Source organism: Pyrgilauda ruficollis, unplaced genomic scaffold (assembly GCF_017590135.1).
Source record: "Pyrgilauda ruficollis isolate IOZ18807 unplaced genomic scaffold, ASM1759013v1 scaffold143, whole genome shotgun sequence".
In the NCBI taxonomy this organism is placed as follows: Eukaryota; Metazoa; Chordata; class Aves; order Passeriformes; family Passeridae; genus Pyrgilauda; species Pyrgilauda ruficollis.
This window is the reverse complement of record NW_024512877.1, coordinates 236,406-305,296: the sequence shown is the minus strand read 5'-3', so window position 1 is coordinate 305,296 and position 68,891 is coordinate 236,406. Positions and strand designations below refer to the sequence as shown.

General features: G+C 53.0%; 2 protein-coding genes across 5 annotated transcripts in view; both read left to right on the top strand.

Moving 5' to 3' along the window:
* The window catches only part of GRIK1 (glutamate ionotropic receptor kainate type subunit 1), a 102,534-nt gene extending 93,249 nt beyond the window's left edge, over window positions 1-9,285 (top strand). The window contains exons 15-17 of one of the 2 annotated variants that reach the window (XM_041460409.1): window positions 1,526-1,776; window positions 3,721-3,886; window positions 8,875-8,935. In XM_041460409.1, the coding sequence (XP_041316343.1) occupies window positions 1,526-1,776; window positions 3,721-3,870 (401 nt within the window). In that variant the 3' untranslated portion in view covers window positions 3,871-3,886; window positions 8,875-8,935. Of the gene's footprint in view, window positions 1-1,525; window positions 1,777-3,720; window positions 3,887-8,874 lie in introns of both variants that reach the window. The other variant, XM_041460408.1, reaches the window with a different exon arrangement.
* A 10,895-nt stretch (window positions 9,286-20,180) lies between these two features.
* Window positions 20,181-51,529, top strand: SLCO2B1 (solute carrier organic anion transporter family member 2B1). 3 transcript variants are annotated; one of them, XM_041460375.1, is made up of 15 exons: window positions 20,181-20,300; window positions 27,887-27,964; window positions 31,907-32,044; window positions 32,154-32,316; window positions 33,510-33,737; window positions 34,732-34,830; window positions 35,162-35,292; window positions 40,803-40,911; window positions 44,752-44,916; window positions 46,094-46,286; window positions 47,084-47,240; window positions 48,525-48,694; window positions 49,336-49,400; window positions 50,634-50,754; window positions 50,981-51,529. In XM_041460375.1, exons 2-15 carry the CDS (start codon window positions 27,896-27,898, stop codon window positions 51,153-51,155), a joined length of 1,983 nt encoding a protein of 660 aa, XP_041316309.1. In that variant the 5' UTR covers window positions 20,181-20,300; window positions 27,887-27,895; the 3' UTR covers window positions 51,156-51,529. The 3 variants fall into 3 exon arrangements, 2 of the variants coding, with proteins under 2 accessions (XP_041316309.1, XP_041316308.1); XM_041460374.1 differs by lacking the exon at window positions 20,181-20,300 and adding an exon at window positions 27,044-27,252; XR_005954581.1 differs by lacking the exons at window positions 20,181-20,300; window positions 50,981-51,529 and adding an exon at window positions 27,044-27,252 and having other exon boundaries at window positions 46,094-46,410; window positions 50,634-50,737.
* Window positions 51,530-68,891: the final 17,362 nt, after the last annotated feature.

Genomic DNA, 68,891 nt, shown 5'->3' with positions numbered 1-68,891 from the left:
GATGCAGGAAATGAAGAGCAGCAAGGGGGACGTGGATCCACGGGACAAGTGTCTTAACAATGTCCTGCACAGCAAAATAAGGAGCAAAACTGAAGCTGTGAGGCCGAATTTCCAAGGCTATTTTGGTGCATAAGAACTGAGAAGCAGTGCCTCAGTGAGATTTTTCTGAAGTGCCACGTGATCCCTGCAGTTCTGGCACACATTCTGCCTTAAAGCTTGGTTTGCCTTGATGGAGTTCAGTTTGCAACACTTTTAATGTGCAGCAAAATGAGAATTTGGTGAAATAACAGTTGAAGAAAATCTGAGAATCACAGAATGGCCTGGATTGGGAGGGACTGGATTGAAGCCCAGCCAGTGCCACCCCTGCCATGGGCAGGGACAACGTCCACTAGCCCAGGTGGCTCCAAGCCCCATCCAACCTGGCTGTGGACACTGCCAGGGATCCAGGGGCAGCCACATCTGCTCTGGGCACCCTGTGCCAGGGCCTGCCCACCCTCACAGTGAAAAACTTCTTTCTAATATCCCACCTAATCTTGCCCTCTGGCAGTGGGAAACCATTCCCCAGTATCTTGTCCTTCCGTGTCTTATTAATGTGCTGCTAAAGGAAGGGAAAGAAATAGCTGCAGGGCTTTCAGCTCTACATTTCAGTCCAGACTCCTAATGTTTCCAGCTGTAGGGAGTCCAGCACAGCCGGATTTGGGAGCACACATGTGCCTTTGGAGCCAAACAGCATCTCACAGAATCACAGAACCATTCTTGCAAGCTCCTCCTCCTTGCTATCACAAAATCCTGGTCCCATAAAGTCTCTCTCACAAGCACAGGCTGCAGGATTTTGGAGGATGGAGAGGCTGGGCAGAGTGTGTGAGAGCAAATCTAAGTAGAATGAGCCACCCAGTGTGACCCCACTCCTTGCCAGACACTGCCCAGGCCCATAAAGCTGCAGAGCCTGCACACACATCATTTAGCAAATAGTGGTCTGCAAACCAAAAGCATGAAATTGTTGCTATTTGCAGCCGGCAGGGCCACTATTGCTACAAATCACAATAAAAAGGACTTGTCCACACAGTGTTCTTACAAGCTGTAGGTAGCTGAGGTGGAGCTGTGGGTGTAAATGAGAAGACAAAGTGTCTGAGTGACTGTGGGCTCCTCTGAGGCAGCCCTCATTTACAGGCAGCAGGGAAAACCAACAGATGCTGAAGTCAATAGAAGGGATGCAAAGCGGAAATTCTCAACGAGTGCTCACGGCAATATTCAAATATGATGTGGAGGAATGCCTTAGCAAGAAAACCCACTACCAAGGCTTAAATAAACCTCACTAGGAGACCCTACAATTATCATGAATTCTCAAATAACTGCAGCAGGGGAGCCTTCTGCTTCCCAGTCCCCAGGGCAGACACCAACAGAGATTCCCCTTCCCACCTCCAGCCTTTCCAGCTGGAATAATCCCCTCTGTGACAAAGGCTTCTGCCTCAGATGGTGGCAGCTGCTCCCTGCAGCACTGCCAGGCCTCGCTGTCCCCTTGCAGGGTCCCCATACAGGGACAAGATCACTATCGCCATCCTGCAGCTGCAGGAGGAGGGCAAGCTGCACATGATGAAGGAGAAGTGGTGGCGAGGCAACGGCTGCCCCGAGGAGGACAGCAAGGAAGCCAGCGCCCTGGGCGTGGAGAACATCGGGGGCATCTTCATCGTGCTGGCGGCGGGGCTGGTGCTCTCCGTGTTCGTGGCCATCGGAGAGTTCATCTACAAGTCGCGCAAGAACAGCGACATCGAGCAGGTGAGCGACCCCGCCCGGCCTCAGCTCTGCAGCACACGCCTCGAGATGTGACGGAGTTTACATTTCCTGCTGCTGAGCTCGCACCAGGCAGTCCTGGCTCTAATGACAAATAATTTATTAATAACGACAGGGAAGTGCCTCACCCACGGTCCAATTAGTGCTGCTTAGCAGGGCAGTGCAGAACAAGGGCAATTAATTTCTCAGTTTCTGCTTGAACTTCAGGATTTCCAGCATAAATTACATTGGAAAGGAATAAAACACAACTGGGCTGTTGGGTTTTTTATATGGCATTATCACAAGCCGCTTGAGTAACGCAGGAAAGCACATCCAAATCCCAAGAGTCATTTTCCTCTTGCTCTAGAAAGCATCTTTTTTCAGAGCCAGGGGTTTACAAGTGCTGAAGGATGCACTTCAAAGCAGGGAGATCTGCTGAGAGGTGATGGATGCCACTGTAAAGTAAGATTGTGGAGCCAAAGAAGTTCTGGTAATAGCTCCACTGCAGTGTAATGAGCAATTTAAAAGGGCAGAGCAAAACAAAGGAAATGCTGTGTGTAAATCACACCTTGAGCATGAGAGCATTTTGTGAGTAGGGATCGATCCTTAAAACTGAGTGTAAACACCCTTTTAGAGAGCCACCAGCCCTGTGAAAGAGGCATGGCTGAGCAGGAACTTGCAGAGTTCCTAAGCTGTCAGCCAGCCCCTCCTGCCCCGGGGCAGTTTGTCCTGGCTCTGTCCTGGACCCTCTGTTTGGCTCCTCTTCTCTCCAGCAGGGCTTTCCCAAGGAACAGGGGGACCTCACCCTGCAGGACCCTGAATCCCCAAAGGTTCCCGTTTCCTCACTCCAGGCTCCCAGGCACGCACCTCGAAGCGGGTTAAGCTCTCTTTGCACTTTGAGGGGGGAAAGGAGCTTTTCCATGGGGGATTCCCCCTCCCCATCCAAAGTGTTATCCTAGAAGGGTGGTGACATATATGCCAGGAGTGGCTGTTGAGGCACAGACCCGCCCCCAGGGCAGCAGGAACGAGCGGGAGGAGAAAGGAACATTTTGAACCCTATCTGGGAGGTGCAGTTTGCATCAAAAGCTGTGTCACTGTCTGCAAAAACAGATGCAGCTCAGGGAGCAACCCCAGGATATGCCAATCAAAGGGTCCCTGGTTTGGGATAAGGCAGCGATAAAGGATTAATGTATTTGCACATATTGCAGCTTTCCAATTAGTACTTTAGCCCGTTTTAGCACAAAATGCATAAAAAATGTATTGGTATCTTTGTTTTGTTCCTGTCTCGGGAGATCGTTTATTCAAATATGTTTTGGAGAACAGTTGCAGCTAATTAAAATATTTAGTATAATTAAAATGTTTAGTTTAAGTGCTGACATGGTGCAGAATATCCTGGAAACTTTGCAGGAGTCTGTGCAAGGCAATGCCTCCCTGAAGCCAGGACTAAAGTAGACTTTAGTCTGCTTAGCTTTAGTCTTAGCTTTAGGCCAGGGGTTTTAATTTACTGAGCAATAAGTGGGGTGAATAACAGAATTTGGGGTTGCACTCACGTGTGCACAACCCCATTTCTGCACCTGCACTGCTGCTGCTCAGTACGGTGTTGCTTAATAATTAGAATCATCAAGTGAGCTAATGTGGCACATCCTGCCTTTTTTCCAGAAGCAATTTCACCGGAGCACAATACCAGCGATTCCAGTGTTTCTGTCTGGTTTCTCTGGCATTGTTTTCTCTTTTCCCTGGTGAGATAAACAGCTTAGATGGGAAACGCTGTGCAGGGTGTGTTATCACTAAGCTAATCCGAACCATTGTTGAATACAATCTGTGACTTTTCTGTTGCCATTAGTGGAGTCTCTTTTAATTTAAATGGCTTTTGAATCATTCTCATGCTTGTTTTCAGTTTTGCTTTGTTCATTTATTTACTTTCTCCATTTCTCTTCTTTTGCATGCAAGGCCTTTTGTTTCTTTTACGGACTGCAGTGTAAGCAACCCCACCCGTCCAACTCCACCTCTGGCACCACCTTATCCACGGAGTTAGACTGTGGCAAATTAATCCGGGAGGAGCGAGGGATCCGAGCACAGCCCTCGATCCACACGGTGTAGTCAGGAGAGGACCAAGGTGTGTCCGGGAGAGCATCACGCCCAGCAGGGCTCAGCCCTGCCAAGGGTTAACACGGGGGTGAGCTGATCTAGAGTCAATTGCCAAAGCCCTAAACCAGGGCAGTTTCAATGTGTGTCACAGGAAATAATTACACCCCCAGCAGGGAGCTCAGCTGAGCTGGTAGCCTTTCAGAATTACCACAGCCTGTCATGTGCAATTGTCACCTTGTCATTTCCTGGGGTAATTCACCTGCTTCAGGTAAGAAAAATGATTTACCTCCTTTTCATCTCCTCCCCAACCCGAGCTGAACAGTGGCAGCCTCGTTACTGAAAGCAGGGAGGAACATCCAGCTTGGTCTCTGCTGCAAGTGGGCCAGGCAGCTCTGAATTCAGGAACCTCTCAAACACCCTGCAGGGCTCCATTAACTTCCTGAACCCCTGTCACAAGCTGCCAGAGATGGTGAGCTGGCATCTCTTACTCCCTGTGTCAATATTTAATGAATTTTAATTCCTCCATTTAAAATGCATTACTCAAAGCCTGCAAGTAACTATCATAGCACAAAATCAGACCCATCAGTTAAATTTTATGCCATGTAACCATTAAGGGCATGTTCAACAGGAGCACCCTCAGGCAACGACCACGCAGACCATTAATAGAGCAACTCCATTGTCTTGTTTAGCAATTCGTGAGGTTCATTGGTAACAGAGAAACTCCTTCGTGGGAAAGTCGGGCATCGCTTTATCCCAGACAGCAAAGCCCTGGCATTGCTTTGCATATTGCACCCTGGTGGCATGTTTTGTGTGGGAGGCTGGCACTGGATGTGTTTTACACCCTGGGAGGACAACACTTGGATTTCCTCCAGCCCTCAGCCAGTCAGGGACTGACAGCCAGGGCAGGGGACAGTGGACTGGATGTGGTTTTGCCACCAAAAAACATATGTCAACAGTTTGAGATGCGCAAAGTGCACAGAAATGCCAGCTCCAGGGATGTCATGAGCTGTGGCAAGCCTCAGTGTTCCCAAACCTTTTTACCTGTATTCCATTGTATCCCAGATTCCTACCAGTCTCACCAGCTCATCTCCCTCCCCTCAGCCCTATTTTATGCGTTCCTGCCCAGTGGAGCTCCTGCTCATCAGACAAGTTACTGCTCTGTTTTCCTGGGGCCATTTCTGCCCCCTGCTGCAGTCAGGAGCCTTGCTGGAAGGGATTCCTTCACACCCAACGTGCTCCCCCTTGAATGGTTCCTGTGTACCTGGCTCCTGGGGACACGCAGGGCAAGCAGTGCCCCGTGATCTCCTCTCACCCCCGTGCCAGGGCTGATGCTGCTGGCAGCAGGCTGGAATGCTTTGTGACAAAGCTGTGCTGCTCGCAGCTCGGCTGCTCCAGTTCTCCCGTGCCCATCCGGGGGTGGGAGTTCATGCTGCACTCCAGATGCTGCAAGAAATTGTCTTGCTCAGAATGGTCTCTTAACTTGTTTGAATGGGGCCTGGAAAGCTTTGGCTCTACATAAAATGCTCCTTCTCGCCAGCAAAGACCTGAATTAGGTCCTCTGAACACCTGATTTAAGAAAACACTTTTTATTTGCAGCTTCCCAGTAGAAGAGACTTAAAACTAATTAAATTCAGCTCCTCTCAACTCTCAGAGGAGAAGGAAGATGCCTAATGTGTTTATCTCCATCACTGCTCCACGCAAGAAATCCTCTGGGTTGCAGCTTGGACCAGTTTTGTAATTGCTCCTTAGATTAGTGCCGGATGCAGAGCGTTTCTGTCACTTGCTGGGTAAACATTGTCCCAGCTGTCAGTCCCACAGCCCCGCTGGCAGTGACAGCAGCGTTCCCGGGGTTTAGCTGTCCCACAGACAGCCCCACAGGCTGGCAGCAATTCCCTGGGGGAACGCCAAAGCAGCTCCTGCTATCCCTGGCAGAGCCTCATCCCTAGTTACAAAAACAGTTATCAAAAACCATCACTGGTGCTCAGGTGATGTGGGAGAGCAGCAAGCAGCTTTTCTGATTTTTCTTGTGAACAGAGCACAAAGGAACAGTTTCTGTAAGTGGGGAAGAGTTAAATTAATCCCTGGGTTACTGTCACACTGTTTTGACAGTCACTGCTCAATAGACTCTGGTGGGTTAAAGGAGTTAATTTGGGGATCTCCTCCTGCCATCAGAATATGCCTCTCCTCATGCCATCTGTGTGACAGAATACTCACACAGATCCTCAGTGCTCCCCAGCAGCAGTTTGCTCACTAAAAGAAAGTATTCCGGATGTTTTTCCTTCTGTGCAAAAAATTAATCCATTTTCTTTCAGCACAAGGCACAGGTCAGTGTCCCAGCTAATGCCTTGTCCTCAGTGGTAGCCCAGCAGCAGAAGCAACAGATTGATAAATCCTGACTACAATTCTTCTCTTTTTTTTTTTTTTTTTTTTTTTTCTCATTGTTTCTACTTTATGGTATTTGTTTATTTGTTTGTTTTGTAATTCTGAGTCTGTAATTCTCCTAAAGCTTAGCACAGACCTCTGCATGGGAGTGTAAGGAAGGATTTGGGAGCTTCATGGCTATGCTTCAACAGCTGCTGAAATGACCAAAGGGCACCAAGAAAGAGTCCCACATCACACAGAGAGCAGAACCTAGTCTGTTTTTAAAGGATGACATTTCCTTTTACATGCCATGGCCAGCAGCATTTTGACACTGCCAGAATGAGAAAGTTAAGTTGGCTGAAAGCAAAATGTTAAATTCATCATGAAGTTGTAAAAGGGATTGATCTGTGCCCACTCTGCTCTTGTTCTGGGCAGACCTCAGCAGTGGACTGACCAGCATGGGGAAAAAAACGGGGTTTTGAAGCAACCCTTTCAGTCTGGCCACCTGAATGTGAGACAAAAGAACAGTATATTTCCCTTTTTAATCAAATTTCAATGTCAATATCCCCTTTTTGAAGGCTGCTTTGCAGGTGCTGCTCAGAGGACTTGGGCTTGGGGTGTGTTCCTTGTCCATGGCTTTCCTATAAACCCCACACCATTCTGCTGAGGCTGTGCTCGCTCTGCACCACTTTTCCTAAGAATAACCTGCAGTCTTCCTGATAATAATTATTTTAAAATTCAAAGCAGTTGGAAGTGGAGCCATTGGGCACTGCACAGATCAGATATTAAAAACCTCCCAGCAATATGTTCTGTGTATCTGTCTGCAGATGCAAAATGAACTTCACGGGGGTGTTTTGTGCAGATGAATGTGAAAGGCATTGTGGTTATTGCACAGTCTGAGTAATGGGAATCCTGTTGGAAAATTAAAGTACCAGCCTATTAACAAGGCAGTAAAATACACTCTTCCACCTGCAGAAATCATCCCTGTCTGCACTCTGCAGAGAGCAACGGCTGGGATTAAATACAACACATTAGGAGGCTAGTGAGAAACACAGGGAAGGAAAACAAAAGTAAGACTGATCAATCCTACAGAGGCTTAATAGGACCCCAGTTACCACGGAGTTCTGGATTCACTTTGTAATCCCGATTTTAAAAACTCAGTCAAAGCTGAGACCACAGAGAGCAGTAATCCACCCAGAGCCTTTGGGTTCATTAGTCTGGGGATGAGCGGTGCTGCTCCTCAGAAAAGCTTGGCGCATACAGAAAGGGTCGGGAGGATACCTGCTCCTGCTCCAGGGGGAAGGAGCGCCGGGATGCCGGGCTCCCATCAGCAAAGGGAGGGTATTTAAATGACAATTGCAGCAGCAGAGGCCTGCCCAGCACGGCTGCCATTTGAAAGGACAGCATGCGCTGCCCTGGCTGCGCCCATTGTCTGGGCAGCGGCACCAATTAACAGGAGTTTAATTGACCTCGGAATCGCAGATGAACAAAAATGAAGCACCTCAGAGAAGGAGAATGTCGGGCTATGAGTCTGGCACGGTCTGGGATCTCAGCTGTGTGCAGCCCAGCCCACAGGACGAGGTGGCACACACAGGACCCAAAATTCCCACCCGCACTGAGCACAGGGGCTCGCTGCAGAACCAGTCACACACTTTATTCAGCTTGGGGAAGGAAAGGGGCTTAAAGCTTTGTTTTCCCCTGCTGCCATCACTTGATTTTATATATAAATAATCTATTCATGTATATTTGCACGGAACAATTGTTGTGGGGTTTTTTTGCAAAGCCAAATACTTCCACTTAAAGGCTAGTTGTGTTCCTTTGTGTTACACATAATTATTCCAGCTGTGGATTTTAAAATATGTTTCCACTTACCCCAAATGTCTGTTGTGATGGTGGGAAGAACGAAGATCTCTTCTTTCTTTCCAAGCCATTTATCTCCCTTATTCTTGTGGTAATTATCTCCTTTCTTCTCCGCACAATATTTGAAAAGATTCCTTCCAAAGAAAAGAAGAAGATTGAGGCCTGCGCTATATTTGAGAAACGTCCGCTCATTTCATGAGGGAAAAATAACTAAACCACAAAGAAATCTTAAAAAAACTCTTTGTCTCCTCCAGCATGCTCATGGTTCTTTTGTGAGTAAAGTATATGGTGTTTAAAATGAGATCTGTTCTTTTTGTAAGGTCAGGGACAACTGAGAAAGGGTAAGTTTTGTGATGCGAGGCCACCAAAACATGGCGAAGGCGCCTGTGGGGAATTTCAGAAACACGCATAAACATCTTTAGTTGGGCCAAAGTTAAATGAAAGTCAATGGAAGATGAGTTAGGGAAAAACCCCTGCAGTGTGCAGTCACCTGTTGTGTCCAGGGAGTTATTCCAGCTGGATCTTCTGAGGCCGAGCTTCGGCCTCACCTGAGGGCTCCGTGAGGGCCCAAGTTGAGCTTCGGCCTCACCTGAGGGCTCCGTGAGGGCCCGGGCTGAGCTTTGCCCTCACCTGAGGGCTCCGTGAGGGCCCAAGTTGAGCTTTGCCCTCACCTGAGGGCTCCGTGAGGGTCCGGGCTGAGCTTTGCCCTCACCTGAGGGCTCCGTGAGGGCCCGGTCCGAGCTTCGGCCGGGCTCTCCTGTGGGAAGCATTTAATGCCATCCCCTCTCCCCACAGTGTCTGTCTTTCAACGCCATCATGGAGGAGCTGGGAATTTCCCTCAAGCACCAGAAGAAGCTGAAGAAGAGGTCGAGGACGAAGGGGAAATCGTCCTTCCCGAGCATCCTGACCTGCCAGCAGCGGCGCACGCTCAGGAAGGAGACCATGGCGTGAGCGGGCAGGGGCAGCAGGACAGAGCCGGCCCGCCTGGGGGACGCAAATTCCCTCTCCTCAGAGGCTCCCTGTGGTTTCTTTTTTTAATCTAGAGGTACAGCAGCTGAAATGCTCGCCTAGACTGATGTACTACCGATCCTCCGGGAGGTGTCTGGCTCTTCCTCTGGGCTGGATTTCTCTGCTCACCTGATCTGCATCTCTGTCCCCTCCCCGTGCATCGCTGTATGTGCTTTCTAAATAAATAAATAAACAACTGACAGGGTTCTTTTTTCCAAGAATCTGGGAGTGAAACTTTTCTTTTCCTTGACTGCAGTGACCTTCTCCCTGTATGCCAACAAGTCCCATTTCCCTGCCTTTTTCCCTGCACAGCAGCAGGGAAGTCTGGTTGGAGATTAGAAAAGCCAAAGTCCTCTTTGGGATGGTAGGACAAGGCGGAATGAACTTCCCACTGCCAGAGGGCAGGGATGGATGGGATATTGGGAAGGAATTCCTCCCTGTGAGGGTGGGGAGGCCCTGGCAGAGTCCCTGGAAATGTCCGGGGCATGGAGCTGCCTTCTCTTCTTCCTTCCAAGAAAGCAGCATCTTCTGAGAAGGCAACACCTTAAATGTCCAGAGGAAGGAAAGTGGGCTGCCTAACAAGCAGACAGGCAGAAATACTGCTACCAAGGTTCTCCTAAAGCACAAGCCCTGTGCAGGTCAGCGGGTTCGTGCTCTCCTAATTGCCAGAGCAGTCATTTTTAACGCGCTACCCGCTCCAAGTGAAAAGGGAGGCTTGGCCCCCGAAGGAGTGATGTGTTTAGTTAATGTCTCTAATCACAAGGGCTCCTCACAGCCTGCCCCTCTGCAACAACAGCAGAATTCAGGGGCGCTGCCGCTTCGGAAGCACAAGGACCGGGTTCAGACCTGTTTGGCACAGGCTCCTCTTGTCACGGGATGTCACCACAGCTTTCTGTCAGACACACTTGTTTCCTGCTTCCCTTTCAGAATGAGCAGAAAATTACTTCTCTTTAAAAAATTCAGCCCCGGGTTCGTGATTGATTAAATAATCTTTCCCTGCTGATTAAATCACTCTGAGCATCCCTAGGGGATGCTCTGAGGCTCAAGGAAATCTTTTCCAGCGTGCTGTCACTGTCCCCACTTTTCCCAAATTATCACCTCCCTGTCTCCAGACAGAAATGCCATCCCAGCCAGAGACTGAGCCCTGCAGGGGGATCTTTGCTCTCCTCCAGACCCCAAAGTTATCTCCTCATTTCACTGCATGCCTGGAGCTCAAGAGCTGCAATGCAACCCTTTCAGCAGGCCCAAAGGTATAAAGCAAAGTATAAAGTTTATCTGACTGTGGAATTAAAGACAGCGAACTTGCCCAGCTATGGATGGCTAAATTCCCTTTTCCAGTTTCTGCTCTTACCATGCAAAGTGCCCACACCTCCAGGCCCCTGGCCGGGGCTGCGCTGTGCACACAAAGCTGGTATTTCAAGGGTCAAGGCTTGCTCAGGTAGGAAGAAAAATTAACTGGGAGACCATCCCTGCCAGCAGCACTTGGTGACAGCTGGCATTATCAAAATAAAATTGCTTTAAATAAATTCCCAAGCAGCATGACCTATTTGCCACTTCATTATCTACAGGCTAAACTCAGTAAATACACGGCCTTTTGTTCTGTGCTCCTTCTATTGGTTTTAATGAGACCCAGTGCTAAGGAAGAGGCATTCAGCAGGAGGGCTGCAGTAATTATTATTTGGCCTTCAGCTTTATCTCTGCACATTTCTGCAATAATTCCAATCAGAGTTTTGTCCAGCCCAATTCAGCCAAGGCAAGTGCAGGAAGTGACCTAAAGTGCTACCTGCATTTAGCTGAGGTGAACAATTCCCCGAAGTTTCCAGGAGAATCTGCATCCCATTTGCAATTGATTAAATATTATTTGGCAGGCTATTTGGGCAGTGAATTGCTGACATTTTGAAAAGAGCTATTTGATGATCTAACACAGACTTAAAACGTGGCCTTTGATTTATGTAAAATGCATAGAAAGTGGGTAAAATGAGGGGCTGAACTTCCTGCATCCATCTTGGCTGATTTTTTTCTGCTTTCCTCACCTCCCAAGTTCTCTGTGGAGAGATCTGGGGAGATTTTTCAGGTACAAGTTTGAGCATCATCCATTCTGCAGAGCTATTTCAAAATGTTAATAAATGGTGATGCTGATCCAGAGCCAAAGCAGCAGCAAGACATACCAGTCTTAATATTAATAGATGATCAATGTTTATTCAACTCAGGCAGTGTAGGGGTTTGCTTTAATAAATGGCTGCACTTCTGTGTTTGTTTAGGAAATCCAACAGCACCTTGGGAGTTAAGGGTTGTAAAGGGGATTTCCCTATCAAATGACCTTCTAGTGCTATTGGAAATAGCACAATAATTTTATATATATATATATATATATATATATATATACATATATATACACACACACACACATACAGGACCTCTTTTGCTCTTTCTAGACATATTCCAATGTCCTACACAGGGAAGCCCGAAAATTGAACTGGAAGGAGTCCTGAGAGGTCCCTGAGTTCCCCCACACAAAAACAGAGATGTAGATATCCCTGTAAGGGTTTTTCTTAGGATATTGAGGTGATAAAGAACTTGTAACTATTTTTTGTTGCTGTTGCTCAGGTCAATAGCAGATGAAGCGAAGAAATAGGGTCTTGGTCAGAAATCTAATTCCATAAACTAAGGCAAGCCCCTGGGAACAGAGGAGACAAGTTATCCTCAGTCTGCAACGTGTGGACACAACTGTCTCTGCTGTCCAAATTAGTAATTTCAGATTTAATTTTGATTGCAAAGCATATCCCAGCTTCACGGTCCTTAAACTGCTGCAGGCCAAACTTTGGGGGTTACAAGCCAAAAAGAGAGGCTGCTGCTTGAGCTGGCTTTGAAAAAGGTGCTCTTCACAACCAATAAAAATAAATGTGCCCACAGGCACAATAGCTTGTACAGATTCTCTACTGTTGTAAATCACAAGTGCACTTTTCCTCTCCAGGTTCAAAACATGCAGATTGCCAGCAAGTAACCATAACAAACAAACAAGGATTCAAAAAAAACCACACCAAAAGGAAAAAAAAAAAACAAAACAAAAGCAAAAAACGAGAATGCTATTGTAAAAAGCACAATTTGAACTGCACATTCCCTTTAAATTAATAATGAAAATATTTTAAAATCATCAGAAAAGGAGATTCTAAAAGAATTTTTCTTCCTTACAGATGCAGTAGTGGTTAAAAGGACCTGAGTATTCCCAGCTAAAAGACTTCCCACCAGAGCATATTCCCGACATTTATCAGGCCATAAACAAACACCCACTGAAGAGCAGCACGCTATCCTTAATTAAACAACAGTTGGATGGGGGAGGGAGCGGGAGAAGGAAATAATAGTAATTAGTTTAACCGGGGAAACATGAACAGCCTTTGAATGCAGCCACAAATGCCAGCAGTGCCTCAGGAGCACAACCTCTGAACCTAATGCTCCAGGCACCCGAGCACTGGGCAGGACCGGGCACGGGGCACTTGCTGGATCAGCCCCCTGTTGTTGGTGGCACCACACAGAATTGCTGTACCTGTGATTTTAACAGAGGATAAAATGAATTTATCATCATCAGACAATCATGGAATGGTTCGGCTTGGAAGGGATCCTGGAAGGGATCACCCAGTGCCAGGGCAGGGACACCTTCCACTGTGCCAGGCTGCTCCAGCCCAGCCTGGCCTTGGGCACTGCCAGGGATCCAGGGGCAGCCACAGCCGCTCTGGGAAATCAGCATAGTTTTCTTTTTTCTCACAAAAAATAAAATATTCTTTAGGTTTTGCTCCTGCCAGCGTATCTGGCCCCCAGTTTGCCCAGGAAAGAGCAATATTCAATAAGCAGGACTTTGAATTGATGCTGGTGTTTTTTGGTCTCTGGCACTTAAAGGACTGTAACAATAAAGTAGAGAGCAGGAGCAGCGTGGTGGGAGCTGTTCAAAAGGCAGATATGGGTTGGGCCTGCTACACTGTGGAGAATCAGCTCAGGGCTGGAGCTGCTGGGCAACCATTCCAGTAATTCCAGAGGATGGGAAGCTTCACTCTAATATGGCTTCTAAGAGTAAAAATACACTGGTAATAACTACACTCAGTAGCCATTAATAATGACCACACTAAATAACTGTTAATAATTACTACACTAATAACCACTAATAGTGACTGCACTGGTAAAAGAGGATAATAAAATTCAATAAAGAACAAAAGTTTCAATTTTCCTTTAAAAAGAACTCCCCATAATTTAACATATAAATTTGATGTTCTGGATAAGACATTCTGCACAGGGATCTGGGAAAGTTAAAAAGCCGGTTCAAAAAGCTTGGAATTGTGTGTTTAACTCTTATAAAAAGTTCTAAGGCTTGAGATGCAAATTTGGAAATGGCTCACTTGGCACAGTGTCTTACAAGGGAGAGTAACTTCAAGTGAAAGCTTTAATTAGCTCAGCATTTAGCAACGTTATTAAGTTATCTTTTGTGGAAAAAGCCCTGGAAAGCACAATCTTAATGTAGCTGAGAGATGCCAATTCCATAAATAAAAAATGGGAAGGACAGGATTTATTATCCTGAAAAGCAGGGGAGCATTTACTCTAATGCATTACAGCAGGAGCTTTAAATAACAACTGTGGCAGTTTGCAGGATGTGTTTTCAGAGCAGTTCTTTGCTTCAGCAGATCCCTGGATAGAACCTGGATAGAACTGGCTCCAGAGAGGTGTGAACACCAGTTCTGGACTTTCAGGGCTCATTTTCAGGTACATGGAGGTGAATAACCACAGTGGCCTCATCCCACTCCGGTGTCCCCCTTTTCCCCAGGTCTTTGGGATCCACCCAGCCAGAGATGAGAAGGAAGGGGAATGTATTTATTTTTTGGGATGTGTTTATTCCTTGGGCTGTGTTCATTCCTTCAGCCCATGATGTGGGTGCCTAAGGGCATTTTCTAGGGTCTGACACACTTGGTGACAGTGCACCGAGCAGGGCAGCACAAAGGAGGCTCGCCGTGGGCCCCAGGCTGTCTGGGGCAGGGCTGGAATTCCAGGAAAGTCCCCGGGATCCAGGTGGGATGAACTCTGCAGACAAGACAATAGCTGGGTTTATGGGAGCACAGAGATGCAGCGGGGAATAAATCACATTGTTGAGGGAAGGACACCAAATCAGGGTAGGGAAGCTTTGCACTAATCCTGTGTTGTAATGACAGCTTAGAAATTTGGAACTTTGATGAGTTCAGAGATTGACTTAAAGCTCTTTAATTTGGCTTCCTGGTATTTAATCTCTTAACTTTGCGTTCTTAATCAAAACTCTTTGCGGATCTTTAATCTTGTGTGTGCAGACTGGGAGATTAGAGGCCCTGAGCTGCCTCTGGCACACAGCTGGAGCTCCCCTTCGCCTTCTCCTGCCCCCAGAGGCATTCCAGCCTGGGGAAAGGTCTGGGGAGAGAAAGGAAAGCCCGTAAATATCCTCTGGCAGAGAACAACTGGAACACTTCTCCCTCTTCAGCGAAGAGCTAAAATCCATCAGAGCCCCCGGGTGTGTTTCTTTTAAAACATTCCACAATTCATTTTAAACTCCCTCCACTTTCCATGGTAGTCCTGGGAACACTTTATTTACCCCATTGTTACTGCTGGCTATCCTGGTTTATCTGTTCCTGAATTATTCAAATTACTTAAATGGAGGCAGAGTCTATGGAAAAGTGATTTCCTGAAGTTCAGTAGGAGTTTTGAACTGTTTTCAACTTAGTTTGCTGCCAGTGAGCCAGAATTAAACTTTTCTTAATCTGGATTGTTTCCTTACAGAGCACACACAGCTGGACAGAGCAGCAAAAGTCATCTGGGGGTTTATTTGGAGGAGCAGGGAAAGGTCAAAAGGAAAAAGACATTTGCCATACAGACCAGCAAATAAACACAGGAAAAAATTGCTCAGTGAATAAAAAGAATGTTTCCAGTGTGGCTTCTGACACCCTGATTTTTGTGCAGTGCCTTTGCAACACAAATGTTACTCACAGAATACAAGGATTAAGATGAGATCTTCCTCCCTCCCTTGAGGAAGATTAGGAAACTTTTAAGAAACATCCCTTAAACTGGAATGATTTAAAACCTGTGTGAAGTAATTTTAAAAACCGTGGGGAGTAACGACCAATGTTACACCACTTCTCCATGTTTTTCAAATTGTATGAATAGCACACAGTAATTTTTTAAGGGATGAAAACCAGCAGCAGGATATCAGCAAAGAGGGCAAGACCGCTCTTGAGTCTTGCACAACATGGTTCTCGTATATATATATATATATATAATAAATTGTGTTCTAGTGAACAGGAGAGTCCTGAATCCTGCTACACAGCCCTGCTGCACGTTGGTTTCTGATGTGAGAACAGAACCCAAGAGTTGGTTTTTTTGGGGCAGGATCTTCGACAGGATCTCCAGCTCCCACCAGAGCCACCTGCAGAAGGTGGCTGTGAATCACAATTCAGCTCCAGGAGATCACATTTGTCCCCGAGGTGTTTTCCCTGGAAGCTGCAACACCCAAATATCTCAAATTGCAGCTCCCTGGGAGGACAAACCCGAAGTGCCACCGATGCTCTGGTCCCTGGCACAGCAGGGTTTTGATGGACAGACACCCGAATTTGTGACCCTGCAAGCAAAACCCCAGCCATGGGCATGGAGTCCTGGAATCCCGAATGGCTGAGGCTGGAAAAGACCCCTGAGCCCCAGCTGTGCCCCATGCCCACCCTGGCCCAGCCCAGAGCACCGAGTGCCACGTCCAGCCCTTCCTGGGGCACTCCAGGGACAAACAGCTGGGAGTCTGGGAATTCCCGGCAGTGGCAGCACTGAGCCTTCCCCCCTGCCCCGGTTTATTTTTCCCCATGAAGAGCTCCACAGTAATCCAGCGGGCAAAGAGCATTTCTGGGATCACAAACGTGATGCTCAGAGCAGGAGAAAAGCAGGATGAGTGTGCTGCTGCCTTGTTTCGTGCCTTGGTTCCACCGGGTTTCAGGCTGCATCCCCACAGTTTTACAGCCTGGTGTAAAATGCACGCCCTGGGTTGAGGCAGAACTGTTTGGTTTTAGGATGAGGCAGAAATAATTTTTTGAAGGCTTAATAAAGGATTTTTCAAAGCTGTTTTTGTGACTGGAATCATACACAGGTCATTTTCCATTACTAAGAAAAAGCATGTGAAGTACTTGGAAATTTCTCAGAACTGCAAAGCAATAATCACCTTTGAGATAATGATTTTCTTTTTATGACACCAGTACCCTCTTGCTTTTAACATTTGCATTTTAATACCTCAGGAACAAAGACTTTCCCACATATTGTTCCAACAAAAAGCTGCTTTCCAGTCTAGCTTGTAATTTTTCAATCAAATTAATAACCCTTAAAGCACTTTTATTGCTGAGGGCATTTGAAGAGTTTAGTAAAAAGATAACTGCATTTTCTGTAACATTATGGGAAAAAAAAATTGCCACATGGATGTGAACTAACAAGATTGGGGGTTTTTAAACTGATGGGTGACAGATAAAGGGTAAGTTCCTGCCAGCACCTGTGTGTCGCTGATTTGACAAGTATTTTATCCATGCAAGTAGATAAATATGAGCTTGGAACTTCTTCATTCTTCTCTAAATACACTCAGTTAATCTGGAACAGTGTTAGTGTGGCAGATCTCACTGCAGCTTCTCAGCAAAATAATGAGACAATTCAACACTAAGTTATAATAATTATTATATGATTTATATTATACTATATTTATATTTATATATTTATATATATGTATATATCTTTTTTATATATTTTATATATATATTTATATAGACATATATCTATATATTTTATATTTATATTCATATTATTTGTATTATTTATATTTCTGTATTTATATTATTATTTACATTCCTAATTTATCTCCACTAACTCTTTGCAGGCAGGGTTTCATGGCACCAGCTCAGAGCTGAAAGTGATGCTGTGTAAAAGGAGTAACAGCAAATCTTTTCTTCAGAATATGAAAACCTCTTCTCCTTTAGATATAAGCAACAGAAGCTCCTTGAACTAACAGCACATTAAATATTAGAAAGTGCTTAAACGCCTTGAGGCATCCAAATGCAGGACGCGGCACTTGGCCTTCTGTTTTGCCCCGTTTGTGTACAAATAGTTTAAACTGGTTTCCCGCTCGGTTTCCCGGGGTTTTTAAGGAAGAGGTTTGGATGGCGGTGCTCTCCCGCAGGAGCAGCGAGGCAGCAATTCCAGGCTCGTGCTGCCATCTGCGGTTCCGAGCTGGAAAGGGACGGGCAGGGACACCTTCCACCGGCCCAGGCTGCTCCAACCGGCCGGGAGCACTCCCACAAATGGGGCACCCACTTTTGCATTAAAAAAATTAAATCGTCATTAAAAAAAAAAAAAATCAATATTTTCCCCTTTTTTTTTTTTTCCTGTTAGTAATGGAAAAGTCTCTTCTTGCTGTGGAAATCCTGTGATTTCCCAATTCCCGTTTCCAGATTCTGACACATCCTGGTCTTGTTTCCTTTGGTGGTGATTTGGGATTTTTCATTAACAGAGAGGACAAATTATTCACTTTGGTTCTGATTGAAATCCCCAAAGCAGATGACCCTTTCCTGTTGTCGTCTGCAGGCATTACAAATACAGACATTAAAGGGCAGGATCCAAGCAGGGATTCAGAAGGCAGCCCCAAAATTCATGGAAGCAAGGCAGCTGATTACCATCAGCCCCCCAGTTTAAATCCTAGCTCTGCAAACAATTTCTGCACAATCCCAAACATTTGCATCCAGCTTTCGGCTGGCACTCTGTGAGGCATCAGCAGAGCCCAGATGTGAAATCCCAGCCCTAACCCAGCTGGTTTTTCCAGCCCCGCAGGCAGAAGAGGATCAGCCCCAGCCCCACAAGTGGCCACAGGTCCCATTTCCCACGCAGGACAAAGCTGCTCCTTTCCAATCCCAGCTGAAGCCTTGAGCCAAGAGCGGAGTTGGAATAAGCAGCAGAACCTGGGCAGTTGTGGGATCCCTAATTTTCCAGGCTGGAAGCCTGGATTTCTTCATCTGTGCACATCTCTCATCTCAGAAGTGAGATTTGGCAATCTCTTTGCACCACTAAGTGCTGCTGTCATTTCCCGTGAACTGCTCCCGAGTGTTCCAAGGAATACTCCTTCCTACACAGCCTCCAGAGCACTCAGCCCCCTCACCTCACCCAGCACCTGCTTGCTTTCAATAGGAATTACCCTTCGGGAGGCACTCAGGGCTGCACATCCCAATATCTGGAGGCCAGAGCCCCGCATGTCCCGAAAGCTGAAGGAGCAGCGGGGAGTCTCTCGGCCAGGTAGCGGCAGCAGCAGGCAGGACACGCTCCAGAGGCACCGGGACAAGCACTGCCCTGCCCCGAACACCCCGCGGGCTCGGGGGTTGTACAGCTCCTCCCTGCCACGGGCAGGGACACTTCCACTGTCCCAGGAGGCTCCAAGCCCTGCCCAGCCTGGATGAGCATCCCTTGGGAGCATCCCGGAGCTGGGACACGGAGCAGCGGGACACGGTGCTCTGGGCACCGCCTGGCCTGGGATGGAGCAGCAGCGGGAGCAGCTCGGAGCTCCGAGCAGCTCGGGACGAGGGCTTAGGAGGAGTCATTAGATGGTGCTCTTCTTCCATGGAACACCGCAGCGGGAGATTCCTGCCTCTCCCTCCCTGGGTATCCCCGTGTCCCTGCCGCTCTCCAGGCGTGTCGGGGCCCTTTGGGGTGTCTGCCTCACGCTGCCCTGCAGCTGCACACTCTCCTCTTCCCCTGGGCCGCTGCCCCTGCCAAGCTCTGCCCTCCCAGCCCCAAATCCCCCCGTTCCGGGGGTCCCGGGGGATGCTCTGTGCACAGGAAGGAGCTGTGCAGCTGTAAAATATTAATAATATTTGTTTCCATGTAATAATGCCTTCCTGCAGCCCTGCAGAGGCGGTGGAGCTGATGAGGTTTCCTCCCTCTGCAGTGGCAGCACAGCTCGGGGTCACTCGGGTGCAGAGCGCTCTGGGACACGCTGGTGTGGCTGTCTCCTGCTCAGCCAAACGTTCCTGTGCTGCCAGAGCTAATAAAGGGGTTGTTTAATTATTCTGTAATGAGCTCGTGCACAGGAAACAGATGATCCTCCCTTGGGAAACATCAGATCCCTCTGCCCAGCGTGTCCTGTGGGCTGTCCCATCCTCAGAGCCCAAGAAATGCCAGAAGGGGAAGGTCTGCGCCTTCCTCTGCCTCACCACCACCCTGAGAGGGGAAATATCCCACTCAGAGCTGGGATAGCCAGGAACTTCTTGTGGCTTCTGGGATGGAAGGAGAGCAGGGAACTCACCAAAGGGCTCTCCCTCCATCCTTACATCCCCCTGGACAGGACTCTGCAGCTCTCCTGCTCTCCAAGCTGCAGATCTATGAAATCCAAGTGAGAATTTGCCCTAGCAAAGCTTGCCTGTGTTTGTGCACCTGTCTGCTGGCAGAGCTGGGGTGCTCACCTGGAGAGGAGAAGGCTCCAGGGAGAGCTCAGAGCCCTGGCAGGGCCTGAAGGGGCTCCAGGAGAGCTGGAGAGGGACTGGGGACAAGGCATGGAGGGACAGGACACAGGGAATGGCTCCCACTGCCAGAGGGCAGGGTTGGATGGTGCTGCTGTTTGTTAACTTCTCCAGTTCCTGTCTGGAAAAGCCACAGTGCTCAGAGCAAGAGACTGCTGGAGAGACCTTGAAAATAAATAGTCCAGGGTTAGATAAACAAAGTTTCCCTTTCCCAAATCTCAGGATTACACCAAGGCTTCAAAATGTACAGAAAAAAACCCTGCAGATGAAGCAAATTGAACAAGAAAATGAACCCAAGGAAACTGGCCGGGAGGAATGGGACCCTTGCAGGGAGGAGAGAGGGGACTGGAGCCGGGGGACGGAGGGAAAGCCAAGCCCAGTTTGGACTGGGACTGGGAAAGCAGCTGGCAAAGCCCTGGCTCAGCAAACCGCACAGCTCTGTCCTTCTGGGATTGCAGCTTCGGGAAAAGGAAAACACAGAAATAAAAGAAACCCTCTTGAAAGCGATTGCAAAAGTCGAGCGCGCTCCGGCTTTTAAAAGTGCAGGCGAAGCCCCACCTCCAGGCAGCCATCCCCACCTCCAGCGGCAGGAAAAGGAGCGAATGGCCCCGGCCGTGCTGCCAGAGGGAAGGGCTGGCTGGCGGCCGCGGGGTGAGCGCCGGGAGAGCCCCGGGACGAGCGGTGAGTACGGAGCGAGGACGGCTCCGCTGCCGGGAGGGCTCTGCCCAAGGTGAACTTCCTGCTGCTGGGAGCAGCTGGCGGAAAGCGAGGAGTGCCACCACTGCTCCGTGCCAGCCTCTGCACGTGTGCTCTGTCGCTCCCTCTCTGCTGGTGCTTAGTTATTTGAGCGTCTTTTTTATCCCCAGTGAGGCAGCCCCGCTTATTTCTCCCTGCTGCAGGGAATTTTCCCATTTTCCCAGTGCTGTCCCAGTGGGTTTCTCCCATGCTTTCACTTCTCCGATAAGGGCAATGGCTCTTTGCAGCCCAGATGTTGGGAAGATGCCAGGCGGCGTGGGCTGACCTGTGCCTGGCTGCCAGAGGGAGCGTGGCCGAGCCAGACCTCTCCAGCAGGGAGGAGAACTGATCCTGCAGCCCCAGAGTCATGGAAGGCTCTGGGATCACTGCTGAGCTGCTCCTGCCCAGCTTTTCCTTGGCTGCAGGGGTCTGGGAGCAGCAGGCTGCTGGGTTTCTGCTGGGTTTCTGCTGGCTGCTGCAAACAGGGAGCTGCTGTGTCCCTTCCAGCCTTCGGGGTGGGTACATCCCCTGGGAGCCAGCCGTGGGAACAGCCTGTCCTCCCCGGAGCACGGATTGTAGGTTTGGGGTGAGGCTGGCCACACCTGCTGCCTCTGTCAGGTGGCAGCTGGGGTGTCCCTGCTGGGCATGGGGACAAGGGGACTGGTCTGCAGGGGTGGGGTGGGCACCTGTCCCCTCCTGAGTGGGGCTGCTGCTCTGATTCCACCTCTGGAGATGGGTACCCAAGGGCAAGGATACCCCTGGAGGGGAGCTCCTGTGTCAGCAGGGAATGGCACTGCATGTCCCAAAAAACACTGGCTACCCCTGGACCCCTGGCAGTGTTCCAGGCCAGGCTGGACACTGGGGTTTGGAGCAGCCTGGGACAGTGGGAGGTGTCCCTGCCATGGCAGGGGGTGGCACTGGGTGGGCTTTAACCTCCCTGCAACCCAAACCCTCCTGTGATTGTTGAGCTGTGCAGCCCAAGTGAGGTTCTCCCCCTGCCTTGGAAGCACAGACACATCCAGAGCTCCTCCCTGCTTTGGCCAATTCCCTCAGAAGGCTCCTGAGGGGCTCCTGAGGAGCCCCTGGCCCCAAGGTGGCTGTGAGAGCCCTTTGCCTGCCAGCCCCCTGCTAGTTATTGTTGTGTGCTTGTTTTACAACTCGCTCTCCTTCCTCCTCGAGTCCCCTCCTGCTTTCCCAGTTTCCCAGTGTTTCCCAGCCATCCTGCTGGGCACAGGTGGCATTTCCAGGCTCTGCAATGCCTCACCCAAAGCCCCGAGCCCTGCAGGGCTGCTTGGCCTCCTCCCTTCCCTGCAGCAGCCTGGGGCTCTCTGGGGACCTTGGTCTGGTCACAGCTAGATCCCAGCCCCGGTTCCTCGGTGGCTCCTGGCTCCCAGTCTGCTCCCAGTGCTCCCCTGGGAGTGCTGCTCTGTGGTGCTCTGCCCTGGACCTGCCACATGTGCCCTGGCTGGAGGTAGATTAAATATTGACTGTCTTGAGCCAGGATGTGGCTGCGTGTGGGTTTGGGGGAGCTCCATTCCCCCCTCAGCACCTGCCACTGGCACCCCAGCCTTTGGAAAGGTGATTTTCCAAGGAAGTGGAGGCAGCGTGGGAGGCAGAGCGGGCGGTGAGGGGAATTCCTGGCTTGAGACATGATTGGAACACCACAAGGCTCTGAGGCGCCATCCAGGGAAAACTGAGAGTGAGTGAGTGGCTGGAGAAACCCCAGGACAAGATCACGCCCAGGGATGCAGGAAAGGGCTTGTTGCTGTCAGGCAGCTCGGCTGGGCCAGCTGTGTCTCCAGCTGCAGGTCTGGGCACTCCAGAAGATAATCTCCATTTTCACTGGACTCTCTCAGTCTCTCCAAGTGTACAGATAACAGTGCAGTCCACCGGTGTTAAACAATGGAAGAAGGACATTGGGTGGTTCCCCCTGCTGCCCAAAATACCAGCGTTTCCTCCTTTTCCTGTGCCAGCTCCAGCCCCCACCAGCTGCTCTGGGCTGAGGCTTCACTCCAGCACTTGCTCCTTGTCCATCAGCACCCAGAAATGTCACCAGGTCTGTCCCACCCGCAGTGTTTCCTCTGCTGTTCACAGCCAGCTCCTCTCTTGCTGGCTAAGGAATTTTCTCACTTCTCCTAAGCTCTACTCAGTTCCCTTTCTTGGCAGCAGCATTTCCCTGCTCCTGCTCCTTCCTCCATCCATCCATCCATCCATCCATCCATCCATCCATCCATCCATCCATCCACCCCTGCTGCTTACAGGTGGCCAGCATCATTCCCACCTCCTGGTGAAGCAAGTTTTACTGGCCACCTCCAAAATTTGGGGATGCTCTGGTTGGTGATCCCTAGGTTAGAGTGGAGGGGGTAAAGAGCTGCCCTGGAATGTCCCTTGGAAATAAATGTTCAGGATTGGGGTGCAGATGCTCCTCATGGAATACTCGGTGTGAGGAGCAGGTCTGTGGTCCTGGGCAGACCATGAGTGCAGATGGAGGATCTGGGTTTGTTGGGACTTTTTTTGTCAGAAATTACAGATAATAAATAGCAAACAAGTTCTGGTTTGCTCCAGGAGGTCTCAGCTCCAGGGAGCTGCTGGGGTTTCCACTCAGGATGTGTGTTTGAGGCACAGGGCCATTGCAGAGGCTCTTGCTCCTTGTTTTGCAACAGCTTCCCCTTCAAAAAGTTCATTTTTCTCACCAGAGGTGTCTGTGTCCCTGGAGCCACTCTGGCTCTGCCCGTTTCCTCCAGCTGCTCCTTGCACTGCAAGCTCTCACAGCTTTCAGGTGAACTCAGCAGAAAATCTGTGTTTTTCTCAGTTTTCACTCCTGTCCAAGCAACAGTGAAGTACAGAGGGGAAAAAACATCAGGAAGGTATTTATGGTGTGTGAACCCCAAATGGGGGAAGCTGTGGTTTGGGATCACTTCCCTTCAGGCTTCTCTTGGCAGGTGTTTGTGCATAGGGCCAAGCACTGCCTGCAGCCTGTGGAAGAGCAGATTCCTGATGGAATCAGGCTCTTCATCCTTCCTTCAGCACTTTAACTCCCATCCAGGGGCTGGAGCTGCTTGAGGCAGGAAGAGTTTCCCTGCCAGACACAGAGGAGGGGGTGCTAAAATAGAAAATCCCACCGAGGACACATGACAAGGCTTTCCTGCAGCACAGCCACATCTGTCCCTCCCAGGCCCGGGGTTGGCTGTGCAGCATGTGCCTCCTTCCAGAACACAGGGGTGACTTTTGTACTCAAAATACTGCATAAAACCGTGGAGAGAAGGAGCAAAGCTGGGAGATCCCGGTTTGGCAAACCTCACAAACCCTCGAGCCACACACAAACCCGCAGGTGACGGGGAGGAACGGGGCCAGGAGCAGTTTAGGGGTGCTGCTGGTGCAGGGGGGATGCACCCCACGAGAGCCTGGGAAGCCGCAGGAGCAGAGGGTGAGGAGGGATCCTGGGGGGGCTGCAGACCCCGACAGCTCCACAGCCCTGGGCAGTCTTTGGAAGCAAAGCCAAGCTGATGATTCATGGAATTACGCAATTCCATCCTGGCTGCTTATGTAACTCCAGAGCCATCTCCCTGAGCCAGAGGCTCTGGAGTCCCCTCCCTCTCCTCTGAGAGCCACGGCTGCTCCAGGACGCTTCCCCTGGGGAGGAAAAGACACCCCAGGTGGGATGGATGGATGGATGGATGGATGATGGATGGATGGATGGATGGATGGATGGATGGATGGATGGATGATGGATGATGATGGATGGATGGATGGAGAGCAGCCCTAGGAGGAGGATTTGGGGCTGCTGGTGGCTGACAGGCTGGACATAAACCAGCTCAGAAACTCTCAACCCTGGGCAGATCCCCCAGCCTGGACAGCAGGAAGGGGGGGTTCTGCCCTGAGCCCAGGTGAGACCCCACGTGCAGAGCTGCCCCAGCCCTGGGGACACAGCAGCAGCACCTGGAGCTGCTGGAGAGAGCCCAGAGGAGGCCCCGGAGCTGCTCCAGGCTGGAGCCAGGCTGGGAGAGCTGGGGGTGCTCACCTGGAGAGGAGAAGGCTCCAGGGAGAGCTCAGAGCCCTGGCAGGGCCTGAAGGGGCTCCAGGAGAGCTGGAGAGGGACTGGGGACAAGGCATGGAGGGGCAGGACACAGGGAATGGCTCCTACTGCAGGGATGAATGGGATATTAGGAAGGAATTCCTGGCTGTGAGGGTGGGCAGGCCCTGGCACAGGGTGCCCAGAGCAGCTGTGGCTGCCCCATCCACAGCAGTGACACAAGAGTCCCCATCTCTGGTTTGGTGCTGCCAGGTGAGCTCCAGCTCATTCCCCACATCCTGCAGTGCCGGAGCAGGTGGGGATCCTCCAGGAAGGGCTCCAGCCCTGGCAGGGGGTGCCAGGGAGAGGCAGGGAGCTCTGGGAAACCTCAGCTCACACTTGGGGAGCAGGGTTCCATCACTCCCAAAGCAGAGGGGTACCAGGGCAGGGCTGGAGCCTCTCCCTCATTGCCTGTGCTTGCAGGTCATGTGTTTCAACACCAGTTTTCCTTTTTCCTCTAATTTTTAACCTCCAGTAACGTTTTCCTCTTCTAACTTCTTGTAATTTTCTGTCATCTGTGGCCCATTTCTCATTACACAGAGTCAGTGAGCTGGGCCCATCTAATTTTCACTTTCTTTTTGCCGCATGGTGCAAGACAGAAACAGCTCTCGGGCACATCTCTGCATCCCTTTTTATTCCCTGTCTTTTTCCATGCTGTGTATCCACTGCCTTTCCCTTCTGTTGTGTTATAAAGCATCTTTGCACCCACATTTTCTGGGCCAGCTTCCCCTTTACCCCAGGCACGCTCATAAATACACACCCTTCCAGCCTCGCTGACAGGGAGGCAAAATTGTTCAGCAGAAGGAAGACAGATTCCAGAATATTTGCTGGCATTTCGTTCCCCTGCTGGGGTTTAATTTGCTGTGTTACATTGGCTGTTATTTACTCACGCTCTGCTGAGCCCAGCGTGTGCCTCTCCTTGCCCAGCCAAGGGGAGCAGCTGGTGATGAAGGCTTTGGGTGGAGAAACGGCCTTGGGAATGGGACAGGGTGCTGAGCACCCAGCCCAGACCCTGCTGGCACAGCCAGCACCGTGGTGCAGCTCCCACGCGGGGTTTGGGGCATTTCTGCTGCCCTGGTGTCAGAGAAGAGGCAGCCTGGGGACAAGTGGAGCATCTCAATTAGTGCTGCAAATGGTTTGGGAGATTGTCTCAGATCTAGGCAGTGACAGGGGAAAGGCTTCCCACTGCCAGAGGGCAGCGTTAGGTGGGATCTGGGGAAGGAATTCCTCCCTGTGGCTGCCCCTGGATCCCTGGAAGTGTCCAAGGCCAGGCTGGATAGGGCTTGGGACAGTGGAAGGTGTCCCTGGCATGGCAGGGCTGGCACTGGGTGAGTTTTGAGGTCCCTCCTGACCCAAGAGATTCTCTGCCCAGATGGGGGTTATCCCCAGCCTGCAGCTCCCTGCAGTCACTGTCCCCTGGGAGCAGGGAGGAGTGCCAGGCAGGTGAGGCTGGGATTCCTGGCAGAATTTCAGTGACATCACTTGATGTGAGACTGAGCTCAGCTCCCTATGCCTGCTGCACCCGGGGATTGCCATGCCTGGCCTTTCTGAGGGATGCAGTGACCCAGCACAGAAGTGGGAAGAAAACTGGGCTTTGAAGACAAATCCTGCACCTGTAGCTGAAGGAACAACAGCAGCTGATGGACCTGCAACACTCTGAACAACCATCCATCCATCCATCCATCCACCCATCCTTTTATTTTATTTTTTTTTAAATCAGTTAAGTCTTATCTCCCTTTTTATTTGATGTCCTCTCTGCTGGATCAAAGTACTTTTCTGTTTAGTTTCCTTCCTAAGGGAGGGCTGGGTGAGATGGGCGGGATCCGAGGGCAGGGGTTTATCCTCACTTTGATCTGCTGGCAAACCCTGCGGTGTTTGAGAACTCTGCTGACCCCCGCCTGCCCTCCCTCCTCCACACATTTGAAGGAGAGCGTGGAAAGGATGACAGGGTGCTGCTGCACACCGCTGCATTTGTGGTCTGCAGGTCTAATGAGGGACAAAGTCATTAACACGTTAACCAGGACATGGAGCCTGCTTCCAGCCCCAGAGCACTCCCATCCCTGGCAATCCAGGCTCCTTTGGGTTTCCTGCCTTTGGTGTTCCACCCTTTTTCTACCCCCGAGCATGCGAGGGGCTGCAGCAGCAAGCCCAGGGCTGTCAATAATTCATCGGGGCTGGAGCCAAGCAGGTGCTGAACCCTCCAGGGGCCGGGGAGGTTCTCCTGCCCGCTTCCATTTACGATCAAATCCGCTGTATTGATCCCATCCTGGATTTGTTACAGCAATATCTCTCGGAATGGGCTGAGGGCAGCAGCTGCTTGTTGCAGAAGTTGCTGTGGCGCTCGGAACTCACGCAGGTCCCGTCTGGAATTTACCTCTCGGGGTTTATAAACGCCACAGTGAAGGCAAACCCCTCCTGCTAGAAGTTACATCAACCCCTGCATTTGTTAATTTGTTTGAGCCTGCGGGTCCTCGCTCCTTTGCTTCTCATCATGGGGGAAACAGAATTGCGCACGATAATAATGGGAAGCCTTTCACCCCATTTGCTGCGGAGATGAAAACATCTATTAGAATGTGCTGAACAACAAGTTAAAGCCTAATGGCTCTAGCGTGCCTCCGAACAATGCAGCTTCCTGAGCAGGAAGCCTGGCTGCTGAAACCCAACAAAGACATCGCGGTCCCCGGGGAGGAGCGGAGCGAGGAGGGAAGGAGGCTGCGGGCTTCCCAGGGGCTGCGGGCTTCCCAGGGGCTGGAATTTCTCTGCATGGGCGCGTTTAGGGGATGGCTGGGGGTCCGAGAGAGAGGTGGAGATGCAGAAACGCCGCGGGTGACTGGGGTGCACAGGGAAGCAGGGCTCTAATCCAGCACAGCGAGGCATGGGAAGGGCTGGCTGAGCCCCTGTGCTGGCCCCGAGCCTGGATGCTCCCTCCGCAGGGAGGCAGGGCTGGGTCCTGGGCAGGGCAGGGCCAGCACCTGGCATCCCCTTGAGCTTCTGGGCTTCTGCAGCCCGTGGGATCCCTCTGGAAACCCATTTGTGCGGCTCCCTGCCACCCTTGGGTTCCCGTTTCTCCAGCAGCTGCGGAGCCTCTGGATGGCAGCACAGCCGCCAGCTTTGCCAGCTGCCCTCCCGGTGCTTGCTGCCAGCTGTGAGGGTGCCCCGTCACCCAGGCCGCGGAGAAGGGCGTCGCACCGACCCCAGAAATGTTGCACAATATTGTCCTCGGCTCTGCTGAGCAGCGTTTCACCTCCCAGGCCTCTGGGCTTTGACATTTTGCACGCTGCTTCGTTGCTGTGCAGAATTAAAGAGCTCCGAGCAAAGGACAGCCAGGAACAATTAGTGATGGCTTGAGAGGCCGTGTGCCTGCTGTGGGGGTGTTTGCAGAGCCCGACAGGGTTTTTCCTGCTGAGCAGGGGGGAATGGGGGCCCGTGAGCGTTGTGCTGAGTGGTTTATCTCTGCCAGGCTGACAGAATGACAAGGAGCAGCCAGGGGGACGTGGCCCGGAACGCGCTCTGCAGGAGCCCCTTTCTCAGTGTCAAGGTAAGCACCCCTGCTTTCTGCAGCACCCCTCGGCCCCTGGCCTGGCAGCAGCAGCTCAGCCTCCTGCAGAAGGCACTGGGAGGATTTACGGGCACCAGGTGTGTTTGGGAAATGCTCCCTGTGTTTCCCGTGGCACAGGTGCCTTTGGTGTGGAGTTGTGTCCATTCCAAATCCAGTGGAGCAGCGATGTTTCACTGCGGGTTTAACTCCCAGCTCCTCCAGAGAATCACAGGATGGGATGGCTTGGAGGGACCTTAAAGCCCATCCAGTGCCACCCCTGCCATGGCAGGACAATTCCACTGTCCCAGGCTGCTCCAAGCCCCAACATCCAGCCTGGCCTTGGGCACTGCCAGGGATCCAGAGGCAGCCACAGCTGCTCTGGGCACTCTGGCACTTGTGCCAGGGAATAATTCCTTCCCAAGAGCCCATCTAGCCCTGGCTTTGTCAGTGTGAAGCCTTTCTTCTAAGTCTTGGGTCCTCCTGGGTTCGGTGCAAGCCCAGGCCCACCAGGTGAGGGTTTGAGGAGCTCTGCAGAACCACAGGCTGCACCTGGAATGGTTCCCTGTGTCTCACAACATCTGCCTCATTCCCTTCTGGCTCGGTAATTCCTTGTTATCAGTAGTGGCAGCAGCCTAACACCAGTGCATTACTACATTCAGGGTATTGTAAGCCAATTAGCTGGCTCATTAGGGAACCTCACCAGGCCAGAGAGCACAAGATGACAGTCGGTCTTAAAGGCTCAAGACTTCTCTGTCCCTTTTGCGGGCAAGATTTGGGGTTTTGAGGGTTTTTCTACAAATGCTGGTGCATTTAATCACCCTTCTCAGTGTGGCAGGAGGAAAGTGAGTCACTGAGGCAGAGGTTAGCAGAGCTTCCACAAGGGTTGGAGACACAGAGCCATGGCCTGAGGCTCTTCCCCAATCCTCTTTCACCCCAATCCTCATTCAGCTGGTTTTTGTCTGGTGGGCTTTGTTTCTTCTTTACTCCCCAGAAATATGATCCTGCTGATTTTAACTTGAGGAGATATTTTAAAGGGATTCAAAGATTAAACCATTGAGGGGCAAAGCCAGCTGAGCCTGTGAGCAGAATCAAGCTGTATTTTGCTGTATCTGTGAAGGTAGATCCTAAAATCCCAGACTGGTTTGGGTTGGGGGGCACCTTAAAGACCCTCTTGTTGCAACCCCTGCCACGGGCAGATGTGGAGGAAGCTCTTGTCACCAAGAACACAATTATCCTCAGCACAGGATGTTTTCCCCTTATCTCTTGGGGTTTTTTTTCAAGAAGTTAGGCCACCCTGTCCGGTTTCTAAATGACTTCCTCAGAAAACAAACCTTCCAGCCCAGGGTTTGAATGGCTCTTGCAGAGACACAGAACCATTGCACAATGTGGTTGGATGTGTTTGAAGTGGCTGAAGGACCAAAAATCACAGCACTGCAGTTTTTATGGGTATTTATATCTCCAGAGAGCGTGTCACAAAAACCATGGACCGCATGTCAAAACGCAGCTGAGGGACATAACTGAGAACTGCCCTGTTTGGCTTCAAGGAGCACTGTGATTTAGATGGGAAGGAATTGTTCCCTGGGAGGGTGGGGAGGCCCTGGCACAGGGTGTCCAGAGAAGCTGTGGATCCCTGGCAGTGCCCAGGGCCAGGCTGGATGGGACTTGCAGCCACCTGGGACAGTGGGAGGTGTCCCTGCCGTGGCAGGGGTGGCACTGGCTGGCGTTCCAGCCCCCTCCCAGCTGCAAGCCCAGGCAAACTGGTTCCAGCTGTTTCCTCCCAGAGCCCTTTGCCGTAAGCAGAGCCCAGTGTGCCTGTGTCACGTGCTGAGGCACAAAGCCCTCTCTGCAAACAGGCTCCAGAATCCCCCGGGCGCGTGGAGGGAGCGTGCTGGGGACGTGTCAGCTGGGCAGGACGGTGTGGGGAGCCCCCACGGGACAGCCTGCTGCCAAGCTGCGCCATCCACACTGCAGACATCACACAGGCAGCCCTTGGAAAAGGGCTTTTTGCAGACCACCAGGAGAGGAATGACTGGTGTTTCAGTCCCAGGTCTGTGCTGTACTGGCTGCCTAGGATGGAGGGGGTTTCTCTGTTCCCTTGCACGTGTGGGGTGGGAGCAGCAGTACCTCGCCAGTGTTTGGGTTCTCTGAGTTGTTTAATTCCATGGGTCTAGAGGGAAGGTTTTGCAAGCACAGCCCAGCCCTGGGGCTGCTCCTGGTGTGCATGGCCTGTCCTGCTGCCAGGGAAAAGGTCTTGGGAAAAGCCTGGTGTCTGCCAATCCAGGTGACCTGCTGGGGCAGCACATCAGTCCCACCAGGCCAGCAGAGCCAAAGGCCAGGAAAAGCCTGCTCTTTCTTTTCCTGACCAAAAATTGATGTCTGAGAGCAAAGAGCCCCTGGAGGCAGGACTGGGGTCCTTGCCCAAGCCGCTGCAGGTCCTCTGCAAGGCCGTCTCCCCTAAAATACCAGATGCCCAATGCATTTTGAGCTGCAGAGGATGTGAGGCAGTGCTGGGCAGCTGCTGAGCTGCTGTAAACCCCTGAAGTTCCAGGATTTGGATACTCAGGGGGCCGTGTGCTGTGGATGCTGGAATAAACAGATCTGATTTCAGCCTTTCCCTCTGAAGTGATGTGTTCAGGAAGCAGAGCCTGGACACAGCCAGTGACTTGGAGGAATGTAGGAGTTTTAGCAAAGCTGACTGGGGACGCTTTCCACTGGCTGGGTGACATTTTCCCAGTCCAGACACGTTGCCCCCACCAGTGGTGACGTGAGCCTGGAAGGGGGAAGGTGCTGGATGCTGTTCTGGTGTGCACCATGCCAGCCCATCGTTCGGGAGGTGGTGACCTCAGCCCAGCCCTGCATTCCCAGGGGGTTTGACCTTCCCCCTTTCTGGGCTGGGGATGTTGCCTTGGCTGACAGAGCAGGCCACTTTGGCAGTGAGCTCACTTGAGGCTTGGATCAGAACGAGATGTAGCAGAAATCCAGGCCAGGCTCAGCAGTTTCTCCGTGGTGGGAGCTGCTTCCAAACACACGGAGCAGGAGCAGCGCCCCGAGGGTTTGGGCACCAGCCCAAGCTGAGGGCAGCAGCTCTGGAAGGAGCCAGGGCATCCAGCCTGTCCCGCAGGGAGATGGGAGGGCTGTGTGCTGAGGGTGTGTGACTGTTTGGGCTGGCTGTCTGAGCTCCTCTGGGGGCTGGAGGGGTGCCTGGGAGAGCCACAAGGCAGCAGGAGGGAGGTGGCTCACATGGAGGAGGGAGGATGGAGATGAGGGCAGATTATTTTCTGGGAGATGGTGGACTTTGACAAGGTTTCCTTATGTAATTGGAGGAGAACCATCACATTTTCCAAAGGAGATGTGTGTTACATCTAGGGCTCTGTGAGAAGGAAAGGAAAGCAGCCTGAATTCTTCTCCCTGACCTGCTGACTTTCTCTAGAGGAGTTGTTTGTTGGTGTGTTTGGAAGAGCTCATTCCTGTCCCAGAAGAGCTCCCAGCACTGGGGATGGCTGCCTGCCTCTGGCTGAACGGGAACAGCAGTGTTGTGCAACCTCCCTTCTGCTGCTGCATCCGAGGGACGGGGCCAACACAAACAGGGATCATCCCGACTGAAGGCATGTGTTTGTCCAAAGCCACTTCTCAGCTGAAGAAACTGCAGCCTCCTCGCAGACACTGACCCTGCTGTGACTCTTGGCAGAGGCCAATTTCATGGTTCTGACCTAATCTCAGAAGATCTCACTGGTGGTGGAGCAGGGGTGATATTTCCAAGGCTTGTGGTCAGAGGTTTAAGTTGGATAATGGTGCCTTTCTGAGGGGGGTGCAGTTTGTTGTGCTGCAGCTGTCACTGACCCTGCAGCTCTGGGTGACCCTGCAGCTCTGGGTGACCCTGCAGCTCTGGTGACCCTGCAGCTCTCACTGACCCTTCTGGGGGCTCCATTTCTGTGTTGGCAGTTCTTTGTGTTCTGCCACGGGCTGCTGCAGCTCTCCCAGCTCCTGGTCTCTGGCTACCTGAAGAGCTCCATCTCCACCATTGAGAGACGCTACGGCCTCTCCAGCCAGACCTCGGGGCTGCTGGCCTCCTTCAACGAGGTGAGCAGCCGCCCAGCCTGTCCCTGTCCCTGTCCCTGTCCCTGTCCCTGTCCCTGTCGCTGTGCCGTGCTGCCCTGCCCTCGGGACACACTGCTGTCTGTCCCTGCAGGTTGGGAACACGCTGCTGATCGTCTTCGTGAGCTACCTGGGCAGCCGCGTGCACCGGCCGCGCCTCATCGGCTGCGGGGCCCTGCTGGTGTCCCTGGCCGGCTTCCTGATGGCCCTGCCCCACTTCCTCACGGGGCCCTACGAGTACGACCGCTCCGTGGCCAGTGAGTGCTCCACAAACCTGCCCTGCGCCTCTGGGGCGCAAGGAGCGAACTACAGAATGACAGGCTGCTTCGGGTGGGAAAGACCTCAAAGATCATCTCGTTCCACCTTCCTCCATCCTCCAGCCTGGCCTTGGACCCTGCCAGGGATCCAGGGGCAGCCACCCTCACAGAGAACAATTCCACAATTCCTTCCCAGTATCCCACCTATCCCTGGCCCCTGGCAGTGGGAAGCTGTTGTGAAATGGCCTTTCCTCCAGGCACTGGGAGCTGCATGCTGTTGGCTTCTCCTTGAGAAATTTTATTTTTCTGAGAATGAAATCATCTCAACCCTGAGAGGCAACAGCTACTGGTGGAAAGCAGAACCAGGGGGATGTGGGAACCGTGGAACCATGGGAAGGGGAAGGAAAACAATCAAAACACAGGCTGTGCCTCTGATTCCTCTTGTTTGCTGCACATCCAACCTCACCTGCCTTCCCTGGTCTAGCTGGGCTGTCTTTGAGGCTTTAGACCCCACCAGAATATCAGCCTCCCTTGAGATACATGCAGGTCTGAATCACTCATGTAGGGAACAGGACAGGGTGGGTTTGGGATCTTGTTCCCAAAGGAAAATGAAGGGATGAGAAAGGAAAGAAAGGAGAAAACAAGCTACTTGCTACCTTCCCAATTCCTGCCATGAAGCTCCAGCAAACCTTCTAGAAGCCTCCACTGAACAGCTTTTGTTTGGCTCACCAGAGGGAGGGCAGCCTTGCCTGGGGTTATAAGGAAGATGAGGGTGCTAGAATCAGCCCTTTCACTCAGGCAGCTTTTCTGAGGAAAATGAGCTCTCATTTTCTGGGTAGCTGCTCACAAAATCTGCAGGTTTGCTCAGTTACCTGTACTGGGCTGCTCCATCAAAGGTCCTGGGAGTGACCTCAGCTCCACTTCCTTGATGGAGGAAAAGCCTTGAAGGCTTTCCAGGCTCATGACCCCGTCTCTGTGAACACCAGCGCGGTGATCTCTGCACCTTCTTTGTGTTTTCTTTCACCTGCCATCTAAGGATAAGATAAGGACGTGGAGCTGCTGGAGCAAATCCAGAACTGGGGGTGTTCTCCTGGAAAAGGCTCCAGGGAGAGCTCAGAGCCCCTTCCAGGGCCTGAAGAAAGAAGTTCTTTCTGCAGACCGAGCTCCTCAGACCTGTCCCCTTGTCACCTTAGGCACCTCCAGCAACACCACGGACCTGTGCCAGCCCGGGGCGCCGGGGGCCTGGGCCAACCTGAGCGATGCCAGCTGCACCCCCCACGCCTCCAGGGAGAACCACGAGGTTCTCCTGGTGATGTTCGTGGCCCAGGCCCTGCTGGGCATCGGCGGCGTGCCCATCCAGCCCTTCGGCATCTCCTACATCGACGACTTCGCCAGCGAGAGGAACTCCCCCCTCTACCTGGGTGAGGCTGGTCCTTGGCACGGGGAGAAGCCAGGCTGGAGCTGGCAGCAAGGCCAGACTGCGCTAATTTGCGTTAATGAGAGCAGGGTTCGTTACAGCCCTTGTGCTCTGCCCACGGCCAGGAAGGATTCTGCAGAAAGAGTTCATCTGCTTCGGGCTTGGGCAGGCAGCAGGAGAGCTGGGAAACACCACCGGGGCAGAAGCTGAGGTTTTGGCCTGAGAGTGACAAAAACTGGAGTTAAATACCATGTCCTCCTCCAAAGAGGCTTCGGGAAGGACTGGAGGAGCAGTCTGTTCTCTCTGTTCACCAGTGGCAGCTGTGGGTCTAAGGGACAGCTGTGGGGACTCTGTTTAGCTGTCAGCAAAGCCAAACAAACCAAAGAAAGCAGTTTCAGCCACCTGGGAGGTGGGAGGGGTGCTGGAGAACAGCGGGGGCACAGGCCCACAGGGGTGTCCCAGGTGGTGGCATGGACAAGGTGGTCCTTGCAGGTCCTTCCAGTCCTTTCCTGGCTGTTACCTGTGACAGCCTCGAACTGAATGGAGCAGCAAAGGTAGATCAAAACCATTACTGCTGAAAAAAGGAAGCACAGCATCGAATTTTGCTCTGGTAGATGATCCAAACCTCTCACATGTAAGGTAGGAGTTGAATCTTACATGTGTGGATTTCTTTTATCAGTAATTCACAGAGAAGAGTTCACTGATAACTTTTATCTCCTTCACCTTGTAAAACTTGGTGTTCCCTGGATTACTGATGCCAAAGGGCACCTCTTGTTCCTGGGAGTGCCGCAGTCCTTCCAGGAGGCTGAAGACGAGTGTCAGGAAAGGTCTGAGCTGTGCCAAAGGGAATTCCATGTGGGAAAGGAATATGGAGAGCAAGGGAAATAGGAAAGCTGCCAGGGAAAGGGCTGGTGCAGCAGAGCCTGCTCCCACCCTGAGGCACCTGTGTCCCCGTGGTCCCTTCCCAGGCTGAGCCCTCGCTGCTCTCGTGCCCACAGGAATCCTGTTCTCCCTGACGGTGGTTGGGCCGGGGGTGGCCTTCATGCTGGGCTCTGCCATGCTGAGGTTCTACGTGGACATGGACAAAGTCAGCTCAGGTGAGGCCGCGTGTCCTGGCAGAGCTGCTGGAGCAGGGGGCTCCCAGCCTCGGGGGGCTCCCCTGCCCCGTGCCTGCCAGTGGGCATCCAGCACTTTCATCCCTGTGCCAGCTGTCTCCATCCAAAGGGCTCTTTGGACGCCCTGGGGACGGCGATGAAATGGGGGAGAGACGATGAAACGTGATTTAGTGGTGGGGTGATGGAGGCAAACTGGGCTGCTCAGGCCCCGGCACTGACATCCCACCACCTTGGGGTGATGGATGCCTGGGTGCCCTGGGGTGCCTGCCGCGTCCCAGCCCTGGTCTGATGCCCCTCTCCTCTCGTCTTGCAGCTGAGGTGCAGCTCACCAACAAGGACCCGCGCTGGGTCGGGGCCTGGTGGCTCGGCTTCCTGGTGGCCGCCAGCCTGGTGGCCCTGTGCGCCCTGCCATACTTCTTCTTCCCGAGGGAAATGCCCAAAGAGGTAGGAGAGGTTCTGCACACACACACACACACCTCGGTGGGGCCGAAATGCCACGGGAACCACAACCACTGACAGTTCTGTTCCTTGGGGAGGGGAGGATGCACTCCCAGATTCCCATGTTACGAGAGGCTTGCCAGGGGAGGCAGAGGGCAGCCAGCTTTGTCTGTCCTGGCAGCTTTTGTCTGGGAGCAGCGCTGAACTTTGGAGGTGGAGGTGGAATTCCATCAGTGGGCTCCTGGCAGGAGAGGACAGCTCTTCTCCAGCAGAGCTGGGGAGCAGGGCAGGGAGCGTGTGAGAAGTGCAGAGCTGCTCCCAGCAGTGTGAGCTTTTGTCTGGGAGCAGCGCTGAACTTTGGAAGTGGAGGTGGAATTCCATCAGTGGGCTCCTGGCAGGAGAGGACAGCTCTTCTCCAGCAGAGCTGGGGAGCAGGGCAGGGAGCGTGTGAGAAGTGCAGAGCTGCTCCCAGCAGTGTGAGCAGTGCAGAGCTGCTCCCAGCAGTGTGAGCAGTGCAGAGCTGCTCCCAGCAGTGTGAGCAGTGCAGAGCTGCTCCCAGCACTGTGAGCAGTGCAGAGCTGCTCCCAGCAGTGTGAGCAGTGCAGAGCTGCTCCCAGCAGTGTCTGGGCAGTGCAGAGCAGCACAGCAGAACACTCTGCTGTGCTGGCAGAGGAGGTGTTTCTGAGGCTGGGATGTCGCTGGAGCTGCTGGGACACGCTCAGGAGGTGAAGCTGTGCTGCTCTCAGTGTCTTGGCCGGGCTGGGAGCGGTGTCAGTGCCCTCCACATGTGCTGTATCTCGAGGCAGCATCGAAGCTCCCTGTCTGAACAAGTCTGTGCACCCGTGCAGAGCAATCCTTCATTTCTCCTGACACTGCCTGAATTTCCACAGGAATCAGTGGAGACTGGGGGTTCCCCGACCTGTTTTGCCAGCTCAGCCTGGGGATGCAGTGATTTACTGCTGGCTGCCGTGAGCTGTGAGGAGCTGTGAGGTGATGGGGTGCTCTGTGCGTGGCAGGATGGGGGTGACCCCAAATGCAGCGTGCCTGATCGCTCCTCCCGCAGCCTGGGCTGCTCTGAAGCCTTGGGGAGGGTCTGTGCTAGCAGGCTCTAGGCTCATCTCAGGGAAAAGTTCTTCATTAGGCTGATGGGAATATTAATTTCATAAACGCCTCTTGAGAGAAGGTAATGCACTTCCAGCTAAAACAGCTGCACTTTCTGGCAAGTGCTGCACTCTGAGCAGTTTGGAAGGGTTTAAGGGGGAACAGGCTATTGATTTTAAAAAGAGCAGGAAGATTTCATCCTGCTCTGCTGGCTGGGATCGGTAGGATACACTTCCACATGGCTGAGCACCCACGTGTCCCTCTGCAGCCTGTGAATTTCTTGAATTCTTGGATTTCTCCCCATTTTTGCATCTCACTCAGCAAGCTCTTGGAATCTGCTGACAGTTAAAAATAATAATAGGAAAATACAGTAAATAGCCAGATTCTGCCCTCCTTGCAGAATGGGAGGCACCAGGGCCACCCTGTCCCCTGGGGGTATCAGCACCAGCAAGGGGCCCTGCCTAAAAAAATTCAAATATAAACCTCTGCAGAAAGTTTGCCACGTGCTGCTCTGGGTAGCACACGAGCTGTAGGAGCTCGCATTCCAGGATGTGCTGGAAATGGATGTTTTGCTGCGTGTGTGCACTGCACACACACATCCCCTCGGGCACAGCCGAGGTGCTCCTGCAGCCCCAGCCGGGGTCTCACTTGCGGCCAGCCTCCTCTGGGGGTGCAGCAAACCCGGGGTGTCTCTGAGCCCTCTGTGCCCTTGGAGGCTGATCTGCCTCCTCCCACCAGCCAAGGCACAGCTGCACTTTTTATTCCACAGCCACGCTGAGCTTCACCTTTTTTTGATGAATTCTTTCTTTGAAGTTCCTCGTGTTAACATTAATGATAGTGTGGGGCTGCTCTTTTGATCTTTTCCTCGTAAATTAGTCGCTCCAAACCCAGAACATTTTTACTTCTCTGCTTTGCTGCTTGTCAGTAGGTTTCTAGCACCAAAGTATCCTGAGTAATCCTGTTGAGGGCTGATCATGGCAAAGCCATGAGGTTGTCATGAAATCAGGAAGGGGATGAGAGGATGAGCTCTTACACAGGAAGAACCGTTTTCAGTCAAGAACAGCTTTTTTTCCCCAGTAATTCCAGTTTAATCCTGCCTCCATGGGCCCAAACCATTCCTTGGAGCTGTGTCCTGGATTGTGGGGAGCTTCCAGCGCTCTCCAGTCGCTGTGTGGCCGTAGTTTAGCTCATGCTTTGCCATCTGCTGGTGTTGCTGTATCCCAAGGCAGGCAGCAGTGTTGTCACAATATTCCAATAGTCCTGGCACACAGGCTCTGCCTGTCCTGCAGCTCTGACACAAAAAGGGACTGAAAGGGGCAAAGCTGCTCTCAGAGACAAAAGCAGACACTTCCAGGGATCCAGGGAGAGCCACAGCTTCTCTGGGCACCCTGTGCCAGGGCCTCAGCACCCTCACAGGGAACAATTCCTTCCCAAAATCCCAGCTAGCCCTGCCCTCCTTCCTCTTAAAGTCATTGCCCCTTGTCCTGTCCCTCCCTGTCCAGCTGTCCCAGGCCCCCACTAGGTGCTGCAGATGGAGGTCCTTCTCTGGAACAAGGTACTGGGATGCTCTGGGTGCCCCATTAAAGCTCCAAAAGCACCACCAGAGGCAGCCCAGGAGCACAGGGAACAAAGGAGGAGCAAAGAGGGCCAAGTGGCAGGACAGGCTACAGGAATCCTGCTCTCTACAGCTGGATTTTCCCCAGGGAGCTTTACAGGCAGGCACAAACAGCAGCTAAAAATAATCCTCCCTTTTGGTGGGAGCAAGGTGCCCCTCAGCTGGTTATTCTAACACTCCTGGAAATAGGGTCCCTGGAGGGACCACACCTGCTGGAGGAGGCATAATGAAGTGTTTGTAGGGAGCCTGACCTTGTCAAAAGGAAAATAATTCTTTCCCAAGCCATGAGGCTTTACACTTTGTTTGTCTAATATGAAAATAACTTCTCTGACCTTACTTTTCAGCGAGCTGGGAGTGCCAGGTTCTGTTCACAGCCAGAGGGGAACTCTGCAGAAACCTCAAAATAAACAAAGAAAACCTCTCTGTCACAGCAGGTCATTTATCCCTGTTTCCAGGGGTGTATTTGGATCAAGCCAGCCTGCTGGCACCTCTGGCTGCCCTTCTCACAGGTGCAGGAGCAGGTGGGGAGAGCAGGGGCTGCCAGGGAAAGCTGCTTTCATTTTCCTTTCCTGCAGAGCCCTGCTCAGCCATGCCCGGATTTATTTAGTCTGTGCAGGGAGATGGGGGATTTCCCCAGGCCAAGGTCAGGCTGGGGATGCTCTTCCTGATCCAGAGTGTGTGGGAGCTTCATTCTCCTTCCCCAAAAGCTGTCTGCTTCCTCCAGCCCCCTGAGGGTGGGAGCGATGCCAGTGGACCCATGGAATCACAGCATGGCTTGGGTTGCAGGGACCCTAAAGCCACCCCTGCCATGGCAGGGACACCTCCCACTGTCCCAGGGACACCTCCCACTGTCCCAGGGTGCTCCAAGCCCCAGTGCCCAACCTGGACACTTCAGGGACCCAGGGGAAGCTAAAAATGCAGATAAAAATCTCATTGCAAAACCATGAGATGCAATGAGTGGCACCAAGGAACTGAGTCCTTTAAGGATTCATCCCAGAAAATCCAAGTGTGGGGGCATTTTGCAAGCTGAGTTTGTTTCTCCTTGGCATGATGCTGGAGCAGGGATGAGCAGCCAGCTCGTGTTACTGCACCTTCCAGCTCCAGCTTGACAAAATTCTGCTGTGACAATGCCAAAATCCCCCGTGGCAGAGGCACAGCATCCTCCTCAGGGCTTGGGCATCTCTGGTGGTGCAGCCAGCACCATTCCAGCACCATTCCAGCACCTTTCCAGCATCATCCACAGCAAGCAGGCAGGATTCCTGCTTTTCCTTCTGCCCCTGCTTTCCTTCAGCCCACGGGAATGTATTTCCTGATCCTTTCAGGCAGCAAAAATCCATGCCAGGGCCCCAAGGCAGCACAGGGAGAGGAGCTTTCCCCCTCTGAGAGGGCTTTGCTCCATGGGCACGCAGCTGAGCCATGGAAACATGCCCTGCAAGGGTCACACACAGGGACATCCCGGACGGGGGGATTTGGGGGGAGCTGGGGTTTTGTCTGGACGTGCAGGCTGTTGACTCTCAGAAGTACAAACAGCTGGAAGCTGAGAAAGCCACAGGCAGGAGCAGCTTGAATGTATTTTTGGAAAATGCTGCAGTTCCAGAGCAGAGAAGAGCCCCTGTAACGCAATTGAAAAGTGAAAGGGGTTTTATCTTTGCATTTGAAAAATGTATGAAAGCCTGAGCTCCAGCAGTTCAGAACAGGAAAGGAGTTTCATTGCTTTTGCCCTTAAAAAGGGCACGTGGCAGCCCCAGCACAGACACTGCGACCTCGCTGTGTTTAATGAGAGCTCTCATTGCAGAGCAGAGGTGATTCCAGCCCGAGAGCTGCCCGTTTCCTCCTGTCCATTACAGTCTCTGGTTGCTGCTGGATGAACTCGTTTGTCCAGCCCAGGTCAGGGCTGCTGAGCTGATGGGGTGGCAGAGCTGTAAAGGCTCTGTGGCTTCCCCTGCAACCACGCTGCCCTGAGCCCTGCCTGCCGCTCCACAGGCACAGCGCACACCTCCAGTCAGTGCCCCTGCTCCTGTGGCTCCCCTGGGAGGCTGCAGATCCTGCAGGGGATGCAGAACACGTCCCAGAAATGCTCCTTTGGCTTTCTGGTGCCCGGGGGTGCTGGACACCCCAAGCGGGGCTGCCATGGACCTTCCCTGTCCGAGCCCTCCAGGGCTGGGGACCCCACCCTGCCCTGGGCAGCCTCTTGCCTTAGGAGGTGACCAACACTTTGCCTCCATCCCCGACCCCCTCCTTGCCTGGATACATTTCCCTCTTACAATTGCTGCCTCTTTCCTGCCCAGCAGCTTGTGAGGGAGCACAGAGACACGGGGACCTGCTCACCCTCCATCCAAAGCTGTGCTGGTGGGGATCCAGGTGTGTCCCTCCTTGGGTGCCTGTGCCCACACACAGGGCTAGAACAAGCTCTGGGGTGGAACAGCATCCCCCTAAGGGTATCCAGCAAAGGCTGGCACCTCCTGAGTTTGGCACCTCCTTTCCCTGCAGAGGTTGGCCCCTCCTGAGTCTGGGTGAGCTGAGCACACGGTGTGCTCTGCCTGGGGAGTGGCACAGCTGGATACGGATGGAGTGTGCTCCAGCACTGCCAGGAGAGGTGGGGAAGCTCCTCTGCAGCTTGGGAATGTGTCTGGGTGCTGTCAGCCCCGCTGGAAAGCCGGTGGTGTGGGCAGGGAGCACAGCAGGACTCGGACAGGGATGGCCATCCTGCTGCTCTGTGTCAGGGCTTGGGAGAGAAAAGGCCAGGGCAGGGGAAGCTGTGGCATGACGTGTGCAGTGACAGCCTCTGGTGTGTCCCCAGGTGCTGAGAGGGAAGGACAGAGGCAGCAAGAAGAGGCAGAACATGCTGAGCCAGCTCAGGCCGAGGTCCCAGCACACGGAGAGCCTCTCCCTGGTGGAGTTCATCAGACGTAAGTGTGCCAACAGCCCGATCCCACACAGGCAGCAGCTCCCTGCTGGTACACACACAGCCAGGCTGGGCCATGACAGGGCTGCAGTGCGCCAGGGAGCAGGGATGTTCCCCCTGTGCTCAGCCAGCTCCTGCATCAGCCCTTGAGATGCACCTTAGGCTCAGTGTTGGGTTTAAGCCCTGTACTCCCTGCCCACACTGCCCTGCTGCACCTCCTGCCAGCCACAGCACCCGGCCTTGGTCACTCTGAGTGCCACGTTCCTTCCCTGGCAGTGCCCAAGGCCAGGCTGGATGGGGCTTGGAGCAGCCTGGCACAGTGGAAGGGGGTGGAACGGGATGGGCTTCAAAGCTCCTTCCAACCCAAATCCTTCTGTGGCTCTGTGATTTATGGCTTTTGTGGACAGTAGGAACCAGAGGCCAAAACCTCCCCAGAGCCCAAACCCAGGCAGGAAGGAGGCTGCTAGCTGTGGGGCTGGAGCAGAGCTGTGGGAAGGGACAGAGCCCTTTGGTCAGAGGGGTTTGGGGGCTGCTCTTGCTCAGTCCTCAGGCCATGGAATCAGGAATCAGTCCCACAGCAGCACTGGCGACTTCTCATCCCCAAGAAACCTCATCAGACTCCCTCCTGCGAGGCTGGAGATGCTGTCCAAGGCAGGCTGACCTCCTGTCCCACCGAGAACAGCCAGCGCTGCCTGGGGCCGGGGTCTGGACAGTCAAAACCCAGAGGGAGATCTGAACCCAGTGCAATTAAATTGTTTGGAAATGAGTGGGCTCTTTATGCTGAAGGGGATCAGCTGGGCTTCAGTCTGTGGAGGCATCTGCTAATGGTTGGGATGTTTGGGTTTTTTTAAATACTCTGCACTTTGGCAACTACTTAAGAAAAGTGGCCCTCTGAAGTCACTCCGTGTCAGCCTCCTCCATATTTCCCAAATATTATCCCGTTAATTTATTGCAAATTCTCCGTGTTCTGAAGGTCAGTGCGGGGCAGGCACAGCCAGGCAGGCGTGGGCAGGCTTTTCTCCCGCTGGTGGCAGCGATTGCTCGTCAGCCTAATGCTCAATTAGAGGAGGCAGCCGGGGGTTTCTTCCCCCCCTGACCTTGTGGCACTGTCATTTAGAAACCTGTGTGATGGGAGCGCTGCGTGGGAGCAGACTGATGGTGCTCAGATGGGATTTTCACACCGGCGCTCTGCTCTGTGCCTCCGAAACACGAATCAAAATGAGCTCCCTGCTCCCGGCTGCGGAGAGCAGGAAATGTCTCACTCTGCTCCAGCTGCAGCTCTGGTTCGGGGCTGGAGGCAGTGCTGCCGTGTCAGGGCTGTGCTAATAAATCCGTTATTTCTCAGAATTTATCCCCCAAAGCCCAGTTCTGAAATAAATGAAGTGTCTGCTTTATGTCAGGAGAGCAGTCTTGCTGAAATCGCCAGGATCTCTAATACAAAACTGTTTAGAGCCAGGAATGGGGTGGCAGGTAGTGTCTGATGGTTACCTGGGGCAATCTGGGTGAAGCCCAAGGACTTCAGGGCTGGCTCATCTGCAAGTCACTGGAAAGAGAATTTCCTTCCCATTTCACCACTCTCCTGCTGGTTTTGTTTCCTCTCTCTGTTTCTCTTTTCACTGTTATTTTCTACATGATAATTTATGAAAGCAGCATTTGGAGATGAGATTCTCCAGCCTGAATCTCCTTGGAAGTGCCCCAGGCCAGGCTGGACGGGGCTGGGAGCAGCCTGGGACGGTGGAAGGTGTCCCTGCCCTGGCAGGGGGTGGCACTGGGTGGGCTGTAAGGTCCCTCCCAACCCAAACCATGACTGTGGAGAAGGAAAGGCTTTTTCTGTGCGTTCTGTTGCTTTGGGGATACCCAGAGAGCAGAGTCACTCTAGTGGCAATTTCTGTGTCCTGCAAGCAGAGCTAGGGCAGCTTGGAGCCCGTCCATCCCACGAGGTGCTCCTGGGAGCCCCCGAACTTCCCTGGTGTGAGGGGCAGGTGCAGAGCCCTGGAGGGGCTGGGCAGGGAGGGCTTTTCCAGCCCAGCAGCAGCACCAGGATGGGCTGTGCACAGGGTCAGGCCAGGCTCTGGGGACACTCCAGCACTGAGGTCACTCAGCCCAGCACGGAGCTGGCTCCTCTGTCTGGACTCACACTGGGCACTGATCTTGGCTCTGGCACAGACACTCTGTGACACCAGCTCACACCCTGCTCCTCACACTCACAAATTCCTCCCAAACTCCTCCTGCTGCAGGCATCGGGTCTTCCTGCAGTAATGGAAAAGTAGGATTTAGCTTGCCTGAAGTCATTTCCATTGCTAATTTCCAGGCTTCTGTTGAAAACACCTGGGAGGATGTGCAGATTCTGGTGCACACACTGGGAATTAGCCCATTAAAGGTGATCTTCAAAGCAGTTGGAACGCTGCACTCGTGACTCGTTTGTTTCTCTTATGGTCCCTAAAGGCAGTTTCAAGGATATTTTCTGTTTATTATTTTAAAGTTTCCACTTGTTTTTCCTGTCTGCCCAGCTGCTTCTCTGGAGCTGCAAGGAGGATTCATTTAGGAATTGCAGAGGATGGAAATCTTGCTGCTCCCACCATGAAGTGGGGACCTGCTCAGCTTTTCACCTCCAATCTGAGGTGTGTGGTTTGATTGGAAAGACCAGAGACCTCCAGGGAAAAGGACTTTTTGATGGAAGATCCCCACAAAAGGCTGGATTGGCTCTCAGGAGATTTTTCAGCCAGCAAGCTGAGGTTTCATATCTGCAACATGGCTGAGAAATTCCAGGAATACTCTTCAAAAATCAGGACCTTTAGTGGTACTTAGGAGCAAAACCATCTTCCCCCTTGGGTTCACAGTGGAAAAATGCAGCTCCTTCCCTCTGTGCTGACTGCCAGCCTCCAGAGGGTCAGTATTCCAGGGTCCCTGGCCATGCTTTCTGTGCCTGGCCCCCTCTAAGGACCTGCTTTTGCAGCTCCCTACGATTCTGGCTGCTTGCCTGACCTGCGGGTAGAGCTGGAAGGGCGATGCTGCCATGAAGGGGAGTTCCACCTTTGGACATGGGCGACCCCACTGCACCCTCAGAGGGTCCTTTTGCCCTTCACAGAAGATTCAGGACAGCCAAAATCCATCTCCATCTGGGGCCAGCTCCCAGACAAGCCCCAGGGAGATCTCCCCGGTGCCGCTGCGCTGGAGCAGATAGAAAGATTGCCCCACTTGTTTGTCAGCTGCTAAAAATTAACACCGTTAATTTATGGCAGTCCTCTGCATTAATCCTCGCTGTTAATTCCTTATCTCTGCTCCAGCATATTGGCTGCCCAAGCCCTCGTCTGGGAGGCTCATCAGCAGTTTGTTTGGAAGTTGCCCTTTGCGTGCCAGCCCGAGCAGGGGAAGGCGGTGGGGGAGTAGAAAGTGGCTTTGGGACGTGCAGGAAGGGGACATTGCTCCAGGAGGGACAGGGGCAGCTCCCAGCTGGCAGCATGGGGCACCCTGAGCCCCTGGCAGCAGGGGCTGCCTGTGCTGGGCAGGCTGCAGACCTCTCCTGCTCAAGGGTTCAGCCCTAGGGCAGTTTTTTTGCTGGAGTGTTCCTTGCTTGTAATCAAAAAATGCATTTTTCATAGTTTCATTTTTTCATTGAAACAAAAAGGACACTGAAACTGCTACCACAGCAAACAGATAAATTAACTTTTAATGACTTCCCATCTACTTTTCTATTTGTTTTAGCAGAAGCTCTGCCAGAAAGCTGCAAGGAAGGGGGTGGAACGAGATGAGTCCTTTCCAAGCCAAACTCTTCTGTGGTTCCCTGATCAATATTTTGCTGTAGCCCTGCTCCCTGTGCAACAGGTGCCCCTTGTCCTTTCAGGTTTTCCCGTGGTGCTGCTGAGGAACCTGCGGCACCCCGTGTACCTGCTGGTGGTGCTGGCTCAGGTCAACATCTCTGCCATGGTTGCTGGATTAGCAACCTTCATGGGCAAGTTCCTGGAGAGACAGTTCTCCCTCACAGCCTCCCTGGCCAACATGATCATTGGTAAGTGGTGCTGAGCTTTTGATTCCTTAAAAAACCATCTAGAAATCAGGAAAAGTTTCTCTAGAGTAAAGCCTCCCTCTCAGAGAGTTCAGAGATCCTGCCACAGAAGTGTTTAAAACACATTTTTGAGCAAACAGCACCTCAGGGAAGGAGGCCTCTGAGGTCTGCGACAGGCAAATCAGAACAAAGTGAGCAGAGCAGAGTGGCAGAGCCAGGGCTGAATGCAGCAGCAAGGTTAGACACTGAAGCAGTGCTGTCCTGCCCCAGGTGCCCAGCTGAGCTGCTCCCAGCCTTGATTTACCCTCTGCATTCAAGTCAGCACCGTGTTCCGTGGATGAATTTATCTGGCCTTTGTTCTCACCACTCAGTCTCGCTTGGCCTTTTTCTTTCAGATCAAAAAGCTTTCTGTAGCTGGAAATTCCTTCCTTGCGTGGGTATTGAGGGGCTGAAAGCAACCTCCCCGTGAATTCTTAGCTGAATTGAACAGTTTGCATGTCTCTAGATGAACTTTGGGCTCCTCCCCAAAAATGGGAGGTTTTATGTAAATGGAGTTTTATGTAAATGGGGTTTTATGTAAATGGGGTTTTATATAAATGGGGTTTCACAAGGGTGACCACAGAAATGGGCACAATCCTGCTCTGCACAGAAATTAAACATCCTCCCAGGCTGACTAGGTGCTTCTTCCTGTCAACACTAAAAAATCACATTTTGCTGCGCGAGGCACAGATTTCCACTGCTCCTGACAGCTTCCACCCATGGATCCATAAGGCAGCCAGTTTGCTGTGGGATCCTTTTGAAAAGCAGCATTTTCCTAGCATTATTCCACCAGTCCCTGCAAAAACCTTGGTCCCTTCTGAACCCCCTGTGCTGAAAAATAGCAACCCAACAGCAAATCCTCTGGGCCTTTGCTGTGAGAAGGACTGGCACAGACCAGAGATGGAAAACGAGGTACAGTGATAGGACAAAGGGGGATGGCTTTAGATGGGGTGTTAGGAGGGAATTGTTCCCTGGGACAGTGGGCAGGCCCTGGCACAGGGTGCCCAGAGCAGCTGGGGCTGCCCCTGCATCCCTGGAATGTCCCAGGCCAGGCTGATGGCTTGGAGCAGCCTGGGGTGGTGGAAGGGGGTGGAAGTGGGTGATGCTGAAGGTTCCCTGGTTGCATGCCTGCCTTTCCCAGGTGCTGTGAACATCCCCGGGGCCATGGTCGGCATCGTGGTGGGCGGTGCCATCCTGAAGCGGTTCCAGGTGTCCCTGAGGCAGTGCAGTGCCCTGTGTGTGCTGGGCATGCTGCTCTGCCTGCTCACCGCCTTCCCCCTGCTCTTCCTGGGCTGCCCCACGCAGAAGGTGGCGGGTGTCACCCACTGGGACAGGTACCACGCTCCTGGGCTGGGCACAGGGTGGGCACACCCCAGCCACAGACACGTTCCTGGGCGTGGGAGCCAAGCAGAATCCCCAGAAATGGGTTTATTCCCTCAGGAGGAGCAGCTAGTGGAGGTAAACTAAGAAAATCTGAGTCTGCTGTGACCTCAGGTTTAGGGCAGAAAATGTACAGCTTGCCTTCGTGACTTACCCCACACATGGTGGAGTCATTTCAGCTTTTTCTCCTACGGGTTAAAACCTTTTTAACACGAGATTTTTTAGGAGAAGGGTTGTAAGGGTTCCACCAGTGAGATTTCCTACTGAGGAGCAAGCGTGGAACCCAAAGTAAACACATTTTTGGCACAAACAGCACAACTTTTCATCTTGGGAAGCGTGGTGGATGATGAATTCAGACAGGGGCCAGCCCTGGGATCACACCATCCAAATGTGGGCAGGAGCTCCTCGTGTGCCCTCGAGGCTGGATCAGGTCTCTGAATTCCCTGTTCAGTGTCCTGTGGTCCGGGCCCTCAGGGGGATCCTCCCTCCTCCCACAGCGTGGTGTTGTAAGAACCCCAAAGGAGAGGTTTGGGACCAAGAATGAGGGCAGTGGGTGGCTCTGGTGCCCAGGGCTGTTGGGAAGCTCTGCCAGGCAGGGCAGAGGTTGGGGTGATGGTGGGATTCCCGTGGGGAAGGGCTCCTTGTGCAGTCAGGTGGGTTTTGCTGACCCCAGCACGCACACAGTCAGTTTTCCCTGTGAGCTGCCTGTGGGTGCTGCTCCCTGCCTGCATTAACCCTTTCCTGGGCGCAGCTCTGGCTCTGGCCACCACGCCATGGCGTGCAACGCGCGGTGCCGCTGCCCCGAGAGCGGCTTCAACCCCGTGTGCGGCTCCGACGGCGTGGAGTACACGTCCCCCTGCTCTGCTGGCTGCAGCAGCGTGGCCCTGCGCCCCGACAGCTCCGTCCTGGTGAGTCACAGCTGGCCACAGCTGCTCGCGCCCCGCCGGCCGTCGGGCTGCCCCGAGGAGCGGCTGTGTCACAGGGAATTGAGTGGGGGGTCGCAGTGCAGGGCTTTGCTCCTGCTGTGCCCTGCTGCTCTCGGGCCTGCAGGCAGAGCAGCTGAGCAAGGCTTTGCCTCTCAAACCCGACCTGCGGGGCGTTAGCAGCCGTGCAGGATGAGTGCCTTTGCTGCACTCTGGGCACAGGATGTGATGGCAGCGGGGAGCTGTCTGGGCAGTTTGCAGCAGCGTTTTGTTAATTAGCAGCGCTTCATTTTGATAACAGTTGTGCTTTCTGCCAGAGCTCAGTCCCAAATGTGCTTTCCTGCAGCCCCACGCCTGCCTTGTGTACAGCAGATCCTTTCCAACTGCTTTTTCCCTCCTCGGCCATGCCTCTCTCTTCCAGCCCTTGCTTTCTTGGAAACTTTACACTTTTCTTACCACTTTCAGCAGTACAGAGACCTGTGGCACTCATTGCCTCCTGCCTTCCCTGTCCCAGGGTTTCCAGGAACCCTCCCAGCCAGCAGAAAACCCTGCAATTGTGTGCCCAGCTTTGCTGCAGCCCTTCCAGAGGGCACCATGTAAGCGTGGATGTAGGAACCAGGTTTTGGGAGACCCTGAGCTGCCCCTGCCTCTGGGATCACTCTTCTGCAAACTCCCACCCCGTGACAACCAAAAGATCGTGCTCATTTTATCTCAAGGTCTCTTTAAAACAAAAAAAAACCCCAAACAACCCAGGGGTTTCTTGTTCAAAACTGAAAAAAAGAGAGAATTATGACTAAAAAACAGAGAAATGGAGAAATTCCTCATCCATCACCCCAAGGCATCGTTCCTTTGCTATAAGGCTGTGCTAGATATTCATGAGCCTCTCTCAAAGGTGAGGTTCTACACGTTTGATTTAACACTCCCTGAGCTGTGGCTGCAGCTCTGCCTGGGATGCAGAGGCTCGCAGCAGGACAGCGCCTGGCACAGGTGGCACAGCCACCCTCACAGCCAGGAATTCCCCCCAATATCCCATCCATCCGTGCCCTCTGGCAGTGGAAGCCATTCCCTCATCCCCAGTCTCTCTCCAGCTCTGCTGGAGCCCCGGCCATGGCTCTGAGCTCTCCCCAAAGTACTGAGTGCTAATTCCCGCTAATTATTCCCAGACAAACCCTACCTCCTCTCCTTCGCCCTGGCGGCTGGCAGCGTTCCCTTCCATCTGCCCGTCCCCGGGCCCGTGAGCAGCCTCTGGATGTGCTCTCCTCTTTGCAGAACTACACCGGCTGCAGCTGCCTTGGGGCGCCGGGAGCGGCGCGCGTCGCCAGGCCGGGCACCTGCGGCACCGGCTGCTCTCACCTCTTCGTGCCCTTCGTGGTGCTCTCCTGCCTGGCAGGCATCCTGGCCAGCACCTCCCACACGCCGTCCTTCATGCTCATCCTGAGGTGGGCACACCTGGGCAGCCACAGAGGGCTTCCAGAGGGGATCTGTGGGGCAGGGGGAAGGATTTCTCCAGCCGCCAGACTGGGGGTTAAACCAGCCTTGGATGGGGGTTAAACCAGCCTTGGATGGGGGTTAAACCAGCCCTGGATGGGGGTTAAACCAGCCTTGGATGGGGGTTAAACCAGCCCTGGATGGGGGTTAAACCAGCCCTGCCTGGGGGTGAAACCAGCCCTGCCTGGGGGTGAAACCAGCCCTGCCTGGGGGTGAAACCAGCCCTAGATTGCAGGTGGCAGCAGGATGGAGCCAGCCAAGATGGGAGCCCAGGCTGGTGGGGCTGGTCCCCAGGATGGCTAAAGCTGAGGCAGAGGGGAGAGCCGTGGGGGAATCTCTGTCTTAGTCTGTAAATGATACTTTCAAGCTCTTCCTGGGCCTGGCAGGATTTTCAGGCCAAGAAAAGGCCATGGGCAGCGTTCAGCCCTAATGAATGAACCCTCATCAGCTTTGGTGATGTGACTGGGAACTCCCTGGGATGCTTGGTGGCTGGGCTGAAGGACGAGTGTGTGGGTGAGGTGCTGTGCCAGGGAGGGAAGCATCCATCCTGGAGGGATTGCCAGAGGGCATTTTGTTCCATTTTGTTTTTCAGGAGCATCCAGCCTGAAGACAAATCATTTGCTGTTGGCATACAGTTCATGCTGCTGAGAGTTTTAGGTAAATTGAAGTGTGTTAAAATACCCTCCTGGAAAATGATGGCAGCTCTTGGAGAGGGCTTCCCCAGGGCAAGGAGAGATGCTGCCCTGCAGGGTCTGGGGGCACGTGGCAGGGATGAGACAAGGCAGCTCCAAGGGCTCCATCCCCGGTCCCTGGGGCCGTGGTTTTGGGGTGGCTGTGACACCTGGGGCCTGTTTCGGGGTGCCTGTGCCCTGGGTCCATGGTTTTGGGGTGGCTGTACCCTGGGTCCATGGTTTTGGGGTGTCTGTGCCCTGGATCCATGGTTTCGGGGTATCTGTGCCCTGGGTCCGTGTTTTTGGGACGTCTGTGCCCTGGGTCCGTGGTTTCGGGGTGTCTGTGCCCCGGGTCCATGGTTTCGGGTGGCTGTGCCCAGGTCCATGGTTGCAGGTGGCTGTGCCCTGGGTCCATGGTTTTGGGGTGTCTGTGCCCTGGGTCCGTGGTTTCGGGGTGTCTGTGCCCCGGGTCCATGGTTTCGGGTGGCTGTGCCCAGGTCCATGGTTTCGGGTGGCTGTGCCCAGGTCCATGGTTGCAGGTGGCTGTGCCCTGGGTCCATGGTTTCGGGTGGCTGTGCCCGGGTCCGTGTTTCCGGGGTGGCCGTGCCCTGGGTGCCTTTTTTGGGTGTCTGTGCCTGGCTCCATGGTTTCGGGGTGTCTGTGCCCGGGGGCAATCATTTGCTGTTGGCATACAGTTCATGCTGCTGAGAGTTTTAGGTAAATTGAAGTGTGTTAAAATATCCTCCTGGAAAATGATGGCAGCTCTTGGAGAGGGCTTCCCCAGGGCAAGGAGAGATGCTGCCCTGCAGGGTCTGGGGGCACGTGGCAGGGATGAGACAAGGCAGCTCCAAGGGCTCCATCCCCGGTCCCTGGGGCCGTGGTTTTGGGGTGGCTGTGACACCTGGGGCCTGTTTCGGGGTGCCTGTGCCCTGGGTCCATGGTTTTGGGGTGGCTGTACCCTGGGTCCATGGTTTCGGGTGGCTGTGCCCGGGTCCGTGTTTCCGGGGTGGCCATGCCCTGGGTGCCTTTTTTGGGTGTCTGTGCCTGGCTCCATGGTTTCGGGGTGTCTGTGCCCGGGTCCATGGTTTCGGGTGCCTGTTTCGGGGTGTCTGTGCCCAGGTCCATGGTTTCGGGTGCCTGTTTCGGGGTGTCTGTGCCTGGATCCATGGTTTCGGGTGCCTGTTTCGGGCGGGCCGGGCTGACGCTGTGCCTGTTGCAGCGTGGATGCCGGGCCCGGTGCTGTACGGCAGCGCCATCGACACCAGCTGCGTGCTGTGGGAGAGGAGGTGTGAGCGCAGGGCAGCCTGCAGATACTACGACAATACCCTCTTCAGGCACAGGTAGGGAGGACACCGCGACAATCCCCTGTGCCAAGCACCGGGAACACCCAGGGATGCTCCCTGTCCCTGGGCCGCGCAGCCGGGGGCCACGGAGGGTCACTCCAGGACAGCTCCCTGCTGGGGCAGAGGCTGTGCCTGGAACAGCCTCCCCAGAGTCCCAGGGGTGCTGCTTGGAGCGCTCAGGAGCATCCCTGCTGCCCTGACCTGCTGTGCCTGTGCCCCACAGGTATCTGGGGCTGCAGTTCTTCTTCGAGGTGGGCGCCTTCCTGTGCTTCGGGGCCGTGTATCTGATCCTCAGGAAGCAGGAGAGGGAAGCCAGCCAGGCAGAGGAGACAAAGGCCGAGCCAGAGAAGGAGAAACTGGCAGGAAGGTCCACAAAGAGCCCGGAATCCAAAGTGTGACAGCGAAATGTGGATTGTGATCCGTGCTGGGGAGGTGAATCAGCCCACAGCCGAGCTGGGCAGGGTGGATGCTTGGAGTGATGGACCCGGGGCTGCTTCCTGCTCTCTCGGCTGGGATGGACTCTTCCTGCACTGCATGGATCCATCCACACGTTGTTCTCCTCCTCAGGGCTGCAGCTTGTCCCTCCACATGGATTAGTCCTCACTCTTTAACCCATGGACTCTGCAGCATCCTGGGTTTGTGTCCTGCAAAGCAGTTTTTCCTGCTGACCGTCTCGGGACGCCAGCACTGAACAGTAACCATAAATCTGAAGGGTTCTGTGGAGTGTTTTTTTTTTAAATAAATCATTTTTAAGAAATGGTTTTGTACTGAACCCGCAGATCTCTGTGACTGATGTTTATAATTCTTATTTTCTGTGTTATCAGCACTTACTTTCTGATGGTCAGTGCTTGAAGCACGTGGGAGTTCAGGCGTATTCCTGGTTTGCAGTTCAAGAAGGACAGAACTTTTCCCAGGGTTGCAGGATCAGAGGACGAGGTTGGAGCCCTCTCCAGACTGGGTAGAGCTTGTGGCCAAACCATCTGAGCCCAGCACCAGGCAGCCCTGGGCTCCCTGGAGGGGGTTCTGTCTGTAATTATGGGGTGGAAGTCCAGCCTGGCGCTATTTTGGTTCAGCTGCCTCTATTTCCCACATTCTTCCCATCCTGGGGCTCCTTCCCACCCAGCAGTGAATTGTGTTACCCAGCCACAGCCACTGGGTAACTTTGTCATTTTTGGCTGCAGGATGGAATTTAGTAGAGAAAACAAAACTTGTAAGTTCAAATATGCAGAAAAGAAATACACAGAGGGGAAAATTCATTCCCTCCTCCCACCCTGGCAGATATCCTCTGGGAAGGGCTGGGTGTGCAGAGAAGTAAAAGGGAGAAAGACTGTGGTGAAGTGACTGAATTTAGCAATTTCCCCAAACTGTTTGCCTGGCCATTCTGAGGGACCCAGTTACCTCAGTGCGGACTAGGAGGTGGATTGGAATTTTTTAGGGGTTTGGTTTGGGGTGTTTTTCCTATTTTTGTGCAGTGCCTTGTGTTCACTGAGCTGAGAGTTTACAGCCCTGCTCAGGGTGCCAAGAAGTGATGTCTGGCTTCAGAGAAGGTTCTGGAAGGCAGAGGATGTTGCAGGGGTGTAGGTGCAGCCGTCCAGGGAAGGACGAGTAGCATTTGCTGACCACGACCTTTAGAAAGCCAAAACTCTGAGACTTTTGCTCTATCCTCTTTTCCAAAGCCCTGCCAGGCAGCATCTGTTGCTAGAGCAGCAGGAGAGGGATGGGACGAGGTTCTTTGGGCAGGAGCAGGGAGGAGATGGGTCGTTCCAGCCGCTGGCAGCCCAGGAATCTGTGGCATCCTCGGAGAAGAAGGTTCTTTCCTGGCTGAGCACAAGCCTTGGCTCCCGGGCACTGTCCTGCTGTGCTCAGCTGAGGCCCAAGTACTCCAAGGTACTTTCCACACCACAACAAACAAACAGCAGCACAATTTGCTCCAGTGGCATGGGAAGTGGGGAGCTGCAGTGTGCTTTGCCAGGAATCTGACAGGGATTCCAGTCTTTGCCCGTGGAAGTGTGCAAGCCCAGGCTGGATGGGACTTGGAGCAACCTGGGGTAGTGGGAGGTGCCCTTGCCCATGGCAGCGGGTGGAATGGGATGAGCTTTAAGGCCTTTCCAACCCAAACCATTCCATGGTTCTCTCCCCCATCCCGCTGGAGCCCCTCAGGGCTGTGCAGCCCTTCTAAGAGCCCCTCAAGCCACTGAAAGCAGTGGTTCCATTTACAGAAAGGGGGGGGGAAAGGGGATAACTAAACCCTTTCCCAAAATGAACAGGGAGTTTAGCTGCCTGTGGTGCTGCTGCAGGTGGCAGGCAGGCTGCACATCCCTGTGCTGCCTGGTTGGGATCCTGAGGGATGCACAAGGGGCCTGCAGGATGGCCTGGCCAGCTCACTGCCAGCCCCTGGGCTCAGGGCTGCACGTTCATTCTCCATTGGAAAGCTCCCATCACACCACAGAAAGGTCTGGTTCAGGCAATGCACGGGCTGGCACAGCCCAAATTCTTCCTTCCCTCATTACCCCTCCAGCAAAGGACAGGTCCCTGTGGATAAACATCCAAAGCACCTGCAAGCTGTCTTAGCTCTAGGCTTGTTACTCTGCTTTTGCTCTGGTAATTTCCATCCATTTGGGCTGGAGTTTCTAAAAAGAGAAATAAACCCCATTTCCCCATCCCCTCCCCTGTGCTCTTTAAGAACACGGTTGAAAGGGACTGGCTTGCAAGGGAAGATGAAAGAGAGGCACTTTGGAAAGGCTGCTCCCACAAAGCCCAGGGAATATGAAAGGGCTGGCAGCAGCGAGGGAGCAGCAGGAGCAGTGCTTGATGCGGGGCAAGGGGCAGGCAGGTAGGAGGGCTGCACAGAAAGGGAGCAAAGGAAAGGGCAGCAGCAGCAAAATCCACCCTGCGCCGTTTGCTGGGTTCTCCCCAGAGGAGATCTCCCCTGCAGACAGCCTGGAGCAGAATTTACAGAGCTCTGAAGGTAGAGCTTGGGCACCAGCCAGGAATTGCATTGGGGGGTCACCAGGAGCTAACCCAGCTGGGCCAGAGCTCCGTGGACTTCCTGGAACTGCAGCACTGGATGTTTTCAAGCAGCACTTTGTGGTACCAGGGGTCACAGACCTGGAGGCAGAGCGGTGCCTTTAGGGCTGGTGAGAATTGCACAGGGTCAAGAGAAGGAATTAGAACTGGAGGGAAGGACCCACAGCACTCACAGAGCCAAGAGCTGCTTTAGAGCCGAGCACAGCTCCCGTTCCTCTGGAAAAAGAGCAAAGCTGAACCTTTAAATCACCCTCGGTGTGTCCAGCTCAGCCAGATCTCTCCCTGGAGTGCTCCTGGCCACTGCTGCAGCCAGACCCACAGGGTTTCTCCTGCTTCACTGCTGGTTTTCCAAGGGATAGGGACAGTCCCAAGTGGATTCAGTGGCTGTTTGCAGGGGGCCAGCAAAACACCAATCAAAACCCACTGGATGTTTCTCTTAAAACTCACTGGAGCTGCCTCTGGCAACCTGAAATCTGCTCCCAGGAAATGCTGGCTGAGGAGACACAGTTTGCAGGCACAAGACAAAGAATTGCTGTGGCTGGGACTGAGGCAGAGCTGTGGGTGGGATGCAGCCCCCAGGCTGGGGAAGAGGAAGGCAAACAACTGTAGATGTTACACTGAAGTTCAGGAAAACCTGGGAAGTTCCCAGAGGAACACTGAGAAGACGAGCCAAGGAATCACTGAAATGCTACCACTTAAAACCACAATTCCCAGAAACTGGAGGTTTCCAGGGATCTCAGAAGAGGAAAACAGAGCAATCAGGCAGATCCAGACCCAGCCCAGCGCAGGTCCCTGGAAAGATGCTGAAGAGATGACTCAGTCACTTGGAGGAGGGTGTCATGGATTGTCTCACACAGAGCACAGCAAACGTTTCATTTCTCCTGCAGGCAGGCACCTGTCCCACCTGTGGAAGCTTCCTTCCTGACTGAAGGAAGGATTTTGACCCTGTCCCACCTTGTTCCCATAAACCAATTACCAGCCAGATGGAGTTATGCAGAGAGGAGAAAAAGAGGAGAAAAACAGGCTTAATTGGAAAGCTTCAGCTCCAGGAGCTGCAGGTAGTTTGCTGCCTGCCCAAAAGGATTTATCTACAAGAATCTCACCAGGGTCTGTCCTGTCTCTAGGACTAATCAATATTTTAATTAATTACTTGGACGATGAGAGAAGCAGGAGCTAATAAAATTTCTGCTTACGGTCGTGAGTGCTTTGGACTGGAATCCAAATAATTCAGAGCAGATTGGAGAAATGGTGTGAAATGGATAGTACTGGGATTTACAAGAGCAAAACAGTGGTGCAGGGGAAGGGGGGCTGGGGTGCAAAGCTTGCTCTGTGAGAAAGGGGATGTGGCAGCAGCTCCTAATGGAGCAGAAGAGTTTTGGGCTCATTTTGTCCCTTTAAATTAAATTGGCATTCTCCACAATTCTTTGGCTGTCCTGTGAGGGGGAGAAACGACCCCTTGCACTTGGAGGCACAAAATTATCTCCCCATGCTGCTGAATTGAGTGAGTTTCCCTGCTTGTTGCCAAGTGCATCTCCTCCAGCTGTGCCCTCTCGAAGGTCCAAGCAAACAGAGCAGAGTAAATCAGGAATTATCTCCTCTGCTTAGAGACAGGTTGAGTAATGATTACTCCTGAAATATGGAATTCATCTTTGGGGCTTAATGGACTTGCAGTGGAGCTGCAGGAGCTAGTTGCTGAGGGTTCTGAAGTGCTTGTGGGCAGGGAAGAGCATCCTTTATCCTGCAGAGGGATGAGAGCTGGCGCTGCTCCCCCGCCTCAGCCCAGCCCCGCTGCATCTGGTGCTTCCAGGGTGCTGAAGGACAGAAGTGCTTTCACACAGAGCTGACAGAGGATTCTAATCCCTCTCCCCTCACTTTTCAAGTGAGAATGGCATTTGCTAAAGAGACCAGAACCTGAAGTGGTTCCAAGCTGTGCACACTGGTGCAACTTTCTGAGCAAACTCGGGAAAAATAACTTCCCCTGGGAAAACTTGCTATTGAATTGTTCTTGCTCTCACACCTGCTGTCAGAAAAGGCTTCCCTTTCCACCCTCCCCATCTCCTGTTTGTCCCAGTGCCATGACCTAATCACACACTGGGCACTGAATGTGTCGCAGTTGCACTCACAAAGCTTTGGGTCTCTGTGCTCATCTTTCTTTTCCCCCACAGTTTCTGATTTCTTGGGACTGCAGGAGTGCTCTGGAGCAGGGGCTGGGCACCAGCCATGAGATATCCCAAAACCTCTGGTCTGGGAGATGGGAATTGCCTGTGTGTGAAAGCAGTGCAGGAGCAGTAAATCCAGGAGGATGGAGGCGGCATGCTGAGAAATGGAGACACTGTTGATGGTAACCAAAGTGGGAACACTGGGGAAGCCCAGTTCCCAGCATGCCTGATGGGGTACAGCCCCCACAAACCCAGGACAGGACAGGTCCATGAGGATCAGCCCCAGAGGAAGGAGATGGCAGCAGCTGTGCCTGACTCACAAAAGCCAAAATAAGATTTTAAGGCAAAAGACACCAGCTCCACACCCCTTTCCAAAAGCTATTTGTTATTGCAAACAAAGAGGAATCAAAGGAAGATGGAAAGGCCTGGGTATTTTGGAGGCCTGGCATCATTCCTGGGATGGTCCTGAGCAGACTGAGGCACACAGACCTTGGCACAGACCTGTGGGCAGCAGAGGGGGACTGGGGGAAATCCAGGAGCAAGAGCATGGAATTCAGCTGGACTAAAGGAAGTGTCCCTTTCCTATCCCAAAGGTCTCCCACTGAATCTTGCTGCATTGCTCTCCTACACCTGGAGCAGAAGGGGCACAGCCCACTGTCCCCTCCAGCAGGGAGGTGACACCTCCAGCTGTCCCAGGCCTGAGATGTTCAGGCACACAAGGCTTTCTCTGAGCCCTGCTGGTGTGACAGGCAAGCCCAAAGGAAGTCACTGCTTTCCAGTTTCCAGGAAACTGGGGTGAAAAAAAAGGCTGTGGTTAACAGCTGGAATGTCGATCCCTGAAGTCCCAGCTGCAGAGTTTCCTGCATTTCTCATTCCCCGGGGGAGCCGTTGCAGAAGATGCTGTGGGAACAGAGGAGCACTTGGAGCTCTGGCTGTGCTGCTGATCCCAGCGCGCTCCAGCAGAGGTGGGGACAGCAAGGAGCGCTGCCGGTGGCGTGGCTGTCACAGCCAGGACGGATGGGCGAGCACCACTGATCCCCTGCAGCGTATCAACCAAGCCAAGGAGAAGTGGGAGCCTTCAGGGGGATGCCAGCACATCAGAGGAGGGTGGGAATAGCACCAGTGCCACCGAGGAGCTCAGGGGGCACAGGCTGGCCGGGGGGCCAGAGACCCTCCTCCTCTCCAGAGGCCAGCTCCTGCTCACCAGGAGCACGCCAGCTTTGGGGAAAGCTGCTGCACGAGCCTGAGAAGGACTTTTTGACTGTGCCTCCTCCCTGCTCTTCAGCCAGGCTCCTGGGGGCTTTGTCACACAGCCCTCAGCAAGTGGCCTCTGTGCCCTCACATTCCTCTGGCTGCTGTGGTGTAGTGCAGAGAGAGCTCTGGGGGTTTACTTCTGAGATTAATAAATGATGATTCCACTTCCATGCTTCTCTTCCACAAAGGGAAGAAGCAAGGTGTAGGATTCCTACTTTCTGAGGGTGGGGAAAAATTAAAAAAAAATATATAAAAAAGGAAGAAATGAGATGCTTCTGTTGTGGCTGCTAGTGCTGGCTCCCCTGGGAATCAGCTCCTTCCCAGTCACACAGAAACATCTCAGTAGGGATTTGGGGCTGCTGCTCCTGGGGCAGCTGCTCTCTGCCATCCAGTTCCCTGCACTTGGTTCCCTCAGACTCCTCCAGACACAGCAATAATAAGTGAACTCAAAGTCCCCGAGCCAGGAATAAATCATGACACGGGTGACACTTGTAATTGAGAGTTTCTTAATTGCTGTGTTTGATTAAAGAGAGCTGCCGGCTTTGTGCATAAAAGGCAGAGACTCCAGAAACCCAGGGTAGGAAGAAAAGAGGATAAGAAGATGATGGGAACAGAAAAACGCGAGATCAAGGAGAAGAAAGGCTCAGGAGAAATCTTGTTGGAGTACCAGAGATAAGGGAGACAAAAATAGAACGAGTGGTTTCACTTGTGACTACATCCATGTTTATTTCTGCCCTTTTGGGGCAGAAATACAGGGATTTGTGCTCTCCCGGTGTGAAATGCAGCAGCTATTTAGCACCACAAAGCACCAAAGATAAAGGCAGCATATCAAAAAGAAGTAAAGAAGTAAAACGGCTGGGAAATTGCTTTTTGTTGTTGTTGTTGAAATAAGCCCAGGGAAATAGGAAAACCTTTCATTAGAACTTCGGTGGAGGGCCATGCTCCAAAAAGCTGGGAGCTGCACCCTGAGAGTGCCAGGTGTGGCTCCTGCCTCTGCAGCTCCTCCAAGGTCAGGGAGACATCCCTGTGCCCCTCAGGGCCTGGGGGGGCTCTCCTGCCCCAGCCTGTCCTCCAGGGATATTCCTGACCTCTGCAAGGGGCTCAGGGGGAAATCCAAAATACTGATCGCAGGGAGACAACAAGCACAGAGGAAAGAACAAGAGGAATGGGGAAAGATTCCCTTTTTGGAGGGGAAATTCCTTCCTGTGAGGCTTTTTGCCAGTCCGGGTGGGCAAAGCAGGGGGAGCAGAGAGGGTCCAGCTTTAGGAAGAGCACAGCCAGCCCAGGATATGTGCACTCTTCTCAGCCTTCGCTTTCCTCTGGTCCATCATCTTCCTCATTTCCAAAGGAATTACACAGAGCAGCAGCCTGCCTCTGGCCTGCTTGGATGGGTGTGGATAGGAATGGATGCTTAAAGGCTGCAAGGGTGAGCCTGGCTCAGGAAAATCCTCCATCCTGTACAGGTTTTTTCCAACCCAGATGACTTTTTTGTCTTTGTGTGAACTCCTTAGCACCGACCTCATTGCCCCCAGGTGGAGCTGGAGGTTTGGTGACACTGCAGGAATAAAAATACTCCATTTCCTCCCTCTTCCATTGCTGTCCTGGCTCCAGCCAGCTCTGAGCAGGTCTGCTCTGAATGAAAATAATATCTCTGCTGTGGGTTAGCGGAAAGAGAGGAGAAGGAGAAATCCTGGTGCCTGGGCACTGGGCCACGCTGGGCAGGCCAGCTCTGACACTGGGGATTTCCACAAATAAATGCACAAACAGTTCCAGCTGCAGCCAAAATCTTCAGGAGCCCCCTGGGAGGCTGCCTTGCACTGACTGATGCAGGGGCTTTCTATGGACTCTCAGTGCACTACAAAAGCTTCAAATGGGAGGAAATTTGACCCTAAGAAATCTTTGCCTTGAGCGTGAAGAGTGTAAAATTTGGCATATTCTGTAAATAGCCCCCCCTTTTTTTTTTTTTTTTGTCCCTTTAAAAAATATTCACTCTGGAAATAGCCTCATTTTTTCATCCCTTTAAAAAATATTCAAATACATGATGTGGTTTTAATGAAAAACAGCTCCTCAATTATCTGCAGCACAGGCTCATGAAATTTCCAAACTCATTAATTTAGAGAATCATCACCAAAAAAAACCCTGGGGTCTGGTGATTTCTAGTGATTTCCTTTGTGAGCAGAGAGTCAAACTGAGCTGCTTCCTTCCTACAGCTCCCGATTGCTTCCCACTGATGGATTTTTCCCCGCATCACTTGCGTTTGTCTCTCTTTAAGCTTTGACAAATGTGAGGGCTTCTGGCACAGACAAATGGTGCATCACACCTCTGGAAGGCTGGAGAGCATCTTCATTTTGTTCCTCCTGTCACAGGTCCTCAGCCTCCCTTCCTGTGACAGCAGTGTCCCTGGGAGTTTCAGGGCTGGGTTTGGAGACCCGCTGGTCCATGATCCTCCTGAGAAACAGCACAATGCCCAGAAGCAGCATCCTCCTGGCCTTTCCACACCTCAAGGGGCTTAAGAACGATGGGCACAGACATTTTGGTACATCCTGTAGTGAGAGGGCAAGGGGGGAAGGCTTTAAACTCAAAGAGGGATGATTCAGACCAGATATGAGGATGGAGAGGCACAGGGTGCCCAGAGAGGTGGTGGCAGCCCCAGGATCCCTGGAAACATTCAAGGAGAGGCTGGACAGCCCCTGAACAGCCTGATCCAGGGGAAGGTGTCCCTGTCCTGAGCTTTCCCAGGCCCCAGAGCATGCTGTGGCCCCAGGATTCCTGCAAGCTGCAGTGCAGCAGCTGTGCCATCCACCCGGCTCTATTGCCCTCTCCAGACTTCTGGGTGATCTCTGCAGGGCTGGCAGCGAGAGCAGGGGACAGAACAGTGGCACCTCTCCCCTTACAGCCAGGGCTGCACTGCTGGGTCCCGTTTCAGCATCTGGCCCCAAGGACAGCCCAGAGGGAGTTCAGGTGACAGCAGTGAGAGTAATCAGGGGCCAGGAACACAGGAGCTACTGGGAGGCAATCGGTGTCATTGGAGAGGAGACAATGGCAGTGTTCAATTATGCAAAAGGTCATTGCCAAGGGGGAGCACGGAGCTCCCAGGCACGGCAGCAGAAGGCATGGCCTGAAATTACAGCAAGGAGAGCCAGGCTGGGATGGCTCCAGCTCCCAGCACACAGCCCGGGGCTGAGCAGGGAGGGAGAGAGGCAGGGCTCAGTCACCGTCAGCCAGGAGGGGTTTCATGGCACTGACCCTTTCTGGGATGCTCTGCTGTGAATGAGCAGCTCAGGAGCCCTGAAGGATCCCCATCAAAGGTATTGGCAAAAGTGGGTTAAACATAAACCTAGACAAACACAGCTGAACAAAGCTCAGTGGCAAGGGTCACTGCCACTGCCCACAGGGGGGACACACAGAGGGAAATCAAGGTGGGATTGGTTTACAGGGATTTGCACAGAGGCTGAAGGCACAGAAGGGTAAGGAAGGCTCCCCTGCTGAGTGGAGCCCCTCACTGCCTGATATCCTGATGGAGCTGAGCTGGGGCCAGCTCCAGTCTTGGTCTCAGACTTGGACAGGGATTTCTGCCTAAATTAATTAACTACAGGGATTAATTAGTGCTAATTCAGAGCCTCAGCAAGGATCTGTTGGGCACAGAGGGTCTCTCTGGGCAAGGAAGGATCTCCTAGTCCTGGGTGAGGAATCTCAAGCCCTGGGAGATGTCCCTACTCCAGAGGAGATCCCACTGCTGAGCAGGGAGAGCTCCAGGAAGGCTCCCCAGGCCCTGACATCTGTGGGATGAAGCAGCTGGACTGTGGACAAATTGCATCCCATGGGAAAAGCCAGCACGAGTCTCCTGGTACCCACAGCTCTTTATTCCTTGCTGAAGGAGTCCTGGAAAAGCCCTGGCATTCGTGTGCTATTCCCATGATCCGTGTCCCAGGCTCCCACACCCCCTTTCTCCTGCTTTGGGGGATTCCTGGAGGAATTCTTGGCTCGGACCCAGCTGAAGCCTCCACGTCCTTTAGAGCCAAGCTGCTCTGGTTTGAGGGGCGCAGTGCAGAGCCCAGACACCGAGCTCTCTGGCGCTGCCCAGCCTTGCTTTTGGCTGCCCCAGACCCCCAGGGTGGGCTGTGAGCAGCCAGGAGCTGCACACCCACCCCTCGGGGGGACCTGAGGGGAAACAGCTGCCCGGGAGCAGGGAGGCTCTGTCAGCTGGAGCTGCACTCCTTGGAGAGTAATTCTGCACTGATGGATCTGCTGCTCGCCCAGGCTCTGAAAGAGCAGGGAGATAAATGGGAGAGGCTGCGGGGAAGAGTAATGGGAATGATCCAGGAGCTGGAAAAGCTGGAAAGCGTGAGAGATGGAGGCAGCCCTGCCGTGGAGATTATGGCAGCAAAGGTTAAGAGGCTGCTGAGCTGCTCCCCGTGCTTCCAGTGAGAGCAGAGAATTCCTGAGGGGAAGGGAACTCCAATGCTCCTTGAGCTGGAGCTCAGGGGCTCACAAAGCCTTTGGACAGCGCTCCCAGGCCCAGGCTGGGACTGTTGGGGTGTCCTGTGCAGAGCCACAACATTCCATGGTTATTTGGAGAGGACCTGGCTGGCACAGGCTGAGGAGAGCCAGCAATTAAGCAGCGTGGCTAATTGCAAGCTGCACTCCTGAGAAGCGTGTGAGCGCTCAGAAATCCCAAAGGAATTCCAGCCCTGAGACCTCCCCGTGTCCCTCCTGCTGCTCCAGGGACCCCTCTCGGGGCACTTTGGGCCAGCACCAAAGCTGGAAGCTACAAACAACAGAAATGCTCCCTGGAGGAGGGATTTCCATGAGGGAATCCAGGGGGATGGCACAGACAGCAGCATGATGTGGGACAGGACCTCACGCCTGCTTCAGGAGCTGGGGGCCCTGGCGTGGGGCAGGAGCCTGGGCAGAGCTGGGGAAATTCCCTAACCAGCTTCTGACTGTGCCCATCGTCCATTAAAATGGAGATAAAAACAAAAACAAAAAAATGGAGATAAAAAAAAAAAAAAAAAAAAGTCATTAGCAGTTTAGCAGAGGGTCAGAAAGCAGGTTATTGACTTGCTTTATCACAGCTCCAAAATCCTCCTAAGAATAGAGCACTTTAGATTAATTGGGGGGAAAATGGATTGGAAAGTTGCAATTAAGTTGATGTCATAATTTTTGGGGGAAAAAAACAGGTGTTTTGCTACAGCTGTAGTTCTCTCCCTGGCTTTAATTGGCATCCCAGTCCCAGCTGTCTGTATTGATAAAATACTGTCCATTAAAAAAAAATGTATCATTAGCATTGCTTTAAAAGGTACAAACATTTTGAAGGAAAAAAAAATACTAAAAACCAGAAAAACTTCGACTTTTTTCTTTAACCTTTCAGAAGTTTGGGGTAATTGTCTCAGCTCCATGCAGGAGTGAGGGAGACAAGCAGGATGCTTAATTGCACAGCCCCTGGAAGAGCTGGCAGGGCACCTCAGCCACACCCAGTGACACAGAGAATGTCATTAGCAGGGTTTTAATTGGGTGTTCCATGGCAGCTCCAAGCCCCAGAGTCCTGCCTGGCATTGGGCACTGCCAAGGATCCAGGAGCAGCCACCAGCACCCCGAGAAACCCATGTCAGTGCCTCAGCACCCTCACAGGGAGGGGTTTTTCCAGCCTGGATAACTCTGCGGAGGCAGCGCCTGGCCAGCACAAACAAATTGAAGTTTCTGACCAAGCAAGTTTCTGACAGCACCAGAGTGCTCCAGAGGAAAGCAGGCTTTGCTCTCTGTGCCTCTGCCTGGCATTTGCCACCTGTGCTGGCACCAGGACGAGTCTCTGAGGTCCTGAGGGGTCGCTGGGGCTCAGGGGGTGCCATGGTGCTGAGCACAGAGGAGCTCGGGGCACTGGGGGGAAAGGAAGGAAGGAGAAACTGAGTGCCTGCCCTCCTGATAATGTCTCTGCTCGATTACAGACAAAAATCCTTCACTGCATTTAGATTAGAGGGGTGAATTTGGAAGTGTGGACCCTGATAACTTCAGACTGGCAAAGGGCAATTCCCTTTGCTTGCCCTGAGCTTTCCCAAGGGCTTTTGCTGAAATTCCCCACCTCAGTAATGCCACCACTTCTTTTTGGGTGTTTGTACCCTTCAAACCACTCTGCACAGGCTTCAGATTCTCCTTTGCCATCATTCACTTGAGCTTTTCATATTTAACTCCTTTAATCTTCCACCAATAAATCACTGCCTCCCAGCCCTTCATCATTCTCGGTGCTGTTCCCGAATCCCTTCGGGATGCTGACAGCCGTCAGGCACTGAGGTAATTAATAGATGGCAGATCCCTGCCAGGGCCGAGCTGCGCTCCTGGGGAACAGCCTGGGAAGTGCGAAGGAAAGGGAAGGTCAGGTCTGGGTGCTGGATGGGGCAGCCAGGGCTGCCTGCAGAGCAGAAGCTCAGCAGCGAGAGAAGAGAAGGAAGGGCACGGTCCCAGAGGGTGCAGATGTGGATATGGGCTCTCTGGGCCCATAAATCACACTCAGACCTGCCAGGCTGAGGGAGCACAGAGATCTTTTGGGGGCAGCAGCTCTAACACCACTCAGACTGGACGCCTGACCAGACTTTCCCTTCCATAAGCCATCCGTGCAGTGATTCCCCTTCTCCAAGGCACACCCAGAAAGAGAGGAGGGAGCTCAAAGCAGGGCTGAGGAATGAGTGGGTGTCACCTCTCTCTGCAGGGTCAGGAGAGGGGTGAGGACACTGGAATGGGCACTGCTGAGAGGAAGATTTGTTAACCGCTTGTTCCCTTTTTTTTTAGCACTCTCAAAGTCACCAACGTGCTTCTGCACCGCTTCCAAAAGAAAAGTGTTGCAGGTGCTGATAGCATCTGACTTCTCTGATTTGCTGAAAGCTGCTGGGGAAAGGAAGCAGAGATAAAGGGAGCAGATTCATGCTGCTGTCCCACGGGGATGGGTCCTCTGGGGACACCACCAGACACAGAGCATTCCCACAGAATGTTTCCCAGAGAATGTGAGGCTGCCCCACCCCTGGCAGTGTTCCAGGACAGGCTGGCTGTGGCTTGGAGCAGCCTGGGACAGCAGAGGTGTCCCTGTCCATGGCAGGAGTGGCACTGGATGGGCTTTAACCTCCAACCCACACCTTTCTAGAGGGCTCATTAGGGAGAATTTCCTGTACTTTGGGGAGAGCAGCAGGCTCTTTCATGACTAAGAAAATCACACGTGGTTGTGCAAACCTGCCAGTGTCTCCACATATCCCTGTGAGATTCCCACTGCCATCCCTAGCTGTGTGTCCTCTGTGGGAGGAGGAAAGTGTCCATGTGGATGTTGTCTGTGTGGATAAGGCTGGGGAGCTTGCACGTGACAGCTCTGCAGGCATGGAGCCCATTGCTCTGTGGGGTCAGACTAGCACAGACAATAAACTTGAGAGACACTGTATGGAGCAGTTACGCTGCTTTCTGGTAAAAGGGAGGGGGAAAATGTTCTCAGATAGCAGCAGCCCAGAGAAAACTCCATGGAGAGGTCAAGGACGGGGGTTTGTGGAAAGTGAAGGTATCCACAGAGGCTGAGGAGGTGTGAGCAAGGACACAAGGCCAAGAACAGCCAGAAAACCACTCACAGCACACTGGAGAGGGCTGTGGCAGAGCTTTGGGGACTTTTGTTACTTCTGAACACGGTGCAAGGACTTTGCCTGCAATATTTAAGCAGAAAGCCAAGGATGTTTAGGAGCACCTCTTGTGCTTGGCTCTGCTTGCTACCCCCTTTCTGCAGCTCACTCTCAGGGCACCAAGTCCAGCGAAAAAAAAGGATCCTGGCTAAGGGAAATCCAGCCTCAGCAACCTCAGAGGGGGTCTGACAGCCTCAGGTGTTCTCGGGTCAGCAGTGGTGGGGTCAGGGCCAGGAGGGCTCTGCTGTAACCACCCTTGGACAAACCCTGTGTCCTCACCCCCGCGCCGAGCAAAGACAGGGGCTTGGCAAGGCAAGGGCGGCACGTCAGCAGCACGCCTGCCCTGCCATCCATCTTCCCTGGCCTCAGGAAATAAACAGCAGAGCAAATATTGCCTCCCTGTCAGACCTGGCCGGGGCTGTGCTCCTGTTTGCCTTGTGCTTTTCCAGGAGCGATGTCCCGTGACATCAGGGACAGTGACACAGAACAGGACAGGCCTGGGGCAGCGGGAGGGGGTCCTGGCAGGGGATAAACAGGGCACCTCAGCAGGAGGGAGGCAAGGGAGGAATAATTATCCATCCTGCAGAGGGCAGGCGCTGTGGTGTGGACATGGCTCGAGGCAGCCATTCCCAGAGATTCCCACCTCCAGATTTATGGGCCTGTTCTGTCTGCCCATTGGGAACAGCTGCTCTGAGGGGAGTAAGGAGGCAGGAGATGTGGCCTCACCTCCTGGGCCTGTGAGGTGAAGCCCCAGGAGATCTCCTTTAGCTGTTTCTTCTCCCCTCATTCCCTCGGTTTCTCTGTGCTGTAAGAGCCTCACGGCAGCTGGAGCCTTTTCCCTTTACTCCAGACTGAACACCGTGGAAAAATCCAAAGTAAAACCTGTTCACAGCTTTGGGGAGGGAAGCTGCCAGCGTGGAGGAGGAGGCTGCGTGAGTCCTTGCAGGGGTGGGTGGGCAGCCAGCCCTGCCAGTGCGTGCTGCTCCGGGATGCAGGGCACCTCCATCCCACGTGGGACGTGCACTTGCATCTCAACACCACAGCCTCAACACTTGGTTCCCAAGACCCCTTCCAATCTCCTGATTTCACAAAGGAGCACCATTTTCCTCAAAAAGTGCTTTCTTTTGCTGGTGTTTCCCAACCCTGAGCCAAATTTCTCCTTTCTCTGTGTGGAGAGCTCTCTGGGCAGCAGGATCTGCTATGGAAACACTCCTGTCCTGGCAGGATCTGAGCGTCCAGGGGGAACTGGTGAGACAGAGCCGTGCTGTCCTCGGGCCCACTTTTGGTCACCACACACCACAGAAATGTGTCCAGGGCAGACACACACAGCCCTCCCTGCCGTCCCCACAGTGTTTGGCCAGGACAAACCTCCCTGCTCCTGTCACCGAGGAGCAGCAGCTCTGCTGTTTGTGTTTGACCAACACTTGCAAGGGGCTGTGTGACATCCCAGCTCCTTAACCCCCGAGCTGCTGCAGCCAGAGCTGTGTCTTCGCTGCTTCGGGGGCACGCTTGGCTCCTGCCTGAAGCAGAGCCGTGGGTTTGAGGGGATGCCTGTTCTCCCCAGGGAAAAGACAAAAGGAAGGATGAAGAGAGAGACGGGGTTGTGATATCTGAGCAAATCTCTTCCCTCCAGCTGAACACCCTCTGTGCTCCCCACGTCCTGGGGAAGCCCCTCTGCTCCTGGAGCGTCTGCTGGGCGGGAGGCTGGATTCTCCAGAGGTGCTGCTGTTCAGAGGAGGAGCTGGCAGGGTGAGGTGTGCCAGCCCTCAGCCCACCCTCACTTTGTGCAAAATAACCCCCTGACCTCTGCCAAGCCTTGCCCAGCCCAGCCTTGGCCTGCATTTCCTCCCCAAGGGACTGTGCTGCACCTCGGAGAAGGAAAAGCATCCTCATCCCCGGCAGATGAAGCACAGTGCTGTGCCTTGGAGAAGGTGGCTTAATCCTTATCAGCCGAGGAGAATTCCATCAAACCAGCGGCAGTGGGGAAATGGAAATGCGGAGATATGCATAATTCATGGCAGAGAGGACACATTTAATAGGTGTGCTCAGCGGCAGCCCGGCTCAACACCTTGCTCTCCGTGCCGGGGATGATGTCAGGTCACTCGGGATTAGCTCTTTGTTCTCCAGGGCTGGTGCAGGACCAGCTCTGTGCCCACAGCCACTTGCAGCCCTGCTCGGTGTCAGACAGAAAAGGGCTTATTTACACATAAATGAGGAAGGGAATATCCACAACGGATCCCAGGGTGCCAGGTCTTACTGGCAATTTCCTTCCTTACTTTGCAAAGGCCGAGATAACCTTGGCCAGGGCAGGAACCTGAACCTGCCTGATCCCACCACAGCTTTATTATAAATTAACAGCTTTATTATAAAACAGCTTTGTTCTAAACAGCTTTATTCAGGGTCTGGGATGTGCAGGGGATGTGAATGTGAGCCTACCTGCTCCCATCACAGGAACAGCTTTATTTTGGGTCTGGGATGTGCACAGGATGAGAATTTGAGCCTACCTGCTCCCATCACAGGAACAGCTTTATTCAGGGTCTGGGATGTGCACAGAGGTCACGGCGCTGCCCTTGCCCTGGGTTGAAGGGCCAGAGAAGATTTCCTGGGCACTGCACAGGGCAAAGCCTGCACAGGAAAGTTCTAGTTCCCACCTGGGCTTCCCAGTCCCCTCTCTGGGGCTCCTAAACAGCTTCTGCCATTCCAGAAATGCAGAGGGCTCCTTGTGCTCAGTCTGGAGACAGGACACAAAGGTGGGATCAGGAGGTGGGACCTGGGCAGGGTGAGGATCCCTGGGAAGTGGGTGTCCCCGGGGAAATGCAGCTCCAGGGCAGTGATCCCTCCCAGTCCCACACAGAGACCCAGCGCTGCTCCTCTGGGGCATTGTCCTGCATTAGGGAAAGCACACACTCCCTGTTTGGCAATGGGGAATATGGGAAGGATGAAAAGCCCAGTCTGGCATCCTCCTTCAACTCCCACTGGAAATTCCAAAATAACCTTCCAGGTTCTTCCCAAGCTGTCCGATGGAGGGGGTTTTCTCCTTCCCCTGCTCAGACTGGAGCCAAAGGCAGACTGATGACAAATCCCTGGGGTGCGAAGGGGAGGACCCAGCACTGCATCATCGCAGCACTGCTCCCTGCAGACACATTCTCTGCGTGGGAAAACAGAACTTTTAATTTCTACTTCTATTTCTATTATTTTTATTCTTTTATTATCTTTTTTCCTATTTCTATTTTTCTTTTTTTCTTTATACTTTTCTTTTTCTTAATATTTTTTCTTTCTTCCTTTTCCTTTTTCTTTATCCTTGTCCTTTTTTTTCTCTTTCTTTATCCTTTCCTCTTTCCATTTTTTTCCCTTTTTCCCTTATTTTGCCATTTCTATTTTTCAACTTTCTTTTTCTCTTTCTCGCCCTCTTTGTGTCCGAACGATGTTGAATTCCTCGGGCCGGGCTCCGAGCATCCCCCGGGCGGGCCCTGCTCTTGCCGAGGGCTCCAGAGCCCTCTGCTGTCCATCCAGCCCTGCCCACTCTGTCCCTGCCCGAGTCACCCTCAGCCTCTCTGGGCCCTCAGAGCCATCCTGGGCTTGGCAGCCGCTCCCCTTGGGAGGGCAGGAATGCTTCTCTATCCTCACCTTGCTCCATCCCCCAGCTCTCCCGTGGCTCACATTCCGCCTCCAATGTCAACACCCAGCTCAGGACTCTCCATTTTTCCCGGGGAGAGACAACCTTAGAAATTATAAATGAATAATTAACGCAGTGTTTATCTACAGCATAATAGATGTGTAAAAAATGCTCCTGTCACGTGGAGAGGTGCTAAATTGGATCATCATCCAGACAATTCCCAGCACAAAGGTGGCAATGTCCTTCCAGTTACCATATGGATCACTTCAGCTGGGTTATGCACGCACAGAAAGCCCCACAAGAACCTTCCTGCTGGGGCCCTACCAGTGCTGCCACAATTCCTCAGCAGCAGAGGCCATGGCTAGCTGGAATGCAGGGAAAATTTGGCTGGGTCCAATAATTCATATCCATATAAAACAGGCCTGAGTG

Bases quoted from the DNA above. Each gene is read 5' to 3' on its own strand.
- SLCO2B1 (XM_041460374.1), top strand. From the start codon at position 27,049: ATGCAGCTTCCTGAGCAGGAAGCCTGGCTGCTGAAACCCAACAAAGAC. The intron at 27,965-31,906 runs GTAAGCACCCCT...CTGTGTTGGCAG, and splicing joins GCCCCTTTCTCAGTGTCAAG to TTCTTTGTGTTCTGCCACGG. The intron at 33,738-34,731 runs GTGAGGCTGGTC...TCGTGCCCACAG, and splicing joins GAACTCCCCCCTCTACCTGG to GAATCCTGTTCTCCCTGACG.